Source organism: Cryptomeria japonica, chromosome 4 (genome assembly GCF_030272615.1).
Source record: "Cryptomeria japonica chromosome 4, Sugi_1.0, whole genome shotgun sequence".
Classification (NCBI taxonomy): Eukaryota; Viridiplantae; Streptophyta; class Pinopsida; order Cupressales; family Cupressaceae; genus Cryptomeria; species Cryptomeria japonica.
The window spans coordinates 181223121-181295209 of NC_081408.1; the positions used below are offsets into that span (position 1 = coordinate 181223121).

Consider the following 72089-nt stretch of genomic DNA (forward strand, 5'->3'; position numbering starts at 1 on the left):
TCTAGTGGGAATTTTGTTGGAAAAGGAAATGCCATCACTAGGAAATGTAGGGATAATGTCATCTTCTTGCACAAAAGGATCCTCATGAAGGGAGTGTTTTTTAGGAGCCACAAAGTCATCAAGGGCATCATCCAACAAAGCATGATCATATCTATTAAAAGGTTTATCTTTTGATTCAAAAGGAGACATCTCTTCATAGAGGGGATCATTGAAAACAACCATGTTACTGGATTTAGTGGAAGAGTTGATAGGAATGTACCCTTGAGAGGAATCATTCGACTTATCTTTCTCATCACAACGAAATGGCATAGTAACAATGTTTATGAGTTTTTGGTAAAATGAAGGTTTGGTATCTTTAGGGTTCAAAAACTCATATAAAGCTTCATCTAATTCATCTTGGCTATGCAAATAAAAATCTGACATTTTGAAATAAAGATTGCATAAAACTTAAACACACAATGCAAAGAAACAAAGAAACACACTCTTTCTTTTCCCCCCCTTTTTTTTTTTTTTTCTCTCTTTCTTTCTTTTAATGAAAATGCAACTTAAATGAAACACACTAAATATAGATCTAGATGTAACAAATGCAATGCAAGAGAAAGCAATAATAGATTTCACGTCGGGTTCACCAAAATGTGTGGGGGAAAAAGTGACACTAAGCTAATATGCCCTAATCTCACTTTCAATCACACACTTGTGGAATACGAAAGAGCCTAGAGGTATCACACAATTGGCTACTTCTTTTTGTGGAAGAGAGAGCCACGGGCTACCTATTAGGATTTCTATTCCTTTGTTGCAAATGATAGATAGAATGATGCAAGTTCAATCCCTAACCCTAAAGTGCAAGTATGAACTAATAGCAAGATTTGCAGAATTGAGATTAAACAATGGAAAGCTGTAAACACAAGGACAAGGCAAGAATGAAAATGCGTACCTGATGTTAAAATCTGAGTGAAAATGTTTGGGACGGGGGCGCGGGCGCCACTGTCCTGATTCTGCCCCTGAAACTGTTGTTTTTGGCAACCTGAAAGCTGTCGAAAAGTGCTGAAAACTTGCTGTCTGACAGAGGGACCAGGGCGCCCAACGCCCCTGTCCTGGCAGGACCAGGGCGCCCCACGCCCCTGTCCTATTCTTTTACTCTGAAATTTGGTGTGTTGCTCGGTTTCCATCTGCTTCTCCCGGATCTGTAACTTGCAGCGTCGTCCGAATTCCGAAACCTGCACTTATATCTGAAAAGGTGTGGTGGGCGGCTATATAGGGTTTTGCCTTAGTCAAACCCCCACTTTGGTGATTTCCACCTCCATGAATAGCCAAGTTGTATTGTAAAAGTAATGTGTGTGCAAGATCCTAAGATGCAAGTAAGCAAACTAGAGCAACCTAGAAAGTAAACCCTAATTGCTTGTAAATGATAATGTAAATGCTCCAAATCAAGATGCAAAGTGATCTAAATCATGAATACAAATGATATAATGAGGCCTATGCAAAGACATGAAAACAACATGAAATCATACCCAACCCCAAGGGAGGGGTACAAGCCAATCTTCAGTCGGTGATCCCTTATTGCTCTTCAATGTCTTCAAAGCCCTAAATGGATGAATGAAATTGATGAATGCTTGATTAATGGATGTTGAGTGTTATTGAAGTCTTCAAAGATCTACTCTTTCGCTGCATATAAGGTCCCTAAAAACCAAATTCCGATCCTTTCAAATGAAGAAAGAGAGCTCTTATATATGAAACCCTAGGTCTTAATTTCAACTTTTGGCCGACCTAGAGATTGAATCTCCTACCAATTTCTTGGGGTTAAGCTTTATTTTATGATTGGATCGCGCTCCTAAAATTTCAGGAAAAATGTCCGGGACCATGTGCACTTCAGGCACCATGGTCCTCTCCGGGCACCATGGTCCCGACAACTTTTCACCGAATTTTCAGGGCCGTCGGATATGATGATTTTAGAGAGAATCCCGAAGTTATAGGTGATTTCAAGATGTTTTGACCCCCAAAATCAGGTCTTAAAGTTCAAAATAGGACCTAATTAGGGTTTTAGATTAAATGATGTATTGGAGGAATAAAATGAAAGGGGCACACTTTAATGAAAAGGGCCCAACTTTATGATGTGGAAGATGATAAGATAGAACCTTAGACCTAATTAATTTGATTAATTAAGTGCTAAAGGGGAAATGCAATGCAAAATACAAAATGTGCCAAGGCGGGTGCTAAACTAGGTGTGGAATTGTACCACCATGGCAAGTGCGTACAATTTACGACGCTACAAGGATAAAGCCAGTTTTGTCAGGATAGGTGTAATTGGTGCGTTGTTGTGTTTTGCTATCATGGATTTTATTGATTTGTCCAATATGATTGTTGATGTAACTTGTTTTGATTTGCGATATGTCAAGTTATGCATAGATATTGTTTTGTTGTTTTGATCAAAGCATGATTTGTGTTTGCACTTTTGTTTCAAGTTCAATGTGTGAAGCCTGATTTGTGTTACAACCTGATATGGGTTGGAAACTTGAGTTGTTTTACAAGCTGATATGGGTGGGAAACTTGAGTTGTTTTACAAGTTTATGTGATTTGGAGACTTGAGTTGTGTTACAAGTTTTGATATGGTTTTTGATAACTTGAGTTGTATTACAAGCTGATATGAAATGATAGGATGTTGAACTTGATGTAGCGGAGCAAATTGTTTCATGTTTTTGTTTGATGTGATTTTGATTTTGATATCTTTGTTTTGATGTGGAAACTGATATTGGACTTGTTTTGCTGTTTGACAGGAGCGATTGGGTGTGGTTCAGTCGCGTGAGCGATTTCCTAGGCCTTGGACTTTGATACCTCGGCTGACATAGGCCAACCTGGATATTATCGAGAGATTTAGTCTGACGTCCCTGTTGGATATGCCTCGGTTCACTGTGAACTGGGGGTTACTTACAACGCTGGCAGAGAGATGGCACAGCGATACGAACACCTTCCACTTTGCCACGGGTGAGATGACAATCACGCCAGAGGACTGTTACAGGATTCTGTGCATACCAGTAGTAGGTTCACTACTACCTTATGAGTAGTCGGAGGAGGGTGGCACAGAGGCACTGCGTCGCATATTCCATGATGAGACAGTATGTGGATATGAGATCCCTTGGCAAGAGTTCTTGGACTTGGATTATGCACTGCTTCCATCAATACTGGCAGGGTTTATAGGTGGCTTTCTATGTCTCGATCGCAGGTCGAAGGGACTATCTGTGGGATGGGGGCTGGTTTTAGAGGACATGGTTACACAGGGTTGCAGGTTCACGTGGGGATCGGCTATGCTAGCCCATTTGTATAGGGACTTGCACGAGGTGGTATACCTAGGTTACGACAGTTTGTCAGCTGGTGTGACGCTCTTACAGGTATGGTGTTGGGAGCACATTCCGGCCGCCAGGCCATTAGCAAACAGAGATAGGCCCGTCGGACGTGCCTATGCCTATGGGTATAGGGGTCTAGTTGTCCAACGGAAGCTGGGCAAACTAGAGCATTGGAGGAGAGTGTTGGATGACATTGATACAGTCACTTGGCGACCGTATATAGGGTGTGAGGTATGGGCGGAGGACGGGTTGGAGATGCCTTATGTGTTTATGATGAGATACCTGATCGGGAGGACCCCATTTGTGATTGAGAGGTTCATGGTCACCCGAGTTTTGCAACAGTTTGGTCGACAACAAGGTATACCTCAGGGGGCTTGTTTATATGCACGCCAGAGGCAGGACATACCAGATTGGGATTCGACAATTGATAGTGCGGTGGCCATGGAGGAGTTTGTCAGTTTGGTGGGCCAGATATGGGATTATGCCTCGGAGATTTTGGATGCGAGCATGATAGATGAGTTTGCCAGATTGTTTGCCGCGTGGGCAGTGGCGAGGATATCAGATCCAGAGGAGATGCGGCCATCATTTGATGATGATGATGATGAGGGAGGTGGAGATGAGGAGGATGATGAAGATGGTGGGGGAGGACGACGAGGAAGAGGAGATAGAGGGAGGAGGGGAGATAGAGGGAGGAGAGGAGATAGAGGTTTGGAGAGAGCAGTTAGACGAGTGGTGATGGACAGGGGGAGAGGCGGATTGGCCATTGGAGCTGGTGGAGAGGGGAGAGTGGGGGAGGTTCTAGCTGCAGTGGGGGGGACAAACGAGGTGACACGGCCAGTGCAGAGGAGGAGGACAGATGTGCTACCGCCTCCTGCACCGAGGACATGTAGAGTTAGAGGAGAGGCTCTGGCACAGGTACCGCTATGGGTCCAGATCCCTACTCATGTTGAGGATGCACAGATTAGGACCCTACAAGTGACTATACAACAGCTACAGGCATAGGTATTGACATATCAGTAGCAGATTGCGTAGTTGACCACGGAGCGAGACATGGAGATCGAGCGGAGGAGCTTGCAGCGAGCGTGCAGAGCACCCTTAGAGAGCTATCTTTGAGAGCTCAGGAGGCGGAGTACTACCGTCGGCACTATGAGGCTGCGGTACCCAGGGATTGCCGAGTATAGAGCTTTACATAGTCGAGATCCAGTCGATCTTGAGATACTGGGTCGCGGTCAGAGAGCCGAGGTGTGACAAGGCCATCGAGACATGATCCCCCTGGAGATCTAGGGGTGGGGACTTCTGGAGCGAGACCATCTCCATCAGGGGATAGCCATACTTGAGAGACATTGTCTTCGTTGTTTTTTTTATCATTGTATTCTTTGTACTGGACACAGAGATGACAGATTTTGTACATTTTGATCATTTTTGAGATATATATACGGCATCATTGTCTTTGATCATGTGGTGTGTTACATGGATGTATGTGTTATGCATTCTTTTCTTTAGTTTATGGTGATGTAATGCTTAAATATATGATATAATGTATGATGCAGGATGTATGCATTGATATGAGATGTATCTTAAAAATGAGATGTATGATAATGATATGCTGTGAGATGTATCTTGAAAATGAGATGTATGATAATGATATGCAACTAATTGTAAAATGATATGCAACTAATTATAAAATGATATGCAAGTAATTGTTTTTGGAGCATCCTCATTCTGTATTTGCCATCCTGATATAACCATATGTTATTTGCTTTCGAGATAAGTGTCATCATTGAGCATTGATTTGATTTTGGGATATGTTGAAAATTTATACAAGCATAATGGTATAATTGAACCATAATGACCTGAGAAAAATTTACATGATATTTGATTTTGCAAGATAGCACAAGCGTCAAGGTATAATTGAACTAGGAGGACCAGAGTGCGGATTGCATATAAACAGACAAGATTAAATCATTTGTATGCATGAAGTGGAATCATGCCTTCAGTGATATTCGATGTATCACGTCTCAAGGCAAGTATTCACACAGTACAAGTGATTGCCTCCCAGACAGAAGACTAAAAAAATATTGGAGTTTCTCCATGATCTCTAGCTTTGAAGCATTTAGTGAGAAAAAGGGAGAGAATCCAATAATTTAAAAAGTTCAATAATGCAAAAATAGTCAAGATTTTATGCGATAATGCAACATGTAGTACTTTAGAAAATCATCCATCCTTGGTATTTATGTGATTCTTTGTTTTGTTTTGCGATAAAGCGTAGTTTTGGTTATTGGATGCAATGCTTCTGAGTTTTGCTTCTAGTTTTGACATCTTGAATGTTTGCAAGTTTTGACAATTTATTGCCCCTAACTGAGTGTGCCTCTTGATGTGAATATGTACAATGATTTCCAAGCCATGGTGGAATGTGGTAAGAGGATATATATGGATAGACCAGGATAGTGACTACGCTAAGTATGTCCTGAATGGATATGTGCGAAGTGTCGGGCGATGGCCGATAGTATTTTAAGGATATGGATAAAATGGTATGGAGATAGATAGAGGAGCCATTCTTTCACAATAGCGCCTGTTACCAGGTTTTCACTAGTTGCTTTTATTGTACATTGTTATTTGCTTTTTCTGGATTTTTTTGATTTTTTTGCTTGTTTTGGCTTTTTCCATGCATTTAGACTACTCAAGCGTAGTACTTCTTCAGATGGATGCTATTAGTTGGTTTGTCGAGCACATCTCCTTCTGAAGTTGTTAGCTAATAGGCACCTGATCCGTAGACTAATATGATGACATAGGGACCCAACCAGTTAGGTTCAAACTTCCCTTTCTTTTCTCGATCTCGTTGATTTCTTGGATTTTCTTTGAGGACTAGGCCACCAACTTTGAAGTTGCGAGGGATGACCTTGTGATTGTAGCTCCTGCACATACGTTGTTGGTATGCTTTGAGATGAGTGTAAGCATGCTGATGTCTTTTATCTAATAGTTCAAGTTCTTGCAGTCGGTTAACTCGATACTCTTCATCCGGGATTAAACCTTTCAAATATACTCTGAGAGATGGGATTTCTACCTCCAGGGGTAAAATGGCTTCTGATCCATATACCAATGAGTATGGTGTTGCTCCTGTAGGTGTACAGATGCTGGTTCTGCATGCCCAAAGTGCTGGATTAAGTTGGACGTGCCAATCTTTGCCTGCATCATTCACTGTTTTCTTTAGGATTTTTAGTATTGTCTTGTTGGATGCTTCTGCTTGACCATTTCCCTGTGGGTAGTATGGTGTAGAGAACCGATGTTGGATTTTGAATTTTTCACATAGTTCTTGTACATCTTGGTTTTTGAAAGGCCGTCCATTATCTGTGATGATTGAACTTGGAATACCATATCGACAGATCAGATAATTTAGGATAAAGGAGGCAATTTGTTTCCCAGTTACTGTGGTCATGGGAACTGCTTCTATCCATTTGGTAAAGTATTATGTTGTTGTTATAATGAACTTTTGTCCATTTGAAGATGAAGGATGAATTTTGTCGACCAAGTCTAGTCCCCATTGACAAAAGGGCCAAGATGTTGTAAATGGCTGCAGTTCCTGTGCTGGTGCATGTATCAGATTGCCATGGATCTGACATTTAGGACATTTCTTGGCGAAGTGGTAAGAATCTTTCTCCATTGTAGGCCAGTAGTATCCCATCCTTAGAAGCTTTTTAGCAAGAGTAGTTCCACTTGAATGTGTTCCACAAATACCTTCGTGAAGCTCATGTAAAGCTGAATCAGAATCATTACGATCAAGGCAACGAAGAAGAGTACCATCTAGACCTTGACGGTACAAAGTATCAGCGGTAAGGGTATAACGGGCAGCTTGCCGGATAAAGTTATGTTTCTGGTTACAGGATTGGTCAATGGGTAAGATATTGTTCTTAAGGTAGTCGTACATCGGTCCATATAACAGAGAATCTGAACTAGTCAAGGCATAGATAACATGGGATTCAGAGTGGTCATATGCTGGGGAGAACAGTTGCTCTACCAGGAACTCGTAACGACTCTGTTGCTCTGGAATTTGTAGTAATGAAGCGATAGTAGCCATGGCATCGACTGCTTTGTTGTTCAACCTTGGTATCTGTTCGAAGGTGATGTGTACAAAATACTATTTGAAGTCATCCACCATTCGTTTGTAGGGTAGCAACTTGTCATCCTTTGTTTGATAGACATTGTTGATTTGATTGATGACTAGCTGTGAGTCTCCGTAGACCATTAACTCTATGATTTTCCATTCGACGGCCATTTTGATGCCTATAACCAATGCCTCATATTCAGCCACATTATTTGTGCATGGGAACATAAGCTTATATGATCTTGGTATAGTGTGTCCTTCAGGAGTGATGAAAAGAATCCCAGCACTTGAACCATGTTGTGTGTAGGATCCATCAAAGTATAGGGTCCATTGTTTGGTAGAAAGAGCAAGAACGTCCTTGTCTAGAAATTCAATCTCCATAGTTTGTTTGCCTGGTAGCGGTGCTTCAGCCAGCTAATCTACAATTGCTTGTCCTTTGATGGCTCATCTTTCTGTGTATTGGATATCAAATTCACTAAGAATCATGACCCATTTAGCCAATCTGCCTGTAAGAGCTGCTTTGCTGAGTAGATATTTGAGAGGATCAATTTTTGCTACTAGCTTAATGGTGCGTGCTAGCATATAATGTCGGAATTTCTGAGATGCGAAGACCATTGTTAGGCAGGCCTTTTCAATGAATGTATAGTTGAGTTCATAGCCATTCAATGTCCTACTGATATAGTATATGGCTCGTTCCTTTCCTTGTTGATCTTCTTGTGCCAATAGTGCCCCTAGCGATATATCTGTTGTTGAGATATATAGGATAAGTGGCTTTCCTGCAACTGGTGGTACCAGAATTGGTGGATTCATTAGGTATTGTTTAATTTAATAAAAAGATTCTGCACACTTGGTCTCCCATCTGAATGGTACATTTTTATGTAACAAATGGTTAAATGGTAGACTTTTATCAGCCAATTGAGTGATGAATTGCCTGATTGATTAAAGTTGTCCTTGTAGAGATCTGAGTTGACTGATATTCTTTGGTGGTGGCATTTCCATAATGGCTTGTACCTTTGCTGGATCTACTTCAATACCTTTAGCTGAGACTATGTAGCTTAGTAACTTGCCTGATGTTACCCCGAAGACACACTTCTTAGGGTTGAGCCTAACTTGGAATTTCTCCAATCGATCAAAGATCTTTGTTAGGATGCTGAGATGGTCCACTCTAGTGAAGGATTTAGCTAGTAAATCATCCACGTAATCTTCCATAAATGTGTGCATCATGTCATGAAAGATTGTTGTCATTGCTCTTTGATAAGTGGCCCCTGCATTCTTTAAGCCAAAAGGCATAACATTCCAACTATACATTCCCCAAGGACAGGTGAATATGGTTTTATCTTGATCTTCTGGGGCTATTTTGATTTGATTATAGCCTGAGAAACCATCCATTAGTGAGAGCATTGCATGGCCTACTGTGAGATCTACAATTATGTTGATACTGGGCAGAGGAAAGTCATCTTTTGGAAAGCTTTTTTGACATCTCTAAAGTCAGTGCATATTCTAATACTACCATCTGGTTTTGATACTGGAACGATGTTGGAAATCCATTCTGCATAGTCAATGGGTTAGATGAATCTGACATCTAATAGTTTCTTTAGTTCAGTTTTGACCATGAGTGCCACTTGTGGATTCATCTTTCGTAGCTTTTGTTTGACTGGCTTAACTCCTAGAGAGATGGACAAGTGATGCATGATTAAGTGTGGATCCACTCCGGGCATATCAGCATATGACCAAGCAAAGTTAATTTTCTTTTCTTTAAAGAAAACGATGAAAGCTGATCTTTCCTTCTCTGTCAGAGATTCTGCAAGGTGTATGTTTTTGACTGCTTCTGTGGTACCAATGTTGATTGATTGAGTGGGCTCAATCAATATGGGTGATCGCTCATGAAAGTGCTCAGGAAGAGTGTCAAGTCTCCCATCATTAGGTGCCTTAAAAAGGTTTTCACCCTCAGATGCATCCTTTATTTTTACTTTTTTGTGATCTAGAGCTGTCATTGATTGGTTTTCAGCATCAGATCTTTTACTTGGTTCATTTTTGCGACTAAGAGACTTAGCACTCCCTGATCGACAGATATCGTTACTTTGTTCACTGGTAGAGCATGTTTCCAGATTAACGGTACATAGGTAGTGGATAATAGATTCATCATCTAGAAAAATTGGTATATCATGGATTTCAGGTTCATCCCAGTTTATGAGGTCAGGAAAGACAAGTGGTAAGGAATCATTAGGTGGATCAAGTTCTGCTACTGTAAGTGTTAAGACAGAGGTTTCATTGTGATTGTTCTTGGTTTTAAAGAAGTCCAGGATTTCATCGAGGTCTTCGATGGTATTATCTTCTGTATAGACTTGTTTGTAATGTTTTTGTTCGCTTTCCTTGGCTTCATAAATGTTCTGTGGTCCAAATTCAAGAGGTCTATCTTCTGCGTTATGCTCCTCCTGAGAAAGGGGTATGGTGTCAGTATCATTAGGGATATCTGTAGTAGTATTTGAGCAGGTACCCCATTCATATTCATTGGAATCAGTCTCTGAGGCATCATCCCAGATTCTATCAGTGCTGTAAACTAGTATCTTGTATGGTGAAAAAAAATCTTTGATGATGGATACCATTTTGATAGTTTTTGTTGATTCGGTGTCAGATCCTGCTTCTACTTTTTGTATTTGTTCATAGACTATGCCTCCTTGGGGAGAAATAATGGTATCCTAAGATGATTTTATTTGTTCTTGACATAGTGGATTTTGAATATGAGCTACTGCTGCAGATATGGCCTTCTTGTGGCTTAGAAGTTTTTCCTAATGTAACTTCTGTTCTTGACGTTCCCGTGCCTTGCGGATTGTCTCTGCTGACTCAAAGAGTGCTTCCTGCCAGGATTCTTCTTTGTACTTCTTATTTACTTTCCATTGAGGTTTTGCAGTTATGCTTGGCGGTTTTCTTAATAGGAAAGTGAGCTTACAACCCAATCTTGTTTTGTCTCTACTAGGCTACGAAGGAAGATCTATGGGTTCAGTGACTCTTTCTTTGTGTTTTCCAATAGGTCCTTTACCATCATATCCCATTTGCTGCATGATTAAGTATCCTTTTCCATATAGGTGTGTAGGTAGAACAATGTCCAGAGCAGCTACTCTGGTATCTTCTTCCTCATCTTTGTATAACTAGCTAAGAATATCCTTGTCTTCTGATTCATGTGCTAGAGTGCCCAATTGGATGAAGGTACCATCAAATTTGGTGATGGGCTGAGTTACCAGATGTGTTGATGTAGTAGGCAATCCATGAGATCTGGGTGATGTCGGTAATTTGGCCAAACATAAAGGCTCCAAAGAGTATTCTCCCATACCTTGGTCTTTGATTTGTATTTCCTGTTTGAAATCTCTAGATAATGAGTTGGGCTTTGCTATTTGTAGATCTGATGTTGAGGATCTCTGCTTTTCTCTATTATGAGGAACTAAACTGTCCTGGGTTGCCCCCATTGCGTTGCAATGTTGAAATGGATTGTGATCAACAGATATGGAGATTTCTTGTATGTCATAAGGAAATTTGACACACTGGTGATATGTAGAAGGCATTGTCTGCATTTCATGTATCCAGGGTCGCCCTAATAAAATATTGTAGGTGAGATCTATGTCTAAGACCTGACACATAGTATCCTTTTGCACTGGTCCTACTTGAATAGGTAACATCACAGTTCCTTTAGAGGACCTTTCCTCATCATCATATGCCTTTATGATAATCTTCTTGCAGGGATCAATAGACTCTTCTGAGAAGCCTAATGCACGGATAAGCTTTAAAGTACATATATTAAGTCCAGCTCCTCCATCGATTAAAACTCTTTTTACTCGGTGTTTGCAAACGGTGACTTCGATATGGAGAGGAGTGTTATGCGGATGACTCAAGGAAGCATTGTCATGCTTTGAGAAGGTGAGGTTATGAGGTCCTGTCATATGGGTGACCATGGCTTGAAATCTATCCATATCCAGATTTTGAGATCATTGGTTTCCAATAGCACTTGTTCCAATATGTTCTTGTGCTTGGGTGATAGTTTCAACAATTCTAGTATAGATATCTAAGTTGGAGTTTTGCGTAGTTGGCTAACCAAGTCATATTGGATTTTTGGTGTAGTAGTTGTAGGCACCGTATGTCCTTTTAAGTCATATTTCTGAGTTCGGGTTGTCACATTGACAGATTCAGGTTCATGTTGATCTCGGATGGTGATGACATTTACTTGATGATTTTCAACTGATATGTGATTTATGGTGTTGTTGTAGATATGGTTGATACGAGCTCCACGTGTATCATTCGAGGTTGAAGCTCCATCCTTGTTGTAATTTGGAAGAGGATTTTTAAAGGCTCCATGATCACCATTTGTTTTGAGACCATCTACTGTTAAGTCACCTTGATCAATCATGTCTTGCACAATGTGTTTCAATCTCATGCAATCGTTCATTCGATGACCCTTGTAACGATGGAAATCACAATAGTGTGAATCATTCCACCAAGGTGGTTTGATTTGGGGTTCATAGTTGCTGATCGCAGGCAAGGAGAGAATTTTGTTTGCCAAAAGTTCTCTGAATGCTGATTCTAGTGATTGCCCTAGTGGTGTGAAGATACGCTTTTGGAAATTGTTCGTGCTGTCGCATGAATTGTTGGTAGGTCCTGGATTCATGTTTTTGCTTTGAGTATCGTTGGTGTTGTTTGTGTTGAGTTGTCCTTGATTGGTGTTTGGTGCATATGTGTTAGCATTTGGATTAGCATTTTTAGCATTTTTCGTAGTCTGAGGATTTCCGGATAATGCAAGCACTGGTTGCTTAGATTTGGGATCATGTGATTCATTGTTGCATTCGTTTTTGTTTCGAGTCCAAAATCGAGATTTGTCCAAGTTGCTGTTGTTCTAGTTATTGTAGTTTGATGAGTTTGTTCCTTCCTTGAAGAATTTGAGTGTTCCCTTTTTGACACACGCTTCCTCTACTTGAATTCCATTTTCAATCAATTTAGTGAAAGACGGTATGCATTGGAGTTTTAGCCTGTAACTCATTTCACCATTCTTGTCGATGAAAATTTCCATTTTCTCCTTTTCAGGAATATCTCGAGGATATCGTGATACCATACGTCGCTAGCGTTGAAGGAATATCATGAATGTTTCGTTGTTCTTTTGTTTGGTGTTGTAGACGTCCAACATGGTTATGGCGTGTTGAATGTTATAGGAGTATTGTGTTATGAATTTGTTAACCAATTCATCAAATGATCTGACAGGTGGTGTAATTTTGGATAACCATTCCATTGTTTGCCCTCCCAAGCTTCGTGGGAATAACCTCATCAGATAGGTGTCATCATGAGAAAACTCAAGACTCATGGTACAAAATTCTCTGACATGATCACGGGGATCACTTTTGCCATCGTATTTGTCAAATTTAGGTACATCTGAGTTTGGAGGAAAAGGGATCATGTGCAATCTTCTGTCAAAAGGATAAGGACAGATCTCATTTAAAGAGTACCATACTGTTGTCCCTTGTTGCATGTCCTGCATTTGCCTTTGTAACATTTGCATTTGTTGAGTAAGGGCAGCCAAGGGTACATTGTTTTGTCGAGGGAAAAGTTCTTCCCTTGTATTGATCCTGGGTTGAAACGGTGTTTGGAACGGTATATTTTGCTCAGGAAGGTATTGTCTTGGTGTATGTTGCTTCGGTATGTCTTGATCCGGGATGTTTTGCATTGGTGTATGTTGTTTTGGTATGTTATGATCCGGGATGTTTTGTTCAGGGTCGCGGATTTCCCTTTCTCGCTGTCGTTCTTGATATTCGTAATGCTGAGGGTGGATCCTAAACATATCTGCGTCAAGGTTTTCAAGGAGTTTTACTCTTTTACTTGTGAGCATGCGCAAATATTTTTCTTTGTCATTTTCCATGAGCCTTTCTACAAGCTTTTGGAATGAAGCGTTTTCTTGACATTCCTGTAGAAGCGCTTCAAAAATTTCAGTCTCCTCTAGGTGTGGAACTTCAAAAGGATTTGACAACCTTCGATTCATACTAGACTCTGCGTGTGTCTCGCTTTGTTGGTTTCTTTGAGAGCGAGTAACAGGCATTTTAGTAGAAACTTTCAGTGACAAAGGGGACAAAATCCTCGTTGATATGTTGCTCGAGAGTGGGTGGTTCTGGTCGAGGTGTGTTATAAGTGATACACTCGTCGGGCAAGAATGCTAGATTGATCTTTCCTCCGCGGTTTATGATTTGATTAAAAGCGGACTTTTGACAATATGCTTTTGTTTTTAAAGGCTCTTTGTCAAATTCGTTGGATTTGTTTTGGATATAACATTTGACATGATGAAGGAATACTCGATGAGATTTGAAGAGTTGACGATTGATGTATAAAAACTTATTTCTCTTGATGAATTTGGACAAACTAGGTTGTTGTTTCTTCAACGTGATGTTACGATAAAGGTTCTTTCTTCTCAGAATATGGGGATTAGTCATGCATGAGTGATCAATGGTTTCCTTTGATTTGTTTGGATTCAGTTGATCTTGTTTGGAAAATTTCAAGTCTTACTCTATCAAAATGAAGGTTTAGATGCCCCTTCATGACAAAGCATATCAAATGATATGGATAAAAGCCTCCCGATATGGAGACTTGATTTGACAACCTGAAATTGTTAAAAAAGTGTTTTTGAGATGAAAGCCGTAAGATGGTAAAGGGTTATGTTGATACTGATGATAAGGTTTCCGGATTATGATAAGATAGATATGTTTTACCGTGCGATCAGTTTTGGATTTTACAACATTTGTTTTGACACAAATTTGGCTCAAGAAATAGCTTTTAAATTCTTGTTTTCGTTACTCCGTTTTGATGAAAATTGATGCTGATGACAAGAGGCTTCTGAAAATGTTTTCAAAAATTTTAAAATTCCTCACTGTTTTGCCCCCTGTCTATATGTTTTTGGTCATGCCTAAAATAGGGACGAAATCCGCTACCAAAATTACTCCATGCGCTAAAAGAATGACCACACGCGCTAGGTTGCCCCCAGACACACGCTAAAGATTTGACTTTTCAAAATTTATTTTCTGCCTATTTAAAAAGTTATGCGCTAACCTGGGTCTGTGACGCGCTAACTTTTAAACTTGATGCGCTAATGTTTGGTTTGCACGCGCTAAGCTAATGCTTCCACGCGCTGGACTGTTTCTCTGATGCTCTAAATGTTTTAACACTGTTTTGATTTTGGGATAAAATGCTACTGTTTGGAACAGGCGCGCTAACTTAATGGTTTGATGCGCTAACTTAAATACCCTACACGCCAAGGAGTTGTCCTCACGCGCTAATCTGTCCTGATTTTTCCTTCAGTTGGTTTTTCTGCAATTTTTGGTTTTGATCATGAGTTTTTCAGTTTAGATGGATGATTTTCTGAAGTAATAAATGTAAGAACGGTACAAAAAGTACAACCATTTTGCCTAATCTAACAAAAAGTGTATGTTCTGCGAGGATGTGTTCAAATCCCCAATGTTTCAACAGGTTTGGATACGAATAATACACTTCAGAAAGACTCTTTATTCAAAGGTCATAAATAACATCATAGCCCACTAGTCTTGATACTCCGTCAGCTCAAACAGCCGTGTCACCCTCTAGAGGGCATCCGTTTTTTTGCCTTTTGCTAGAAATTAACTCAAAGTGAATCGCTTCACAGTTGAGTAGTTATCTTGGGAGATATATGGTGAGTAATCTTGGGGGCAGATTCTTCCCCACCCTTGCACTATGATGTTATAAATGTCTGGTTACTGACTCAGTTCAAAGCTTCTATTTCTATGGTTCATAATCAAGCTTCCTGTTCGTCCGTCAATGATAAACTCCCTCAGGAGGCTTCCCAAACTTTAGAACAAAGGCTTTACGTATCTCGAGGATACTGGGGGAAGGCTAATCGTTGCGCGCAACCGTTGAAAAAGACTTTCGTCACTTTTCACTTTTGATTATAGTGGGTTGGAATACTTGGCGTCAAAGCCATTCCCCACTTAGGTCGTTCCCTTCACACCGGCCATAAACGACTTTAAGAGTTGATTTCAACTACTCGGGAAGGCAGACCTGCTAAAGGATGTAAATGCTTTGAAGGAAAGAAAGTTTTTTAAGAGAGGTCTGGTTTTTTGGATCACCCAGTTAAGGGGAGAGCATATACCTTCCTCTTTCGATTCAAGGCAATCACAAATTATTTTTAAACCTTCAATTCAGTGATTTGCTAACCTCTACTGGGAGATGTTGCTCCAAGAAAAGCATGGTGTTAATTTTACTTCCTCAAAGCAATGATTATTTAATCTAAGGAAATAACCGAGTCAACAAAGCAAAAGGTTCGATTTGGTCAACAAATAAAAATTGGTAAACAAAAGGGGAATAACTTCCCTCTTTAATTGCAACAAAGCTTTTGAGGTGAGGTTCTTTCCTTTGCACAAAATTGAATATGAATCCTTTTATACACCAAAGGATGGTGAGGTTCTTTTTATAGCTCTATTTTTGCAAAAAGAAATTTTTGTTTTGTTCTTTTTAGAGCCCAAAATGAAGGTTTTCTCCTATGAAAGCAAGAAAATTTTTGATAGTGGTTCTTTTTATAGCCCAAAAACAAGCCGAGTTCAATTCTAAGAAAAGAAAATCAAATTTTAAATTAACCTAGATAAGTTAGTAAAATTCTAACTATCTTAATCCGAAGATGGAGCTCCTATCTGCAATGAAATTGTTAGAGACCTGCAAAATAGCCAGTTAGATACCTTGGTGGACTTCTACAAGTCTAATTTCGAACTTTCGGTTACAATGTTTGTTTTTCTTATTCCTGTCTGTAATGCGCTATAGAACAAACTGTACGCGCTACATAATAACTGTAATGCGCTAAAAGAAGTCTTCAACACGCTACACTGTTTTCGGGATGGGCTACTTTGTGTGCCGAAAGCATTGCTCTATTTTTCTCTCGCGCCGAGACCTACAGGAAAAATTAGCAATCTTATGCATTGATAAATGAACTTTACACGCTAGGTGATGGACCCCACGCGCTGAACAGTGAACCAAATGCGCTAGGCTGTTGACCGGATGCGCTAAATAGTTAACTTAACGTGCTAATTCATTTTTCCCGCATACCTGCAAAAGTGGATACATTTCAAAACCGATTAGGTATATGGGGTAATGCCCCACGGTGGGCGCCAGAAATGTATGCGGGAAAAGCGGGTCGATAGAACTCAATATGTGAAAAATGGAGCTCTATGGTGCCTTGCTCACACACTCACAGGACTTCTTGGTGCAAGCTATGGAGTAATGAAGTATCACTCAGCTTCCCAAGGTTGGTCCCATGGTTCTCTATCTTACACGGTCCCTCAAACCAATGTTTTTTCTCTCAGATCACTGAGTAAAATGGTTTAGGGATGGCAAATGCAAGACCGAGGGATGTTTTTTGTTGATTTAATATGAGATGCATCCTAAGCTATGCATGATTCTAGAAATGCAATAAACTAACTATAAGATGACAAGGTTAGTAAATAAACTATCCTAGCATACTATATTAGTTAATGATTTAAGCTAATGATAATAGAAATACTCTAAAATGCATATTAGATTAATTCCTATTTAAAAGAGAGGCTAAATGATGAGCATAAATGGTATATGAAAGCTTGAATGTATTTGAGCATAAGTATGATACTACAAACTTGGATTATATGAAAATGGAGGAATGAGAGCTCTATTTATAGCAAACATAGGGCAATGGATGGTCAGGATTGAAAGAGTTATTCAAGGGTTGAGTTTGAAAGTTGGGAATCCATGTTTGCAATTTGCACCAATGAAATGGTGACAAATGTCAACATAAGACTGGTTGAGAAAAGGGGTTGAAGACATTAAATGCCTGAGAAGACCTCATGGTTATCTAGAGGGTAAGGGTCAAGCTTAAGTTAAGGTTACCCATTGGATTAAGTTTTAATCAAAGGATAAACTCTTGTGCAAATGATTAAGGGATAACCATGGTCAAAGCAATGAATGCTTGATGAGACCCTTAAGTTACATGGAGGTTGAGTTTAGAGAAAGTCTCTAATCATGCTAGAGGGTTGAGTTAACCATTAATGGTTTGGGAGACTTTGGAAAATTAAGTGGTTGAAGACTTGAAGCCTTTAATGGTTATCAAAGACTTTAAGGGTTTGAGAAGTGACTTCCCTTTGCTTAGGGATGTGACAAAGTTTAGAAGATGGATTAGGTTAATTTAGAAGTGATTAGAAGGGTCTAGAAGATATTAGGAATAGGTTTTAGAATGCAAGTGGGAGATGTAGGAAAATGCAAGTGGATGGAGGGATAATAGGATTTAATTGAAATAAAATGAATTTACTTCAATTTGGCTGCAATTTGGGGGAAATTAAATAAATTAGATTTATTCAATTTAGGATAACTATTTAATTAAATTTGAATTTAATTAAAAGTGGATAGAAGGGATTTAATTGAATAAATTGATTTATTCATTAAATGGTAAAAAGAAGTCTAGTGAATTTAATTTAAATAAATTGAGTAATTTATTTAATTTAAACAGAAGAATGTGGGTAATTTAATTAAATTGGATTTAATTAAATAGAGAAATGAACATAAAATATTCATTTAGGAATATGGTCATTTTTCTACGTCTACAGTATATATTGTATTTTTTTGAATTCAAAGTGTACTATTCTATTTTAACATGTTACAAAATTTATACCTCAGCCATCGAAGTTGGAGCTATAGTAACTAGGGGAGGAGTATGGGATACCATTGCTATATCCTGAAATGCATATTATTTGTCTCAATTTAAATCGATGTATAAATGAAAATTCATTTATGTAATTACAAATTTAAAGTGACTGATAAATAAAATGCTATGAATTCAAATCAACACACCTGTGTTTGTGGCTCATGGGCAAACACTATGTCCATCAACTCATCTGTCAGCGCAAAATCCTCAACTGTGTGGGCTTGACATCTACTTCCGCAAATCGTGCACATATGAGATGAGGATCCATCTGCACCGGCTGCATCATCTACCCCCGAGCATATCCCCGAGCAACACCCTCAAAAGCCATATTTCATGTATAATTTATTGTTCTAAATCTTGACCGTTTATCATTAAGTCACATATCTAATAGTGGATATTTTGCGTTCTTTGATTTCCCTAGAAGGAAGCCCTATCTTATGAGGGCATTGTATTATGTCTATATATTGTGATGTATTTCGAGAGTCTAATAGTTGTTGATTTGCCTCTATATCTTCATTGGCAATACTCCTATGACAAACTTGCTATGTAAGTATATTGTAATATGTTATTGACTCCTGAATAATACATTGGGCAGCTTTTGGAGTGTGAGGTTTTTCTCCCAAAGGGTTTTCCCCAAGTAAATTATTGTGTTATGGTATGCATGCTATTTATGTTTAATTATTTTGAGTTTTTATAACTATTGTAAAAATCTGTAAATTTTTGCATAACCCTCCTCTCAAGGTTAGTGTAGGAAGTTGTTTTGCTACCTTCATTTCCTTTCAATTTTATTGTTAACTTGAATTCCTTTCAGTTTTATTGTTAACTTGAATTCTTAACCTCACATAGTAGAGTTGTTGTGTAAATTTGTTCTAAATGGAAGGAATGGGAGTTCTCATGTGGAATACAAAGTCTTTGATTCCTAGAAAGTGATACATAGGTAGGGCCATTTTGAATGAATCCTCAAGGCATAGGTCTTGGTCTAGGGACGTGACGTGATCTAAATAGCTTACCATATTTAGTGCTAACATAAGTCTATGTTAAAGAATTTCTAACATTATCATGGATAGGTAAAGTTATAGAGTTAGCCTTTCTAAATTAGAATAGATTATCAAGATATTGAAAAATTGATGCTTTAATTTCTTATCTATAAAATGCCCATAGGAAAGTCAACAACTAGAACATATTAATTAGTTTGGTCATTTTATACGTGTTCAATGAATCATATAGATTATTAAAGTATGAAAAGTGTCATGCTTAAAAAAAAATCTATAATCTATAGAAACAAAAAATAGTAATAACCAAGTGTAACTAATACATATGCTAAATCATGCTAAAAAAAAGAGTAGTATTGTCTACATAGACTAAGCACAACACCCTAACACAACTCCCTAGGAAAAAGTCGTCATCCTCTTTAACCCTAACAAATTCTTAACTTAGTATTCATCATTCAATTTTTTCCTTCCCCTATCACTCTTCTATATTAACTTTTTTATCCAATTTAACTATAATAAATTGTAACAAAATTCACTTAAATAAACAATTTTCGCTTAATATCCCCAAAACACAAATTATCTTGAACCTTCCCCGATTGTATATTAATTTTCCACTCCTTTTTAACCATAATAAAATATAACAAAATTCTCTCAAATACACATTTTTTTTCTTCATGCCTAAGAAAACTCTGAACCTTCCTCAATTTTATACACCTTTCGTAGTTGAAACATAAATCATAATGAAAATGGCATAAATTATTGATAGGGACAGGCCACATCTTTGCCATACATTTGGATTTCAGTCAAAAAGGCATAAACTATTGATAGGGACAGGCCACATCTTTGCCATACATTTGGATTTCAGTCCATTTAATGAAGATCTTGGTGCCACAGAAGTTTGTGACAAAGCTCATGTAACACACATTAACAAAAGAGTATTTGACTATTTATTTTGCTTGTTTAATTTAAATGCAGGTGAGCCAGCTTAAATTTCTGGAGTACTTAGTAAATTGGGTGCCTCTGCCCTTCGTTGGAGGCTTTGCTGAAGTTTCAGCAAGAACAATGCTTGATCTAACTTGGAAAATTCAAAATTATACCACGTAATCGCATTGTCTAAAGATTCCATGAAGATTTGTGATCCACAATTTCACATTACCTGTTTCCAAGGTCTTCTACTGGGAAGATTCCCAGTAAGTGTTCCAAATTGCGTAACTGATAGAGCTACAGCCCGCACAAGTTATTAGTTGATATTGCATTTGGGTTTCCATGAATATTCCAAATTATACTTTGGGATCATAGGTATTTGTTTTATAAATGTTGATATAATGATGTTTGAGTAGCATGGCAAAAGATTTGCTCTGCTGAACTGATTTGTGATCCTTTTCTTGCTGTTTTCTGTATGCTGGTCATATTCGGTTTCTTCAGTACATAAAAGGAAAAATCTGGTTGTTTAATTTGGATCACCCCAGCCTTGGGAACAGTAAAGGCCCAATTATCACACATATACTGATAAGACACCCAAGAGTACAATCCCAATACTCCATCTCAGAAATTGCATATAACAGTAAGTAGGATGAGGATTTGCCCTAGAATTGCGTATAGTAAGACCTCATAGTCTCAAACTCGGAGATGACACCTAATAGCAGGAAGAAACGCCCTAGCCATTCTCAAGAGTAACCACCCAATGGTCTCCAACTCAGAGATTTCATTAAGGACAGGGGAAATTACCCCAACTTTGCAAACAGTAGAATTCCAATAGTCTATAGCTCAGAAATTATGGGTAGCACCCTTGCAAAGATTAAAAGCCCAGTAATCTCAAGCTCTGAGATTACAGACATCCAGTCTTGCAAATACTAGAATCGTAATATTCTCACTTCTAAATACTAGGAAAAAGGAATTGTGCTTTGTTTTCACAGAAGAAGAAGAGAGCATTGCAATAAGCCGTGATCTGTTTGTAATTAATCTGATAGATTATGTCACTGACTAGCGACAATCCCTCACCCAGGACTCTGTCGTCTACATCAAGGAGATACCATGTTTTCTTAAGTTTCAGAGGGGAGGACTTGAGAAGAACATTTGTAGATCACCTATATGCTTCCTTAAAAAATGCAGGGGTTAATACATTCCTGGATAGCCATGATATTAAAAGGGGGGATGAGATCAGTTCAACTATTAATAAGGCAATCGGCAATAGTGACATTCTCATTCCTATTTTCTCCAAGAATTTCGCAGAGTCCCATTGGTGCCTGGACGAGGTAACTCACATGTGCAAAGCAAATGGTATAATTATACCCTTATTCTATGATGTCAAGCCAACAGAAGTAAGGAATCCTTGGAGAGGTGCCTTTGCCAAGGCTTTTGAGGAGAAGAAACAAAGATACATACCGGAAAGAATAAGTGAGTGGGAAAGCGCTCTTCATAAAGTTTCCTCTTTCTCTGGCTGGTGTCCAGATGACGTATCCGGGTATGAAATCTAACTGCTTACTTTGTGAAAATTGTTAGTCATACTAACTATTGAAAGAAATGCATTAAGAAATTGTTTTCATGCTTCTCTGAAGAATTGTAGGAAAGTTTGGTAATATTTAATTTGAGCTGGTCAGGCTCAGTGCTCAAATGCTAGGATGCAGCTCTTAGAACTCATGATTTTGAATTCAACTGCCAAAAAAATTTCCTTTACTTGACCTCAGCTGCAGATAAATTCTTAGACAGATGATACTCATCAAATGTGTGAGCTCAGTTAACGATGTCAAGGGCCATAGATAAAACCTTTGGCTACAGGTGGAATCATTCCATTCTGTGAACCATGAAATCACAAAAGTTTCTAGCTCTGAATATCTGGAAAATGCATTTGCCTTACCCAATTGGACCTGTGCCCAAATACTCTTACCTTAGTAAGATCAGTGTTATTTGTATGTAAGAAAATTGCTTCTTGTAAAATTAGAAAGAAATGCATCGAGAACTAACTTTAAGATGCAATCATGCTACACTGTGAGCCATAGATTTATTACAGTAAGAATACTATTGCAGTTCAAAATACGAATGCTATTTATTTTAGTGCAGTATTATTATGGATAGCCCCTTCTGAGAGGGCTTATGAAAACTATATATTGGTGTAATTGAAATATAAGGGAGAAGAAGTAAGTTTTTCATTGGCCTTTTCTTCATTGGTACTGTTGTATGTTGTAAAATTTCCAATATAGTATACTAAAAGTGATGATGAAGAAATTTTTTCTCTTATATGATTTGAAGATCACAAGTCCTAGGGGTTCTCAGTTTAAACAGAATAAGGGTATAATTTGAAGATCACAAGTCCTAGGGGTTCTCAGTTTAAACAGAATTTTACTAATTAGAACCAGTCTAAGAGAGCTTTTAACTGTTATAGGAAACATATAAATAGTTATTGCACAAAAACCTGGCAATATCTTACTTTGCAAACTCATTTGCCTTTCAGGTTTGAAGCACAACTCGTCAAGCTTATAGTTCAGGATGTTTTCAAGAGATTAGATCAAAATGCAACCCCACTGGAGGAAGCTCTACCCCAGCCCTTAGAAGAAGATCCCTCAGATACAATACCCCAGGAGATCAGAAATGAACCACTTAGAATTTCAAAGACAATCTTAATGGGTATGGAAGAACATATGGGTAAAGTTATAAAAATGCTCAATACAGATTCTGATGAGAATGTCCTCACAGTTGCCATTTATGGAAATGGGGGTGTGGGAAAAAACTCACTCGCAAAGGCCATCCACAATCACATTTATCTCAAATTTGATGCTACCTGCATTGTATATGATGTGCGTCATAAAGCCCAAAATACAAATGGTGTGGCTAAAATGCAGCGCCAGATCTTGAAAGACCTTGTCAAGTTCAAGGATAAAGTTAATGATGAGGTTCATGGAAAGATGTTGATGAAGGGCCATTTGAGGTCCATCAAGGCCCTTGTTATTCTGGAATATGTTGATGACTGGAAGCAGTTGGAGGCTCTACGAGGGGATTGGTTTGGACCAGGTAGCAGAGTGATTGTAACAACGCTTGACCCTGACATACTAAAGAATGAAAATGGAAGTTTTGTTTATGAAATGCAGGGACTGGCTAAGGAACCTGCTCTTCAATTTTTTAGCTGGCATGCTTTCACGAGAGATCAACCTGAAGAAGATTATAAAGAATTGTCATTTAAATCTGTGGATATTTGCAATAGGTTGCCATTTTCACTTGAAGTTCTGGGTGCTCATTTGTATAATAGAGATTTAAGCCATTGGAAACAAGCCATTCAAACACTAGAATATTCAAGTTACCATGGCAAGAATTCCATTCTTAGACTTTGTTACGATGGCCTCGAATCTGAAGAGAAGGAGATGTTTCTAGACATGGCCTGTTTATTCATTGGAAGAAAGAGGGAAAGTGTGATTAGCTTTTGGGAAGCCAGTCATTTGTGTCCGAATGTAGGCCTCACAAAATTGAAGCTGAAATCACTCATTAAATTAGATGAGCATGATAGATTTGTAATGCATAGTGAGCTGAGGGATATGGGACGAGCTATTGTAGAAGAGGAATCAGCAGAACCAGGGAAGCGTAGCAGATTATGGAAGCCCGAAGAGGTTGAACTAGTTCTGACGGAAGGAAAGGTGAGGCTTTCAATTCTATTTACTTTATTCTTCCTCCCAATATTTTCTTGTCCATAAACTAAATCTGAGAAGTGATAGGATATCAATTTCCTTATGGATTGGACCAAATGTTATTGAAGACAGTATTTGAGATCAGAAATATGATGTTTTCACAGTTCATATTTTTGAAATTGGGTGCTTCTGTATTGAATTCTGTGAGTTTTTTATCATCAACATTTCAGATCACACTACACAATCTATCGATAAGATGAAGGGAGCAAAACGAATGATGATGGATTATGTAATGTGATCCAAAATGTTGATGATAAGAAAAAACTCACAGTTTAATTCAGAAGCACTCAATTTCAACATTTGAGATGTGCTAAGTTATCTTTGTATTTGGTCTTTCCACTGTATTTTATCGACATGTTGCATAGGAAAGTAGCAGTCTTACCCAGGGGCACATTTCCTGGGTAGAACCAGGCATCCTGGAAACGAAAACATCCTAGGGATGGGTGGATGGGTGGGGAATGTCCTCTCATCTATTAACTATTAAGTTACATTATGTATATGAATTTATGAATTTCAACTCTCATTTGAACTCTCAATTCAACTCAATTGCTATGCATAATGTATACGATGAATGATTTATCAATGTTGTCCTATGAATATTTTAAATTTCCCTATATATTTTAAATTTTCCCTACTTTTTATATTGCCGTTCCCTACCATCCCTAAAAGTAGCCAAAAAAAAAAATCCATCCCGGAAATCAGTCCCCCCGTCCCGAAAACTTGGGGTAACATAGGAAAAAAGTAGTTTTTATTTTCCATAGCATGATTCAAGGTCAATAATGATGCTTATAAATTTCTATCAATTTTAATCTGATCAGGGAACAGAAAGGGTGAGATGTCTTATGATTACCCACCTTCAGCAAGATGTAAAACTTCAAACTCATAATTTGCAAAGAATGTGTACTTTGCAATTGCTTTGGCTTGATGGAGCTCTTATAGAGGGAGACTATACAAAAATGCCTCCAGATTTGAAGTGGCTAAGATGGGAAAACTGCCCTCTAAAATGCTTGCCATGTGAATGGAATATGAAACATCTAGCAGTTCTCGATCTAAGCTTCAGCAAAGGTATTGAGGCAGTGTGGCCAGAATCATCCAATAAGGAGGTAATTCCAGAAACAAAATTTAATTAAAAGATATTGCAGATACAAACTGATCCTTTAATCTTTTTTCCACTGATTAGCAAAATTACAAAAGCTTTAACGATATAAAAAATAGATAGGAATATCTGCTTGATGCGTTCTTAATGATATGTTTTCTTTGTTTGCAGGGGCCAAAAAACCTCAAAGTACTTAAGCTAAATTACTGCACAAGTTTTCAAGTCCTTCCAGATTTAGCCAACCACAGATCTCTCATACAACTGGAGCTCTGTGGTTGTAAAGAGTTGAGGGAACTGCCAGAGTCCATTGAATTTCTGACAGAGCTTAGGTACCTTGATCTGTCAAACTGCTGCAACTTAATCCAACTTCCTGAAACCATAACTAAACTGAAATCCCTGGAGGCGCTTTTTCTATCTAATTGTCACAGCATCAGAATGTTACCTGACTCATTTGAACATCTAAGAGTTTTAAAAAAAGTCAAATTGGACGGAATACCCTTGAAGAATTTGCCCAGTTCCTTTAGATGGTTGTTCTCCTTGGAGAAGCTTTCTCTTCGCTTTTGCTATAAATTAAGAAGCCTTCCTCCAATAGGAGAGCTGAATCACTTGAGGTATCTGGATTTACATGGTTGTTCTAGTTTACAGACTCTACCTGACTCAGTGTATGAACTTAAAAGCTTATGCCGGTTGGATATGACTGGTTGCAAAAGAATCAGCTTAGGAGCAGAGCTAGGGGATCTTGTTTGCATGAAAAGGTTGGTTCTAAGTAATTGTGCAGCAATATGGAGCTTGCCTAAAACAATAGGCCAACTTAATTGTTTACAACATCTGAACCTGAACCACTGCACTTCTTTGTTTCGATTGCCAGAGGAGTTAGGAAATCTGGTCCATTTAGAAGAACTGTTGATAAATGAATGCTACAATCTATTTGAACTTCCAGAAAGCATTGGGAATCTTTCATGCCTAAAGACTCTAGAAATGGAAGAAACCTACAGCCTATCTTGTCTTCCACCCAGCTTTTCAAGACTTACTTCCTTAAAGCATCTAAAAGCAAGTGGTTGTCCTCTACCACAACGTGTTGGAGATTTTTCATCATTAGAAATTCTGCATCTTAAATCCTATAAAATGACCTTTTTGCCACCAACTTTTGTCTCACTTTTGCGACTAAGCAAACTCTACCTATATCACTGCACGGAGTTTTCAGAACTTCCATATCTTCCAAAGGAACTCATTGAACTGTATATTGAAGACTGTTTGGGACTAAAGGAAATCTCTAACATGCAACAGATGAAGAGGCTAAAGCTTCTGAGGATACACAACTGCAGGGAACTTGTTGAATTGCCTGACATTGGGTCCCTGCAGTCATTGCAAGAACTCTCAATATCAGAATGTAGGAATGTTAAGCGTATTCAAGGAATGGAAGGACTGAAATCCTTAAGAAGAGTGCATGTTACAGGTTGCAGATTGGCCGGTTCAGGAAGCTCAATATTGAAACCCTGCCAATTAATTAAGGTATCTCTCATTTTCCTCTTAATCTAATGATTATCAAATATAAACCACTTGCAGTGTAGTTACATAGATTGGTTACTACTTTCAGAATATTATAGTAAAAGAAAGATCAAGAGCACTAGATTCTATCGGTAGCGGGCCTAGAAATCTTTTCTTCAGTAATAAACCCCTAGAGATATGGCGTAAAAAGGATCCAGGAGTAGGACACATGGTTATATGGATAGCTTCATAGTTTTAGCTAGTAAACCCAACGGCTTTATGGGACAAGCACCCCACATACAACTTGGGATGTCTCATGTGTCCAACATGGGAAATTTAAGAATCTAACATGAGACATCCAAGAATCCAACTTGGATATCGAACATGGAAAGTAGGTACCTTGCCACACACTACCTTTTCGTCTTTTAATTAAGGACACATAGGCCATATATATAAGTACAAAGTGATGAGTTCCATTCTGATTGACATGCATCTAAGATAGATTATTTACATTTTCAAAATATGAGAGTGTCTTGTATACTAATCACCGTAATCTTCTGTTGGAATTACAGGAAACGCATTGTCCAGAGTTGCTCAGTTTTTCTGCAAATGGGGTACCAGAGTGCTTAGAAAAGAAGATGGAAACAAATGGTGATGATTTACTCTATGTTACATTGGACAGTAATGAACAATGTTCAGGGGTTATATTATGCTTTGTGGTGAGGTTCAAGTGTGGGATTAGCTCAGTCGCTGTAGAACTAGGCACTTTAAGAGATGGCAAGGAGATTTTCAATACCAGGCTTGTTAACCACTCAAAAACTGTAGAGGGGGATCAGATTTTTGTGCACATTTTGCATAAAAATCACCCCATGGTTATGATGTTGCAGATTAAAGATGTTGTCCGGGCAAAGGCAGACAGAGATGAGGAAAGAATGCTAATAAGAAGTGGTGGAATGCAATTCTTCTCTGAAGGAGAAGATGGGAAAAGAGAAGATCTAATACTGGAGAGCCTGGGAAAGGATTTGACAATGTTAATGGAAGATTACTCTGAAAATCTAGCATTTGAAGATGATGAATAAAATTGGAGCTGGAAAATATTTTCAGTGTACTGTTCTAGTGAATGAGGCTCAGTTTTAATAGAGTGGTTCCCTTTTTTGTAAGTAGCCTCGGAAAAAAGCATGGTATCCGTAGATGTTTTGAATCATAAACAAGAATCAAGTTAGCTAGATCCTATATTACATGTCATAAATATGTGATATTGCAGTGTCATATATGGGCAACTGCAATTAAGTCAATTCAAATAATTCACATTGGTCATTCAACAAGTGGCGTATAGAGTGTCTTTTGAAACATGAGAATTTTATATGGGTTTCAGATATATATATTTCATACAATGGACTCAAACTTGTTTGCAACAACTATGTGAACTGCATATAAACGTCAAAAAAATCATTAAAATCTTTTCTATCCCACACGTCTAGGATATCATAAAAAATATTCTTGTTCTATTCTATATACTGTAATGATTGTCAATTAGTCTGAGTTTTTGTAGGATGAGCCTGATGAAGAAGGCTTGTGTGAGATCTGTTTCATTTGTAAGAAATAATGATTTGTAATTTATGATTATTCTAGTTCCTCAGCATTGACGTAGCTAAAGTTAATTCAATGCTCACATTCTATTCGATATAAAATGTACAATGGAACTAGTTTATATCACTTGTTTGTAACTAATCAATAAATAGGCTTGATATGGTTTTTGTCATAGCCAGCACTCCTAATCACTTAACCATAGGCATGTAGACTGTTTTCTCTATAGCATAATAATATGCTCAAAATACACCATTAAAAAAAAATTGAATCACTCAGATGCAAATGTTCTTGCATGCCCAAGAGGACATTGGATACAGTAGCACCAATGTTCCTCTCACTATAAATTGAACTGCGTATGAAACTCAAATTCATTCTATTAGATTAGATGACAAAATCCACCAAAGAGATTTCATCTCAACTCTGCCTCCTATGCTTCCACCCTTGGTATTTTCCATAGCCTAACATTCAACAAAATCGTCAGGATATAAAGAGCATTTTCCAGCAATATAAAAGTGGAGTGGATCTAAAAAACTCTTTTCTGTTAAGAAAAATAGTTATTTTAAAACATGGTTAACAACTTGTGCACTGGCTGTAGTCCAAAATTACATTGAAGATATATCTGTGATTAATTGATTTTCATCATTTTAACCTACATTCTATAAGAGATTGCAAGGTACTCAGGAAGAGGTGCCATCTTGAATAGTTGGGTGCATGTGCCAGTGAGAGGAAGCTTCCTAGGATTCACCACCGGAGCACAATACTTGAATTAGAGGAAAGAAGAATTTTCTTCCCACTGGAAAATTTGATTTATGCAGAAACATGCATATCTTATAGATAAGTTATGAGAATGCCTTTCATAAAAGATAACATATTTTCACACCAATGCACCTCTTGAAGGAGTTTTAGCAATGCATTTTATAAAACAGATGTAAAAATAAATAAATTAATCGGAAGTAGTTTACAAATATAGAATTGAGCACAAGGATACACGAAGATCAAATCTCATGATAGAAAATGGGAACCAAAGATAGCAACAAAAGAATAGAACCACTCTATCAGCCCAAACAAAATGAGGACACAAAATCAACAGTCCATACCATCGCTCAATTTTATAACCAAAAAGGGCGCATATTACAAATTTTCAGCAAAATCATAATAGCAACTGCCTTAGCCATCACATGTTCCATAACGAGGTTAAAATGAAGACTCCATAACACCGAAATGTCATATAAAAACTCCAAACAATACAAAACATATATCCTCTATACAGTATACCAAACTGGAACATATACCAAGAATTAGTAATATTATCTAAAGAAAGGATTAAACATTACTTGTTAGTTTTTCTTTCTCATTATTTTATTGTTGTTCATTTCCTTGTTTTGTCTTTCGAGATCAACATTTTTTCTTCAAGTATCCTTTGTTTCCAAAATGCCAACACTTACGTACAATTTACTCTAGATTTGAATCTACCCTTCATAGATTTTTCACAATTTGTTGAGCTCTTTCCTCTCTGCCCCTATCTTCCCTTATTCTCTATAGTCAAAGCATTACCAAATGTCTCACTTGTTCTTTTTCATTGCATTTCTTCACTAAGGATAACACTAATAGCATTATCAAACTTTAAAGTGTTTGAACTAGAGATAGAATTACTAACAACCGTGACCAAGCTATTCTTGCTTTCTAGCAATGAACACAAAATCAAAAGAGCCCTAACCTCATCATCAAATGTCACTTTTATAAAACTTAATCAGCTAATGACCATATTAAACTCATTCAAATGATCAACAATAGACCCATCTTCTAACATATTCATATTAATTAAATATTTCATTAGAAATACCTTGTTAACATTAGGTTCACCATTGTTTATTTTGATATATTGAAAGCCACCAATGTTGGGAGGCATAGACTTATGTTCCTAATACCTTTCTATCAATAATCCCCTAATCTAGATCTATCACATTTGTTGGATTCTTTAGTTTTTCACCCCATGGTAAGAAAAGCTCCTTTTACTATAGATAGACTTTCATTTACATCTTCTATCACTGGTAGTTTAGGCCATTGAACTTTTCTACCCTAAACTTGTCTTCTTTTTCCATTGCTCCCACTCGTATTTGAAATCTCCTACTAAATGACTAAAATACAAGACTTTGATACCAATTGCTAGGGTTTAAGTAGACTAGAGGAATAAAAAATATTAAATATAGTTTAAAATAAATTAAACACAAAAAATCAGAAAAACACACAAATTTAACGTTGTTCACCCAATGTGTGCTGCATCCATAAAGAAACAGTTGTCCATTTTTTTATTATCTTGTGAAGAAACAAATTACAATCTTATGTCTTTTCACATTCCACAACCACTTTTCAGTCATGCTTGGTAGTTTACAAAGATGGGTTTACATGCCAAAATAAAAATTGAATCATTTATTAAATTATGGACAATTTTCACTTTAGGGGTGTTACCCCCAAGCCCCTAGTTGAGGGGGCTACCCCAAGACCCCTACCATGGGCTCTGCCCTTGAGCCCCCACTAGGAGGATAGTCCCCTTAACCCAAATGAGGGGCTCTACCCCCTTGCACTCCCCCGTTAATTGATTTGGGGACACCAAAATTTAAGCTCTATGACATGATCAATCAGCACGTACCAATAATCTCCCACTTAAAAAATAATAAGACTTCATACCAAACATATCCCACTAGATTGATGCACCTGGACTAGGCTTGTTTCTCATTTTTATTATCATGCTTGAAGACCAAGAGAAATTGAGAAGGAAATAAGTGTCTCCCAACTTACTAATTTCATTAACATATTACAATATTTTCACTAGTGTGTACATTTTAAAGCTTCAAGTATACATCTTCTAACATTTATAGTATGAAATGATACCTAGGCTATATATGCCTAGCCTTAGAATGAAAGGTTTGAAGACCACAAGTGATCACTGAGAAGGAGGGAGGGGGGAGGGTGAATCCGTGATATTCTAAAATTTTAAATCAAAGTGTGCAAATATAAATAGATCAAAAACACACACACACAAAGACAAATCTTGTAACACAAGAATTTACGATGAAACCCATTGTGGGAAAAACCTCAGTGAGAAGAGTTGTTGGAGTCTACTACTCCAATCCAGCCTCACAATGAAATGTCTTATTACAATATAGTTTTGGGCACCAACCCAAAGAGCACTAACCCCTGAAATTTTGAGCATCTACTCAAGGAGCACCTACCCCCTACTTTGAGCACCCACTTAGAGAAATTACAATGACTGAAAATTAGATTTAAAACAATGTGACACCTTGTCATAGATGAGTTTTGTAACACTTAAAATCTAATTGACATGCACACCCTGTTGCTCTGTTATATTATCCCTTCGATATCTCTTTACTGCCTTCTAGTCTCTGTAAACCATTAGGGTCTTCTTCTTGTTGTCTTCTATCTCTTTATATGATGTCTTCTCTCCTTCTCTTCATTAGCACCTCACTCTTTTTAGGGGGAAGTATGTCACGATCCTTATTATTTTCCTTAAATTATTAATTTATAAATTAAATTAATTATAATTTAGTTAATCGTAAAATATGATTTATTATTCCATAAATTTTAATATTTTAATAAATATATGTATTGATTTTATCCTAAAAATAATAAAATAAGTAATTATATTAATATTTAAAAATATTAACAATATTATTAAATAAATTATTTGTAATATATTTTAAATGAAAAGAATGAATTTTTAATTACATGTTCATTTTAAATAAACTAAAATTTAAAATAAATAAATCAAAATCTTTTATTTAAAAAAGAAAAAAAAATGATTTGTTTTTCTTAAAATGCATGTTGAGTCTAAATAAAACACAAATTTAAATTACCTTGTTTCATACTAATGCATGACTTTTATTTATTTACTTTTGAAACCAAGTCAAGGAAATAGTGATAAAGTGGGAATGCCCGACTTAGGAGGAGCCCACGTGCACAAGTAAAAGTTTAAGTTAAAACTATAAAAAATAAAAATTAAGCAAAAGTCAAGTTTAAAGTATAGTGGACCGATTTTTAAAGGGCATGCATTTCTTGATAAAGCACATGGTAAATTTAAAGTGTTTAAATTATACTTTAAAAATAAGAAGAAACTTAAAGAAAGTGAATGTTTAAGTGCTTTTAAAAGCACATGCTTATTTCAAAACTAAAAGAAGCTCCTCCTTTCTCCCATGTATGTAGTATTTCAAAGCCATGGGATTTTTAATATTGAAAAATTAGAAAGAGGTGAAGTAATACAATGTTTAAAAGATTCAATCATTGAATATGGAAGATTAATGTCATTATTCATTTTTATTTTATGATAATGATGATTTCATTTGGATTGTGTTTTAATGTGAATTTGGTAACATGAAGAAGATCTTGTGTAAATTGTCTTAGATATAATTGCTCGTTGAAGATAAAATCAATTCTTGTTAAATAGACTTGTTGAAAAGCATAATAGACTAATGCATTTGTTTGGCCATATGTGTTCTTACTTTCTCTTAATCTTCTGGTAGCCTTTATTTGCTTATATATGCATTGATGAATTATCGTGTTTTCTCCATGTTGAGATAAATTTATGTTATGTTTACCTCTTGAAATAGATGTGATTGAGATAGAGTTGAGACTCAATCTGAGTCTAGATGGTTAAGCAAGCATTGTTGTATCTATCATTATATGTATACATCTGCATCTTGTGTGTCATGATATCAATACACTAGTGATAGAGTGTGAATGTATCATATTGCACAAATTCCATTTTTCCTGCCAGTATTGCATTGCTAGTCTTCCTCGTGCTAGGCTGGGTATCTTTCATGTCATGAAAGATTTTGGGGAAGTGTAACTACTTTGTGGTAGGGTGGAAATGTGCTCCGACAATGTTCTCGCGCGTGATGTGCACGAGGGAGACAAATGATGGAAGTTCTTGTTAGGTGGGTCATCATGATTTGTTGCTTATGCATATATTTTATTTCACCTTGTGGAGTATTGTAAAGGTGTGTTTTTCTCTATGTTCAGTCTTCTTATTGTTTTCTTACTCTAACTTGATGTCAAAATATGTAGTTTCATGTTTCTAAACCTGTGTATCTAGACACATGGCAATGATTTATTCTTGATTATGTGTATTTTGTGAATTATGTTATTTTGAAATTATGGTGGCCTTTACACATAAGGTGTCAAACGAAGCCCCCAACGGTATCTGCAGTACATTGTTAGGACCACACCCTACAAACCCACATTGTTAGATAAAATCACAAAATCATCAAATGCTTACTAAGGAAGTGATGAAATTTGAGGGTAGCTATATGTCCCCCTTGTTTCAGCTTGCTAATTAATGAGTTGAAACAAGGTATCATGTTTACCACATCAAATTCTGAAAGAAAATTGATGATAAATGCTCACAACAAGGTTTGATACAAGATCAAAGCTAATGGAGAATAATTTGGTAAGAAAGATAACTAAACCACAATTCCAACATAACCAAGAGTGTGAGAATTTGAGCTCTCTAACACAAGATGAAAGATTAAGCAGAAAAAAAATGTAGAAACAAAGTTTAGAAAAAGAATTACCTTTTAAATATTAGGGATTTTTTTTATGAATAAAAGAAGGAAGAGATCCTTATCCAAAGACATCCACCTTTGAGAATAGAGGGGATCTTTGATAGGGACAACATCTTGAAGGAGAGAAAGAAAATAAGAATATACACCTTCTCGAATATTTAGGAAAAGAGGATTCTTAGCAAAGGATTGCATACTTTCACTAAGGAGAGATTCTTCATGAATGATGTACCATTTCAAACAAAGAATTAAGTCCTAAATAAGGAATACACATATTCTATGAAAGAGATGACATCAAATAAAAAATACAACTCCACAAAGGAAAGGTGAATCCTTAGAAAAAGAGATAGAAGATAGAAATATCATTCTTTCTCCCCAAGTATAGAGACAAGGAAATAAAAGAGAGATCATGTGTAAAACAAACACTCTTCTAAAAGAAGGAAAGAGATCCTCATCAAGGATAAGCACATTCACAACATAGAAGGGTTCATTATAAAAGATACCACTCAATGAAGAAAAGAATTTGATGAATGATTATAGACTTCCACATGAAGGAAGATGTCCAATTAAGGGCACGTACTTAAGATCCTCATTAGGGATATTTGTTCCAATATGAGAGAGGGAATTCCCAATAGGAATATGCACCTCTACAATCAATAAGAGATCCTTATATTAGACACTACTTCACAAAGGGGAAAGTTTAATCCTAAGAAGGAGAGATATTTGAAATGATTATTGCCCCCATACATAGAGATAAGAGATGGGACACATATAGGCTATTATGTTGCTTCTAAAGTATGATTTCACATGAAATTGTACTATCATGAATGACAATGAGCCCCCAATTAGTGAGTTACCAATGCCACATAATGATGAGCAACATATTAGATATTGGCAATTTGGAGGAATTGAATATGTGTTGCATTGATGTTTGTCATTGATGTCAACACTAGATGTTTTGCTATCTACCAGCTTCCGGTAGAGTGGATGGATTATCATGTTGATTTGGAAATTTATCTCCAATTTTGGTTCGACTATTAGAATTGGTTTGGATTGGTTATTCATGTGTTCCTGATGTGTATCAAATTCAATTGGTATAGGATTTGATGACATGGATGCTATCATATGTTCTAGTAAGCCTTTTGGTTATCGGTAAGGGTTCTACCGACAACGCTTTGATGAAGATCTTTTGGGGAATCTGATAAGTGGTGTTGGTACGGCTTCTAGAAGGTTATCAAGATGCTAATGGTTATCATGTTCGTGTTCCAGTTGATTGTGGTGTTTCATTTGGCTTATGGCGACATATTTTGGGTCTAGTGTTATTCTGTTAGGTTTTGGACCAGTTTATGTAACGTGTTGGTTGATTCTCCCAATGCATCACCGGTTGGATTTATTGTTTGGTTTATGTTGTTTCGGTCTTAGGTCGACTTGGTTTATCACTGGTTTGCAGGGTTATGTAACAGATCTATTGTATTATCTTTTAGGTGACTGACCTAATTGTTTAGGTCCCGGGTTGGTATAAATATGATGTAAGATCTCTTTGTAGACCATGGGATTAAGGTTATAGGATAATTTGTGTGCAAATAAAGTTGTAATCATATGTTGAGGTTTTGGTCGATCATAGGTGATCGAATTAGGTTTTTGAAAGAGGTTCAAGACCTCCGGTATTGAGCTTAACCAGAACTGTACTCAGGAATAGGAGATGCTATTCTTGTAGTTCATTCATCTTTCCGAATTGTAGTCTGGATTTATTTTGTAGTCAGTGAGGCTCCTTTTGTGATGAGCAGTGCGCTCTAGGCTGTTGGCCTTCCTGCATGTGCAAACCCCTCTTATTGTAATCACATACTTGTTGTAGAAGTATTATCTGACTGTGGGTAGGCTTCCCACCATGGTTTTTCCCTTTACCAGGTTTTCCACATACAAATCATGGTATTATGTGTTATGGATGGTTGGTAATTGTTCTGTGATTTATGTTTATCCTTAATTGTTATATCTTCTATTCTGGTATTTGGCTTATGCATTCCAGTAAAAGGTTTTATGTGCTTAAAGTTTTATAAATTGTTGACAACTGATTCAACCCCCTCTCAATTGTCCACCAGTTATTGTAACAATTGGTATCAGAGCCTAGTCCTCTTTGCAGAAGCTTAATTGTTTGAGGAAGATCCTATGGCAACTAATAGTTCAACTACATCTATTTTTCAAAGAGAAACCTCTAAGATTGATTCGACAAATTATAGGGTATGGAAGATTTAGATGGAAACTCATTTGATATGTATTGGGAAAGAAATTAGGGAGGTCATGGAGAAAGGCTATACTCATAATTTGACATCTGGCAATCCTCCTCCGACAACCTTGGATAAGGACATTGAGAATGATTGTAGAGCTTGAGAAGCACTCTTAAGTGCACTTTCTGATCAACAAATTATGGGATTAGCTGACCAATCATCTACGAAGGCTATATGGGATAAGTTGGAGGCTCTAAATGAAGGTGACCCTACTGTTAAAATTGCTAAGCTTGATGGTTATCGGGTAAGGTATGAGAATCTGAAGATGGAAGAAGATGAAAGGATTAATGCTTTTGTGGAAAGAGTTAATGAAATTGTTATGGGAATTCAGTGTTGTGGTGGATCTCTGAGCGAAGATGAGATTGTTTCTGAAGTATTGAGAGCTTTGGCACCGACTTACAAGATGAAGGCTACTACAATTAATGACCCAATGGCTAACACTTCTGTTAATAGGGATACTTTGGTTGGAAAATTATCTTCTTTTAAGCTTGAAGAATTTGGTCCTCAAGGAGTTGCAAAGACTGAATCTTCTTTTCGCACATCTACATCATCAACTGGCAAGAGTGATTGGAAAGTTTTATATGTGAAGGAACTGGAGGAAATGAAGAAAGAAGATAACGAGTTTGAGAAACTTGAAGCCCTATTTGCTAGAAGAGTACTTAAAGGTCCAACAAGAAGTAAGTATGAAGGAAAATCACCTTTTAAATGTTTTCCATGTAATAAGATAAGTCATTTTGCATCTATATGTCCTAAAAGGAATTCAAGATTTGAAGAGTAAGTTAGAAGATCTTTTAGGCCTAACCATGATTATTAGAACAAGCATAAGTATAGGAGAAACAAAGACAAATCATGTTACTATGCAGATGAGGAAGGTGTTGTTAGATAGTTCAGATAACCGAAAAACAACTGGGGGGGGGTGAATCAGTTGTCATGGATTACAAGAACATTTAGCAATTATAATTTTAATACCAAAACCCAAAACATTAATACCGGAATTCTTAAACCAAATACTGAAATAGCAGTTAAACCAATTAAGCATAAACCATAATCAAAGAATAAATACCATCCACATGACACCAAGACTTATACATGGAAAACCTGGTAAAGGGAAAAACCATGGTGGGAAGCCTACCCATAGTCAGATTATACTTCTACACTAAGTATGTGAATTACAATTGAGGGGCCCGCACTTGTAGGAAGGCCAACAACCTAGAGTGCACTGCTCATCACAAAAGGAGTCTCACTGACTACAAATAAATCCAGACTACAATCCACAAAAGTGTTTGAATTGCAAAGATAACATATCCTATGCTTGAGTACAGTTCCGGTTAAGCTTAATACCGGAGGACTAAATCCTCTTATATAAACCTAATTTGATCTCCAATGATCGACCAAATCCTCTACTTGAATTATATTACATTATTCGCACATTATATGTCCTTATCCATAACCTATGATATAATCTACAATGAGATCTTACATCTATATATACAAACCGTCAACCATAAACAATCAGGTCAACCACCAAACAATAACCCAATTACATAATCACAAAACATGTCAGCCTTAGGCCAAACAAATAATATCCAACACATAAAACATCTCGGAGACATATTGAGAAGTCCAATCCACATGTTACATTAAATTGGTCCATAACCTAGATCAACCAGGACCCCATATAGGCCCACATGCTAAAGCATTGATCTCCAACCGCCAAGTCTTGAATATGATCACCAGAAGCATCTTGAATCACCACCAGAAGTTGTATCAACACCACTTATGCATATCATCAAAGATCTTCATCAAAGCTCTACTGGTGAAACCCTTGCCAGCACCGCAAGCCAAACTTTCAAGCAAACAGGATAGCATCCGATCATGAGACCAAAACTAATTGACTGAATATGAACATGAGTATCATGAACAAGCCAATTTCATAACCAAACTATACTAGAGCATACTGGATCATGCCAAATCCAGACCAACCAGAAACCACTCAACCTACTGGGACTAGAAGGGTGTCGATAAAGCATTGAAATAGATAGTGTTGACATCAATGAAAAAACATCAATGCAACACATAATCAATTCCTCCAAATGGCCAAGAATATCCCCCTTTGGCATTGATGGCAACTCTATGCGGGAAATGAGGGTGACAAAAATGCAAAAGTCAGTTTCAAAGGACCCACACACCAATGAGACTCTTGGTGCAAGTTATAGGAACTATATTGAGATAGTTCAACTTCCCAAGGGGTGTCCCATTGTTCTCTATCTCATAGGATTCCTAGGATCTCACTCTTGCTATCAAATCATTGAGCAAAGTGGCTTAGGAATGACAACTCCAAGAAAGAGTGATGTTTGATATATAAGCATGAATGCATTCCTAATACATGTTTGATATTGAAACTATGATTATTTAAGCTAGTATGAAGATGATGCTATGATAAAGGATTAGTAAACTTATCCTAACATGATATACTAGTCTAACATGGATATGCTATGATATTAAAATGCTTCTAAATGCTATTATGATTTAACAAAGAGAGGCTAAATTCTTAGTAAAAAGACTACAAGTTTGATTCACAAAGACTTAGATATATCATTAGCAAAATGACTATAAGTTTGATGCATAAAAACTTCTATATCCAAATGAGAGAATGAGAGCTCTATTTATAGGGAAAATAGGGCAATGGATGGTCAAGATTGGATAATATTAACAAAGGCCAAGATTGAAAGTTAATCAATCCATGTTCACAATTCTCACCAATGAAATGGTGACAATTGTTAACAAGAGGTTGCTTGAGAGGATATGTAAGAAGCATTAAATGCTTGAGAAGACATGAAGGTTACCTTAGGAGGTAAGGTTAAGGTTAGGTTGGGGTCATCCATTGGATAACACTTTTATCCAAGGGGTAAACTCTTTTGCAAGGGTTAAAGAGATAACCAAGGGTAAGGCCATGAATGTTTGATGAGACCCTTGGGTTGTTGGCATTTTTGATGATGTTGTGATTGTCATTGATGGACACACACTTGCTTTGTGTGCACTTTCTTGATGTATGAGTTATGCTCAACTGGTAATTGTTCCAACTGGTATTATGTATTATAGTCTTTAGACTATCAATGTTTTGCAGAAGGCACGTTTACTGGTCACAAATTGACTAAAGACCCCAAGTGGTATGAAGACCTCAAGCGGTTCGAGGATCTCAAGCGGTACGAAGGAAGTAAGTGGTAGTTAACATTTTCCTATTCTTCATTTTGACAACCTATAATTAGTAAAATGTATGAATCGGTATTACTCTGTGATGAGTTACAAACTGGTATTTCTGTGATGAGTTATCTTCCATCGACACTTTAATGGTGATTTTGTGCCGTGTTACCAAATGTGTCTAGATGCACTGAACCTAGGAACTTGTAATGTAATCCTATTGGACCGACATGAAATTAGACTCCTTTATAAGGACATCATGTCTAGGGTTTTAGCTGTTGATAAGGTTTTTTTTTATGTGCGATCACAGAAGAAAAGATTAGGTCTGTGTGAAGAGTAGGAGTGTGGAGATATTGAAAGACTAAAGTAATGCTAAAATGCATTAACAATGAGCTATCATGGATCTAACCAAGTATACTGTGCTAGTATTTAGATCACTCACTTGTTGATTACTCACATCTTCGACAAGTCTAAAACCCTTAACTGGGTAGGCCTGGCAAAGCCTTTGTAAATCCTCTAACAAGGTGGTTCACAACTATGAATCTGAAATCCTCTCACAAGGTAGTCTTTAACAGGACTTATCTCCTAACAGAGATCTAGATTCCTAATAGGATCTGTTTTGGTGAAGAACATTGTATGACCTTAACTGGCCTAGTTTCTATTCTGTAGATAGTTACTTGTGAGTTTTCCGCTCATCGTGGTTTTTCCTATTTGGGTTTCCACATCAAATATTTTGTGTTATGGTGATTGTGCTCTTGTGGGTGAATGCTTTATTTGTTGTTTGGTTTGCATTTGTCTTAACTGGTTTGTTAGTAAAACTGTTATATCGGTTAACTGCTAAACTGTTTAAGAGTTTGAGTTCAGTATTTTTTGAATACTAATTCACCCCCCCTCTTAGTATTCATCAATTGGTATCAGAGCCAACATTTCTATAAGTCTAACCACTTGGAAGGAGATATGGGGGAATACATTGTGAGGGAACTTACTCATCGGCTCACTCAAATTGAGAAAGCATATGATGAACTCAAAGTCAAATATAAAGCCTCTCTGGCAAAAAGAAGAGAGCATGCTGAGAAACTGATGGAGCTTACTGAAAATAGTTCTTCTGATGAAGCAGACATGGAGGCCCTAGTTGAAGAAGTTGAAAAACTGAATGAATCTAATGCCAACCTGAGAAGGGAACTGGAAGGAATGACTATTAGAATGTGTCAAGAGCTTGAGAACTGAAGGAAAGTTGAAGATCTGGTAAAAGACAAAGATCATGAGATCTCCAAGCTGAAGCAAGAAATCAGTGCCCTTACCGCTCATCTCCAAGAGAGTAAAGTGGAAAAAGAAGAAATGCAAGGTGAACTAAACATGGCTATTTTTGAGAATGAAACCTTGAAGGAATCCAATGCAAGTATTTCCAAAGAACTCATTGAGTCAAAGGAGATACTTTCCAAATTCAATCAAAGTGCTGCTAAGCTAGAGCAAAAGCTTGAATCGACAAAACTAGTTAACAATACCACTGGACTTGGCTTCTTCGGTTATGAGGAAGGTGAGACCTCTGGAGCAAAAGATGTAGCATCAAAGAAGCAACCAATATCAAAGGATAAAGGTAAACAAAAGTTCAAACCTGTTTGCTTTAATTGTCTCAAAGAAGGACATACTGCTAATGTGTGTAGAAGCAAGGCCTACAACAATTTTCCTTATTTTCTAAACAATAAGCCTAGATCCAATAGATTCAATGGAAACTGTTATGCATGCAACAAGTTTGGGCATAGACCATTTGAATGCAGGTCAGCAGTGTACAACATTGGGAGATATCCTCAAAGGACTCAAGAAGTTTTTCTGGAACCCTCTGTGAGTCGGAATCCCAACCAGTACAATACCTACAACCATCAGTCAGGTGGTTATCAAGCGACAACCAGTTGGAGAACAACCTGTATGATCTATCATGGTAGCGGTCACACTGCTGCAACATGTAGAAGAAAGAATGGTAGTATGAATAATGGACCATGGAAAAAACCTAGAATGGTATGCTACCACTGCAACAAACTGGGACACACTGCTAGAACTTGCAGAATGAAAAAGAATCTATCGGATGATATACCGGTCACTACAGAAGGGAAGATTGATGTTGAAACTGTTCAAGAAGGAATGAATAAAAACTGGAAAAAGAAATCTGAAGAAGTGTCACAGGATGAACCGATTTCTGCACCTAGTGTGGAAGTCTCTGAACCAACAAACTGAGCTTCAGAAAAGCTTAGGGGGAACAAATCGGTGAAATGTTTCGAACCCCCAGTTTATATTGGTAAAGGCTTTAACCGGTATATGTTACCTATCAATCGGTAGAAGACTGGAAGTGGTAAAAGGCAAAATTAGGGTTTATGCCCTAATGGTAATGCATTTATTATGGTAGGTGAGAACTTGTTTAAAAGGGATTTTTCAATGTCATTTTCACTTATCAGTTTTCGAGCGTAGAATTTTTCAAGTGTAGAGCGACAAAAGGTGATTCACTTGCGATTCAAAGAGATTTCAAAACTTGCAGAAGAATCTGGAGATATTTTCAATCAATCAAGTGAAGAACACCAAGCGATAATCTAGCAACCGAAGTGGTGTGTTGCGAAGCTGCATTAGCAAACCCTAAATTTTGAAATTTTGAAGGTATTTCTCAAAATTCTTGTTTATCAGTTAATCATGGCTTCTGCATCGCACTCCAGTTCTAGTGTACCTATGGACTTAGTTGAATTCAAAGAAAAATGGAATACAATGCTTTGTCCCAAATACCTATCGGATTTATTGTTGAATGAGATATTTTAGGGTACATCGACTGCAAATTAGAAGACCTAGGATCCCTAGCGATTCATTCCCAGCTAGGTCTATTGTGTGGGGATGACAAGAAGATTAAACCGGAATACAACATCCTGGAGAGGAAGAAACTTTAGTGGTTTACTTTCTTGAAGAGTTCACGGAAGAGCACATTCGCATCATCCTAAGCAGAGTGCATGGCGACAAGATGTATTTCGAGAGGATGCATGACATTACACCTGAAGCAATTCATGCCATCACCAGTTTCTACAACAGTGGTGAGGTACCAACCCTACGGAAGGTCATCAAGAATGAAATGACTAAGCTCACCAGTTCTCTGAGCGACCAACGAGGAATAACTGTCAACACCATCAAAGATGATTTGGTCAAGTATGCTTGCATGGTGTTTGGATACCGAACATTTTATGCTAGTAGAATAAACTCTGTCTCTGCTGCTGCGGTGAATGCTGCCTACAAAATGATCAAAGAGGACACCTCATTTGATCTATGCACCTATTTGCAGAAGCAACTTCTATTAGACTCGAATTCCATCAAACAGGACAGTGCCTTAAGATTCAAATTTGGACAACTTTTGATCGGGCTATTTTTCTACTTCCAAGGCTATTTCTCGGGAGTTGGTGATGTTCAATGGTCTGCTAATCAACCAGTCACCAAACAAATTAGGGAAAGTCTCCAAGTAGTGGGAACCGGATATCCTGGGGTCTTGAATAAATATTTTGATGAATTCAAGCGAAAGATGAGCCACAGAGGATGAGGATATCTGGAGATATTGTTAAGAAATATGAAGAGGACATTTGCTTTACCATTAAAGTAGATGAGTTATAATGGAAGTGGTAGAGCCTAGGAAGGAAGAAGTAGAACAGGAGATGATAAAATATCTGTGTATGAATGACCAGTCACCATCTGAAATTAGATCGATGACACCTGATTCTTTATACAATTCTCTGGACAACGAACGACACATTTCCATAGAGAAAGAACAGGAAATAAGGGAAAAAGTATTTGCTTAGTACTTTCCTAAAGCCTCCAATTTCGAATTATTTGAGATAATGGACACGCATAAAGGTCTCTTCTTCATGAGAAGAAGAAGATTTAGGCTGCTAGAAGGAAAAACCTCTAAAGTAGAGAAGGACACTCATCTCCATGCCAAAGCTACTGTCCGGTTGCATCAAGTGTCTAAGGCCAATAAGAAGGCCGAATAAGATCCTAACCTATCCTCAGCCAAACCAGATGAGGTATTTGATGGTGAAGGTGAAAGAGTTACAGAACAGGTGGACACTATTGATGTTGATGCATTAGATGTTGAAGATGTCACTTAGGAAATAGAGAAGGAGAAACAGGACAAGGAAAAAGTGAACAAGGAGAAATAGGACAAGGAAAAAGCAGACAAGGAGAAACAGGATAAAGAAAAAGCAGAGAAGCAAAAGCTATACAAGGAAAAGGTTGACAAAGAGAAAGCAGAGAAAGAGGAAGATAAAAAGAAAGAGGAAGAGAAGAGGAAACAAGATGAAGAGAAGAGAAAACAAGATGAAGAGAAGAGAAAAGAAGAGGAGAAGAGGAAAGAAGAGGAGAAGAGGAAAGATGAGGAGAAGAGGGAATAAGAAGAGGAGAAGTGGAAATAAGAAGAAAGAAAGAAGGAGGAAGAGAAGAATAAACATGAAGAGGAGAAAAGGGAGAAAGAAGAGGAAAAGAAAAGAGCAGAAGAGAAGAAGGAAGCAGAAAAAGCCAAATAGGCGGAGACTCCAAAGGCAACCGATGGTCAAGCCAAAATGGCTGACATCACCAGTCCTATTGACCTCCAATTTGCAGATGAATCGGAGCTGCTACAAAGCATAAAGCTTGCACAAGAAAGACTGGAAACGTTGAGGAGGAAAAAGGAACAGGATGTCATTCAAACTGTGATTGACATCCTTACCAGTTTGATTCCAGGTATTAACCTCCCTGGTACCAATTCCTCTCTGACCAAACTGAAACTTCTATGTACAGTTGTAGAGGACTAGGTATAATGCCTGGAAGAAGTTGAAGCTAATGCACAAAAGAAGCATCAAAAGGCACTAAACACTGCCTTAGTGAAGAAACTGAATGAGCTCCGATCTCAACTTCAGAAACAACAGAAGGATATAAGAGATGCTATGGATGAGGGAAAACTACTATTGAGAAAAATAAGCCAACCCCATCTATTTTGTGATGATGTGCTTGCACAAAAGGATAAACTGCAATCTGATTTGCAGGCATACATAAGCAACTTTAAGACGCCGTATGATTCTTTCACTACATATGGGCAAATTGTTCACCGGTATCAACTTCAATCTGCTAGGATAGAATTGTAGATTAGCAACCAGACAAGAGATTTGTAGGAGCTTCAATTGGTCTTATTACCCAAACTGCAAATTCTTCAGAAGTGCTTTCTCAATATAGAAGCTTTAACGGTAACTCAAGAGATGAGCACAATTGATGCCATGGAAGAACAAGTATCTCAAATGCAGATGGAAAGTGAGGTTGTTGCCTCATTACTTGAGTCATGGTCATCAGCCATGAAGACTTTTATGAAGGATTTTAAATCTATTTTTGATAAGTTTTACTCATTATTGTCATAAACATTTACTCACTTTTAATGATAATGAGAAACAGGGGTTATTCTGCATTACTTTGTCATTGTTGGCAAAGGGGGAGTATTATTTAAAATTTTGATGAATGTTATGTATACTTTCATGTTACCTCTTTAAGGAAGTAGTATACATTGTCTTTTCTACAAAAAGGGATAGTGTATATGCTTGGGGGGAGTAATTTTGATTATGGCATATTTTTGTTGTAAAACACTTAGATGTCAAAATTTTCCTAAGTGTTGCCATCAATGCCAAAGGGGGAGATTGTTGGCATTTTTTATGATGTTGTGATTGTCATTGATGGAAACACACTTGCTTTGTGTACACTTTCTTGATGTATGAGTTATGCTCAACCGGTAATTGTTCCAATCGGTATTATGTATTGTAGTCTTTAGACTATCGGTGTTTTGCAGAAGGTGTTTGCTGGTCACAAACTGACTGAAGACCCCAAGCGGTATGAAGGCCTCAAGTGGTTTGAGGATCTCAAGTGGTACTAAGGAACAAAGCGGTAGTTAACATTTTCCCAGTCTTCATTTTGACAACCGGTAATCGGTAAAATGTATGAACCGGTATTACTCTGTGATGAGTTACCAACCAGTATTTTTGTGATGAGTTATCTTCCACCGACACTTTGGTAGTGATTTTGTGCCGTGTTACCAAATGTATCTAGATGCATTGAACCTAGGAACTTGTAATGTAATCCTATTGGACCGACATGAAATCATACTCCTTTATAAGGACATCATGTCTAGGGTTTTAGCTGTTGATAAGGTTTTTTTTTTATGTGTGATCACAGAAGAGAAGATTAGGTCTATGTGAAGAGTAGGAGTGTGGAGATATTGAAAGATTGAAGTAATACTGAAATGCATTAACAATGAGCTATCATGGATCTAACCAAGCATACTGTGCTAGTATCTAGATCACTCACTTGTTGATTACTCACATTTTTGACAAGTCTGAAACCCTTAACCGGGTAGGCCTGGCAAAGCCTTTGTAAATCCTCTAATAAGGTGGATCACAACTGTGAATCTAAAATCCTCTCACAAGGTAGTCTTTAACAGGACTTATCTCCTAACAGAGATCTAGATTCCTAACAGGATCTGTTCTAGTGAAGAACATTGTATGACCTTAATCGGTATGACCTTAACCAATCTGGTTTCTATTCTGCAGATAGTTACTTGTGAGTTTTCCGCTCACCATGGTTTTTCCCATTTGGGTTTCCATGTCAAACATCTTGTGTTATGGTGATTGTGCTCTTGTGGGTGAATGCTTTATTTGTTGTTTGGTTTGCATTTGTCTTAACCGGTTTGTTAGTAAAATTGTTATACCAGTTAACTGCTAAACTGTTTAAGAGTTTGAGTTCAGTATTTTTTGAATACTAATTCACCCCCCCCCCTCTTAGTATTCATCATGGGTTAGAGGAGGGTTGAGTTAGAGAAAAAGTCTCTAACCATGCAAGAAGGATGAGTTAACCATTAATGGTTATGAAGACTTTCGGGACAAATTTGTAAGAGTCCTTCCAAATTTGGGGGAACTCAACAAGTTAGCTTGTTGAAGAAATAAAGGCTTTATTGCTTTTAGAAGACTTTGGAGGCTTTGAGAAGTGACTTCTCTTTGCTTAGGAATGTGACAATAATTAGGAGATGGATTAGGCTAATTGGAAGGGATTAGAAGAATTTCGAAGGGGGTTTAGGAGGCAAGTGGGAGATGTAGGAAAATGGAAGTGGGTGATTTAAATAAATAAATTAGATTTATTTACTTGCAAGGATCAATTTAATTAAATATAAATTTAATTAAAAAGGGAGAAAGGGGAATTAATTAAATAAAGCGGTTTATTTAATTAAAGGCTAGAAAAGGTTTAGGTGAACTTAATTAAATAAATTGAACAATTCATTTAATTAAATAGATGAATGTGAAAAAATTAATTAAATAGAATTTAATTAAATGGAGGAATGAGGTTAAAATGAATATTAAATATTCATTTAGAAAAGTGATCAGATTTATACGTCTACATTTTGCCCCTCTTTGAAGTGACGTGTGTGCATTTGATTCAAAGAAAATTTGCCGAATATGTTGTCAAAATTTGATCGATATGATGTTTATGTCAAAATGACGATATGATGCCCCAGATTTGATGAACGATATTGATGATGCCCCCTTAGGAGATGAATCAAGGATTTAATAAAAAATTGTCGATTTGATGAGCGTTTTTGAATTGATTGTAATATGAGAATATATATATATATATATATATATATATATATATATATATATATATATTTTAATGCACATTATTGATTCATCTCCCGAAAATGATGTTGATAAGGTTAAAAAAAATGAAAAAGTGAGGAAAGTACATGCCCCACCTACTAACCTTGTTAATTTTACCCTAGTAAAGGTAAAAAGTGAGTTGGAAAAAATCATTTGCACATTTGTCTCCTTGTGATTGTGATAGCTGAGCTCTAACAAAGATGTCAATTCCATATGCTTCACATCGATTTGAGCGCATTCGGTGATATCAGATACCCGTTGCCTATGGCCCACCAGTAAGTGGTCGAAATCTCTCTGCGTTGTTGATTGATTTTGTTAATTTTGATCACATTTTTGAAATTTTGGTCGATGTTTGCCAGTTTAGCGCATAGGTTAAGTCACCTAGCGCATACGATAGACATGTTAGCGCATAGGGTTAACCTGGGTAGGTTAGCGTCTGAGTAGCATTTGGTAGCATGGGTGGGAAAGAGGTTAGCATGTAGAAAGTTCTAGCACATAGGGTCTACAGAATGGTGCATGAAGCAGGTTAGGTAGTGCGTCAAGTAGGTTAGCGCATAAGGTTAACAAGGTAGCTCAATGGAAGTACCACTTAACATGTGGTAGGGTTTTAGCATGTAGAGTATGATTTCTAGCTCATTGATGAAAAAGGATAGCACATGAGTGGCAACTTAGCGCTTAGGAGCCCTAGTTTACCACGTAGGATCCAAAGTTGATTAAAAAGAATTGCGAAGAATGCATCGTGATTCGAATAGATAGATGGCGCAGATGCTGATATGTGTCTACTGATTGTTTTGTTATGGGTCTTGATCCAATATTTTTCCTTCTTTGTGATGATTTATGGTTCTAATATTTTGGTGTAGGATGATTTGAGTCTGTTGCTGCCAATATGAATTACTTTTGATATGGAGTGCCAAGCTGTTTGATTTTTGATGTGGATCCTAATTTTGAGTTTGATATGGATCTGGATGTTGCTTTCTTATATGAGTTGGATTTTTGATATGGTTCTTGATGTGTTGATTTCCAATATGGTATTTGAGTCTTGATTTCTGATATAAGTCCTGATTTGATGCTTGCGATATGGATCTGATGTTTCTTTCAACATGGTTCCTAATTCTTGATTTTCAATATGATTCCTGATTTTTGATATGGTTCTTTGATTGATTTCTCGATATAGGTCTTGATTTGATGCTTGTGATATGGGTCTTTGATTCTCGATATTGATGAATACTAAGAGGTGGGGGGTGAATTAGTATACCAATAATTCCTGTACTTAAACACTTAAACAGTCTAGTAACAAACTGGTAACACAGTTTAACAAACAAACTGGTTAACACACATTCAAACCAGATAGCAAATAAGACATTCACCCACAGGAGCAATAACACCATAACACAAGATATTTGACGTGGAAACCCAAATGGGAAAAACCACGGTGAGATGAAACTCACAAGTAACTATCTGCAGAATAGGAACCAGACCGGTTAAGATCAGACTGGTTAAGGTCATACAATGTTCTTTGCCAGAACAGATCCTGTTAGGAATCTCAATCTCTGTTAGGAGATAAGTCCGGTTAAAGACTACCTTGCTAGAGGATTTTAGATCCACAGATGTGAACCACCTTGTTAGAGGATTTTACAAAAGGCTTTTTGGGCCTACCCGGTTAAGGGCTACAAGCTTGTCAAAAATGTGAGTAATTAACAAGTGAGTGATCTATCAAATAGCACAAATTGCTTGGTTAGATCCTTGATAGCTCATTCCTAATGCATTCCAGCATTACTTCAGTCTTCAACACATTTACTCTCTGCCTCTTTTCGCATACCTCAACTTTTCTTCTATGTTCACACTTACAAAAACTCATCAACCACCTTAAACCCTAGCAACAACTACTAAAACCCTAGACATGATGTCCTTATGAAGGAATCTGATTTGATGTCGGTCCAATAGGGTTACAATACAATTTCCTAGGTTCAATGCATCTAGACACTTTTGGTAACACGACACAATATGCACCGCCAAAATGTCAGCACCGCTAAACAATCAGTGGATGGTAACTCATCACAAAATGTCGGTTGGTAACTTAGCTCAGAGTATTACCGGTTCAAATAAAATACCAGTTAAAGCAAAATACCGGTTGCTGGTTTGACAAAATGAAGACTAGGAAATATGAGCTGTTCCACTTCGTTCCTTCATACCATTTGAGATCCTCGAACCACTTGGGTCTTCATACCGCTTGAGACAGGTGAACACTTTCTGCAAAACACTGATAGTCTAAAGACTATAATACATCATACCGGTTGGAACAAATACAAGTCGAGCTTTAACTCATACAAACAAAAAGTGATCTCAAGGCAAGTGTGTGACCATCAATGACAATCACAACATCAAACATCAAAATTGCCAATAATCTCCCCCTTTGGCATTGATGGCAACACTTAGGAAAATTTTGACATCTAAGTGTTTTACAACAAACAATATGCCATAAGAAAAATTACTCCCCCTAAGCATATACACTATCCCTTTTTGCAAACAAAACAATGTATAACTATTTTCTTACAGAGATAGACATGAAGATATATAGAGCATACATCAAAATTTTCAATACCAAAATACTTCTCCCCCTTTGCCAACAATGACAAAGTATAGCTGAAAAAACCCTGTTTTCATTTGGTATTAAAGAAATAAGAGTTTATGACAATAAAGAGTAAAACTTGTCAAAAACTGATTTAAAGTCCTACAAAAATTATTTCATAGAGAAGGACCAGGACTCAAGTAGGGAGGTAGCCACTTCTTTCTCTATCTGCATCTGGGAGACCCATTCTTCCACGGTGTCTATTGTTCTCATCTCTTGAGTCATTGTTAAGGCATCCAAATTGAGATAACATTTTTGGAGAATTTGCAGCCTGGGCAGTAGGACTAGTTGGAGTTCCTGCAAGTTCCTTGTCTGGTTGCTTATTTCTGCCTCAATTCTTGCAGACTGAAGTTGAAGCTTGTGAATAGTTTGCCCATATGTGGAGAAGGAATCATATGGCATCTTGAAGGTGCTGATAAATGATTGCATATCTAATTGCAGTTTGTCCTTCTGGGTTAGCACATCATCACAAAATAGATGAGGTTGACATATCTTGCTAAGAAGTAGATTGCCCTCATCCAAAGCACCCCTTATATCTTTTTGAGCTTTTTGCAGATCGGACCGGAGCTCATTTAGCTTCTTCACTAGGGCAATGTTCAGAGCCTTTTGATGCTCTTTCTTGGCAACTGCCTCTGCTACCTCTTCTAGGCTCTGCACCTGATCATCCACTACTGTGCATAGGAGCTTCAATTGTGTCAGGGATGAATCAGTATTGGGGAGGTTTTTTCCTTGTATCAAACTGGTAAGAGTGTCCACCGTAGCTTGGATCACATCTTCCTCCTTCTTCCTCCTTATTACTTCAAGGAAATATTGAGCAATCTTAATGCTCTGTAGTAGCTCCATTTCACTTGTAGACTGGAGGTCAATAGGACTGGTGAGATCAGTCAGGTTGGCTTGACTACCGGTTGCATTTGGAGTTTCCATCTGAGTGATTTTTGCCGCTTGTTCTTTTTCTTTTTCCTTCTTTTTCTTCTCTGCTTCTTTTCGCTTCTCTTCTTCCTTTAACTTCTCTAGTTTCTTCTTCTCCACTTCTTTTCTCTTCTCCTCTTCCTTATCCTCTTCTTCTTTCTTCTTCTCATCTTCTTGTTTCTTTTTCTCTTCTTCCTCTTTTCTCTTTTCCTCCTCTTTCCTTTTCTTCTCATCTTCATCCTTCTTCTTCTTTTCCTCTTCATCTTTCTTCTTCTTCTTCTCTTCATCCTTCCTTTTCTTCTCCTCTTCATCCTTCTTCTTCTTTTCCTCTTCATCCTTCTTTTTCTTCTCCTCTTCATCTTTCTTCTTCTTTTCCTCTTCATCCTTCTTTTTCTTCTCCTCTTCATCTTCCTATCTCTAACATTTTCACCATCTAAGGTGTCAACATCAATGGGTTCCATTTGCTCAGTTACCTATTCTCCTTCATTGTTGTATACTTCATTTGGTTTAGTTATTGCCGGTTCTTGCTCAGCCTCCTTGTTGGCTTGAAGCGCCTTATAAGATTTTATAGTAGTCATCATGTGATGATGAGTGTCTTTTTCAACATCATCAATTCTCCATTCTAATAACTAGAGTCTTCTCCTTCTAGTGAAGAAGAGTCCTTTGTTCTGGTTCATGACCTCAAAGAGCTCAGAATTGGATAGGTCAAGAAAGTATTGGGCAAATACTTTCTCCCTTATTTCCAGTTCCTTCTCTATGGCAATGTGCCATTTGTTGTCTAGAGATTTATACAAAGAATCCGGTGTCTCAGATTTAATTTCTGAAAGTGACCGGTCATTAACACATAAATACTTAATAATTTCCTGTTCAACTGCTTCCTTTTCATCATCATTGAAGTCATCAAAATAATCAATTAAATCATTCAGCAATTTTATTCTAATATTCTTTATGGTTCTTTGACAATGTGTCAAAGGTTTGTAAGAAGAAATGTCAATATTTACCAGTGCAGAAGTTGCCGGTTCATTCTTTGTCTTTTTCGTTGTCTGCCTAGTCTTTTTAGGCTTTTCTTTAGACACTATTTCTTCTAAGTCTAGTGAGTTGTTCCTTGTCTTCCTCTTCCTCTCGAAGACTTTGGCAGGTGCCGCTTCTGGTTTCTTCTTTGCTGGTGATCGCTTGGTCACTTTGGGACTAGCTATAGTAACCGATGCTGATGCTGAAGGCATTGCCTTTCCTTTCTTTGCTGAGGGTTCTTCAACAGGTGTAATCCTTTCTAAATAAGTGGCAGTTCTCTTTGCCTTAAGATCAAGGGGTGAGGCAAGTAGGGTAGAAGCATACCCGTCCAGCATATCATACATTACCTCATAGCCCATAGGCTCCACTTCTTCCTCTCTTGGCTCAATAGCCTCCATTATGCATTCATCCATGTTGATGGTAAAGAAGATGTCCTCTTCATATTACTTGACAATGTCACTGGATATTCTCATCCTTAGGCTCATCTTTCTTTTGAACTCATCAAAGTATTTGTTCAAAACTTCAAGGTAGCCGGTTCCAACCGCTTGTAGAATTTACTTGATTTGTTTTGACACCGGTTGATCAGCAGACCACTGAATGTCTCCTACTCCTGGAAAGTAGCCTTGAAAGTAAAAGAACAACCCAATCAGTAGTTGTCTGAACTTGAATCTTAGTGCATTGTCCTGTTTGATTGATTGAAGATTCAACAAAAGTTGTCTTTGCATACAAGTGCATAGATCAAATGATGCATCCTCCTTGATCATCCTGTAGGCAGCATTTACCACTATAGTAGAGACAAAATTAATTCTGCTGGCAAAGAACATCTGGTAGCCTATCACCATGCAGGCATACTTGACCAAATCATCCTTGATTGAGTTGACGGTCATACCATGTGAGTCGCTCACTAAACCAGTGAGCTTGGACATTTCAGTCTTGCTTACCTTCCTTAGGGTTGGCACTTCCCCTGTATTGCAGAACCTGGTGATGGCATGAATTGTTTGCGGTGTGATATCATGTGTTCTCTCAAGATACATCTTGTCACCATGAACTCTGCTCAGAATGATTCGAATGTGGTCATCTGTGAAATCCTCTAGGAAGTAAACCGCATTGTGAAGCTTCTTCTTCTCCAAGATGCTATACTCCGGTTTAATCTTTTTATCCTTCCCATAGAATAGACCTAGCTGAGAATGAATTGCGAGAGACCTGAGGTCTTCAATTTTGTAGTCTATGTAATCAGAAATCCCTTCTTCTACTATAACACCAGTCGATACTTGAGATAGGGCATTGTATTTTGACTTTCACTTAATGAAGTCCATAGAATCAACAGTTGCACTAGAACTATCATGAGATGCAGAAGCCATGATAAAATAGAAAAATCAAGAAATACCTTTTGAAAATCAAGAATTTAGGGCTTGCTGATTCCACTTCGTCTCACACTTCGTCGGTTGTTGAATCACCGCTTTGAGTTCTTCTTTTGACCGTTTGATATCTCCTTTTGAATCTTCTTTAGGGTTTCAAAACTTCTTTGAATCACAACACAAATTGCCTTTTCTTCGCTCTGCACTTGAAAAACTTCTTCGCTAAAGAAATGATAGTGAGAAATGATTTGAAAAATCCTTTTAAACATATTCCTCACCTACTGTAATAAATGCTCCACTATTAGGGTGTAAACCCTAATTTTCCTTTTACCATTTCCGGTCTTCTGCCGACTAATAGGTATCACACACTAGTTAAGGTCTTTTACCAGTGCCAACTGGGGGTTCAAAACATTTCACCATTTGCTCCCCCTAAGCTTTTTGTAGCTTAGTTTGTTGGTTCCAAAATTTCCACATTAGGTGTAGAAACCGGTTCATCTTGAATTACTTCTTTTGGCTTCTTCTTCTAGGTTTTCTTCATACCTGCTTGAACAGTTTCAACATCAATTTTTCCTTCCGGAGTAACCGGTATGTCATTTGATATGTTCTTTCTACTTCTGTAGAATTTGGCAATGTGACCCGGTTTGTTGCAATGATAGCAAACCATACCAGGTGCTCTCCAAGGTCCATTATTCATGTTTCCATTCTTCCTTTTGTATGTTGCAGCAGTGTGACCATGACCATGACAAATCCAATAGTTTTCTCTCCATCCAGTTGTCGCTTGATAGCCACCGCTACCTGACTGATGATTATAAGTATTAAACCGGTTGGGATTCCGGTTCACAGAAGGTTCCAGACCAACTCCTTGAGTCCTCTAAGGATATCTTCCAGTGTTGCTCATAACAGACCTGCATTAAGATGCTTTGTGCCCAAACTTGTTGCATGCATAATAATTACCATTGAACTTATTGGATCTAGGTACATTGTTCATGAAGTAAAGAAAGTTATTGTAGGCTTTGCTTCTACAAACATTAGCAGTATGTCCTTCTTTAAGATAGTTAAAGCAAACAAGTTTGAACTTTTGCTTACCTTTATCTTTGAATGCCGGTTGCTTCTTTGATGCTTCATCATTTGCACCAGAGGTCTCACCTTCCTCATGACCAGGGAAACCAAGTCCATTGGTATTCTTTACCGGTTTGGCCGATTCAAGCTTTTGCTCAAGCTTAATAATACTCTTGTTGAACTTAGCAAGTATTTCCTTTGACTCAGAGAGTTCTTTGGAAATAGCAGTATTTGTCTCCATCAAGTTTGCATTTTCAGAGATGGCTATGTTTAGTTCTCCTTGCATGTCTTGCTTTTCCACTTTTCTCGCATGGAGTTGAGCGGTTAGAGCACTGATCTCTTGCTTCAACTTGGAGATCTCATGATCTTTCTCCTTGATTAGATCTTTAGCCTTCCTCCAGTTCTCAAGCTCTTGACACATTCAGATAGTCAGTCCTTCCAACTCCTTTCTCAGGTTGGAGTTTGATTCATTCAGCTTTTCTACTTCTTGAATTAGGGGTTCCATATCTGCTTCATCAGAAGAACTATTTTCAAATAGCTCCATCAGTTTCTCAGCATGTTCTCTCCTTTTTTCCTGAGAGGCCTTATATTTTACCATAAGCTCATCATAGGCTTGCTCAGACTGAGTGAGCCGATGAGTAAGTTCCCTCATAGTGTATTCCCCCATATCTATTTCCAAGTGGTTAGACTTATAAAAAGATTGGCTCTGATACCAATTGATGAATACTAAGAGGGGGGGGGTGAATTAGTATACCAATAATTCCTGTACTTAAACATTTAAACAGTCTAGTAACAAACTGGTAACACAATTTAACAAACAAATAGGTTAACACACATGCAAACTAGATAACAAATAAGACATTTACCCACCGGAGCAATAACACCATAACACAAGATATTTGACGTGGAAACCCAAATGGGAAAAATCACGGTGAGATGAAACTCACAAGTAACTATTTGCAGAATAGGAACCAGATTGGTTAAGGTCATACAATGTTCTTTGCCAGAACAGATCTTGTTAGGAATCTCAATCTCTGTTAGGAGATAAGTCCACTTAAAGACTACCTTGCTAGAGGATTTTAGATCCACAGATGTGAACCACCTTGTTAGAGGATTTTACAAAAGGCTTTTTTGGCCTACCCGGTTAAGGGCTACAGGCTTGTCGAAGATGTGAGTAATCAACAAGTGAGTGATCTATCAAATAACATAGATTGCTTGGTTAGATCCTTGATAGCTCATTCCTAATGCATTCCAGCATTACTTCAGTCTTCAACACATTTACTCTCTACCTCTTCTCGCAGACCTCAATTTTTCTTCTATGTTCACACTTACAAAAACTCATCAACCACCTTAAACCCTAGCAACAACTACTAAAACCCTAGACATGATGTCCTTATGAAGGAATTTGATTTCATGTCGGTCCAATAGGGTTAAAATATAATTTCCTAGGTTCAATGCATTTGGACACTTTTGGTAACATGACACAATATGCACCACCAAAGTGTCGGCACCGCTAAACAATCGGTGGATGGTAACTCATCACAAAATGCTGGTTGGTAACTCAACTCAAAGTATTACCGGTTCAAACAAAATACCAGTTAAAGAAAAGTATTGGTTGGCAGTTTGACAAAATGAAGACTGGGAAATATGAGTTGTTCCATTTCGTTCCTTCGTACTGTTTGAGATCCTTGAACCGCTTGGGTCTTCATACCACTTGAGATAGGTGAACACTTTCTGCAAAACACCGATAGTCTAAAGACTATAATACATCATACCGGTTGGAACAAATACCAGTTGAGCTTTAACTCATACAAACAAAAAGTGATCTCAAGGCAAGTGTGTGACCATCAATGACAATCACAACATCAAACATCAAAATTGCCAACAGATATGGGTCAGATTTGATGCTTGTGAGATGGGTCTTTGATTTTCGATATGGATCTTGAGATGCTTCATTGTTTCAAGTTAATTTTTCTTTCTCTGGATATATTGGATAGATTTGGAAACTAATGATAGACACTTGTTGTTTTGCAAATAGAGCTTGGTGTGCTCCAGTCTCGAGAGTGATTTCCAAGACCATGATCATTGATTCCACACTTGTCACAAGATGACAGAGATGTGATTGAGAGATGTTGGTTATCCTCTTTACTAGACATGCCTTGGTATATCATTAACTAGGGTTTTTTGACAGCTTTGGCAGAGAGGTGGCATAGTGATATGAATACCTTCCACTTGGCTATAGGGAAGATGACAGTCAAACCAGAGGACTGTTACCGGATTCTACAGAATCCTATGGTTGGGGCCTTGTTTTTGTATGAGCAGACTGAGGAGGGTGGGATAGAGGCTCTTTATTGTATCTTTCATGATGATCAGATCAGTGGGTATGAGATCCCATGGCAAGAGTTTTTGGATTTTGGTTACGCTCCTCTGCCATCTGTACTAGCAAGTTTCATTAGTGGATTTATGTGTCGACCGTAGGTCGAAGGGACTAATCATGGGATGGGGATTGGTGCTGGAGGACATGGTGATGCAGAGACGCAGGTTTGCATGGGGGTCTTGTATGTTAGCCCATCTATACAAAGAGCTTCACTAGGTGGTATATCTAGGATATAGCAGTTTATTAGCTAGGGTGACATTGCTACAGGTGTGGGTCTTAGAGTACATTCCTGTATCGAGACCTCTTGTAGATAGGGATAGGCCAGTTGGTTGGGCATATGTGTATGGGTATATAGGTGTAGTTGTCTAGTGTAAGCTTGGAAAACTAGAGCATTGGCGGAGGGTAATAGATGATATTGATACGGTCATTTAGAGACTGTATATGGATTGTGAGGTGTGGGTAGAGGATGGGCTAGAGATTTCCTATGTGTATATGTTGAGGTATCTAATTGGGAGGATGCCCTTTATCATTGAGTGATTCTTGTGCAATCGTGTTCAACGATAGTATGGGAGGCAACAGGGGATACCATAGGGAGCTTGTTTATATGCTCGTCGGTGATAGGATGTGCTAGAGTGGGGACCCACTTTGGATAGTGTAGAAGCAGTTGAGGAGTATATGATGCTGATGGGGCAGATTTGGGATTACGGGGCCAAGGTTGTGGATGCAGGGATGACAGAGGAGTTCTCAGCACACTTTGTGGCATATGTAGTGGCACATATATCTTATCTGACAGAGATGTTGCTTGTGTTTGATGATGATTAGGATGAGGAGAAATAAAGGTGAGTGAGATTTAGACGAAGAGATGAGGAGGGAGAGGAGATAGGAGAGGGAGGTGGAGATGGTGGAGGAGGAGGAGGAGGTCAAGGAGCCAGAGATAGGGGGAGAGGAGGTAGTTTAGATAGAGGGAGAGGAAGAGAGAGAGGAGGTGGATTAGATAGAGGAAGAGGAGGTCGTGGAGTAGGTGGATTAGATAGAGGAGGTAGAATCATTCTTGGTACTGGTGGGGTTGGCAGGGTAGAGGCTTTTCTAGCTGTGGTGGGTGGGATGGAGGATGATAGGTGACCTACCCAGTGGAGGACATATGATGTTTTACCTCCACTAGTGCCTCAGAGAGAGACAGGTGTAGGTGGGGTCATGACATAGGTACTTGTTCAGATTAGGGTACCCACCCATCGATAGGATTCATGTATTAGAGCACTATAGGTCACAGTGTAGGAGCTACAGGCACAAGTGTTAGCGCAACAATTCTAGATTACGCAGATTATGGCAGAGCAGGATACAAAGAGAGAGTGTCGGAGTCAGGCAAAGGACCTTACTGATAGATTGGAGAGAGCGAGGGGTGGTGCCCTAATGTGAGACACACTGAGGGAGATATAGTACTCGACCAAGGAGGCTGAGTATTATAGGCGTCTATCCGAGGAGGTGGTCCCTAGAGATCACAGAGGTCCTAGCTATGCTATAGTGGCATCCAATCGATTCGGTCATAGTCATATGAGGACAAAGATTAGGGGTGTTACGGGGCTTACCCGATGTGATCCACCCAGTGGAGATCCAGGAGCTGGGACATCTACTGCTAGACTATCAGCCTTAGGAGATAGTCATACTTGAGAGACCAGTCTCTATTGTATTTGATCACTTTGTTGTATTTTGATAGACATGATATCCCTTGTATCCCTTGTACATTTTGACCATTTTGGATATATATATATAGCACTGATTTTCTCTAATCCATATATGATGTGTTATTGATGATGATTTATGATATGGATTGATATGATGATTCTATGATGATGATGTGATGCTTAGATAATAATGCTCTTGATTTTGATTATAATGTGACTGTATGATTTATGATGAGATGAACAAAAATATGATGATGTATTGCATTGATGACTTTGATTTATGAGATGATAATGTTGTGAGATGTATCTTGAAAATGAGATGTATCTAAATGCAAAGTGATAATAATTAGGAGATGGATTAGGCTAAATGCAAGTGGGAGATGTAGGAAAATGCAAGTGGATGGAGGAGGATTTTAATTAAAATAAAATTACTTTTATTTCAACAAAAATAGATGAAACTTGCATAAATACAAGTGGAGGATTTAATTAAATAAATTAGATTTATTTATTTGCAAGGATCAATTTAATTAAATGTAAATTTAATTAAAAAGGGAGAAAGGGGAATTAATTAAATAAAGTGATTTATTTAATTAAAGGCTAGAAAAGGTTTAGGTGAACTTAATTAAATAAACTGAGTAATTCATTTAATTAAATAGATGAATGTGAAGAAATTAATTAAATAGAATTTAATTAAATAGAGGAATGGGGTTAAAATGAATATTAAATATTCACTTAGAAAAGTGGTCAGATTTATACGTCTACATTTTGCCCCTCTTTGAAGTGACGTGTCTGCACATGTTAATTCAAAGAAATTTTTTTGGATATATTGTCAAAATTTGATCGATATGATGTTTGTGTGTCGAAATGTCGATATGATGCCCCATATTTGATGAACGATATTGATGAGAAATATAGTTCTAAATGAATATTTAATATTCATTTTAACCCCATTCCTCTATTTAATTAATTTCTTCACATTCATCTATTTAATTAAATGAATTATTAGATTTATTTAATTAAGTTCACCTAAACCTTTTCTAGCCTTTAATTAAATAAATCATTTTATTTAATTAATTCCCCTTTCTCCCCTTTTAATTAAATTGATCCTTGCAAGTAAATAAATCTAATTTATTTATTTAAATCCCCCACTTGCATTTTCCTACATCTCCCACTTGCCTCCTAAACCCCCTTCTAAATTCTTCTAATCCCTTCCAATTAGCCTAATCCATCTCCTAATTATTGTCACATTCCTAAGCAAAGAGAAGTCACTTCTCAAAGCCTCCAAAGTCTTCTAAAAGCAATAAAGCCTTTATGTCTTCAACAAGCTAATTTTTTGAGTTCCCCCAAATTTGGAAGGACTCTTACAAATTTATCCCCAAAGTCTTCAAAACCATTAATGGTTAACTCACCCTTCTTGCATGGTTAGAGATTCTTTCTCCAACTCAACCCTCCTCTAACCCAAGGGTCTCATCAAACATTCATGGCTTTACCCTTGGTTATCCCTTTAACCCTTGCAAAAGAGTTTACCCCTTGGATAAAAGCTTTATCCAATGGATGACCCCAACCTAACCTTAACCTTACCTCCTAAGGTAACTTTCATGTCTTCTCAAGCATTTAATGCTTCTTACATCTCCTCTCAAGCAACCTCTTGTTGACAATTGTCACCATTTCATTGGTGAGAATTGTGAACATGGATTGACTAACTTTCAATCCTGGCCCTTGTTAAGATTATCTAATCTTGACCATCCATTGCCTTATTTTCCCTATAAATAGAGCTCTCATTCTCTCATTTGAATATAGAAGTTTGTATGCAGCAAACTTATAGTCATTTTTCTAATTATATATCCAAGTCTTTGTGCATCAAACTTGTGGTCTTTATACTAAGCATTTATCCTCTCTTTGTTAAATCATAATAGCATTTAGAAGCATTTTTATATCATAGCATATCCATGTTAGACTAGTATATCATGTTAGGATAAGTTTACTAATCCTTTATCGAAGCATCATCTTCATACTAGCTTAAATCATCATAGTTTCAATATCAAACATGTATTAGGAATGCATTCATGCTTATAAATCAATCATCACTCGTTCTTGGAGTTGTCATTCCTAAGCCACTTTGCTCAGTAATATGAGAGCAAGAGTGAGACCCTAGGAATCCTGTGAGATAGAGAACAATGAGATACCCCTTGGGAAGTTGAACTATCTCAATATAGTTCCTATAAATTGCACCAAGAATCTCATTGGTGTGTGGGTCCTTCGAAACTGACTTTTGCATTTTTGTTGCCCTCATTTACCTCATTAGGAGATGTATAAGAATTTGACAATAATTAGGAGATGGATTAGGCTAAATTGGAAGGGTTTAGAAGAATTTTAGAAGGGGGTTTAGGAGGCAAGTGAGAGATGTACGAAAATGCAAGTGGATGGAGGAGGATTTTAATTAAAATAGAATTACTTTTATTTCAACAAAAATAGATGCAACTTTTATAAATACAAGTGGAGGATTTAAATAAATAAACTAGATTTATTTATTTGGAAGGATCAATTTAATTAAATGTAAATTTAATTAAAAAGGGAGAAAGGGGAATTAATTAAATAAAGTGATTTATTTAATTAAAGGCTAGAAAAGGTTTAGGTGAACTTAATTAAATAAATTGAGTAATTCATTTAATTAAATAGATGAATGTGAAGAAATTAATTAAATAGAATTTTGTGTGCACATGTTGATTCAAAGAAAATTTGCCGGATATGTCAAAATTTGATCAATATGATGTTTGTGTGTCGAAATGTCGATATGATGCCCCATATTTGATGAACGATATTGATGAGAAATCGATATGAAGCTGGTGTCGATATGAAATTGATGTCAAGATTCAATATGATAATGGTCCCTCGGGAGATAAATAGGAATGTGACTTTTGCATTTTTTTCACCCTCATTTATCTCATTAGGAGATGTATAGGAATGTGACAATAATTAGGAGATGGATTAGGCTAAATTGGAAGGGTTTAGAAGAATTTTATAAGGGGTTTTAGGAGGCAAGGGGGAGATGTATGAAAATGCAAGTGGATGGAGGAGGATTTGAATGAAAATAAAATTACTTTTATTTCAACAAAAATAGATGCAACTTACATAAATACAAGTGGAGGATTTAAATAAATAAATTAGATTTATTTATTTGCAAGGATCAATTTAATTAAAAAGGGAGAAAGGGGAATTAATTAAATAAAGTGATTTATTTAATTAAAGGCTAGAAAAGGTTTAGGTGAACTTAATTAAATAAATTGAGTAATTCATTTAATTAAATAGGTGAATGTGAAGAATTCAATTAAATAGAATTTAATTAAATAGAGGAATGGGGTTAAAATGAATATACGTCTACAACAACACTAGATATGAAAAATATCTAAATACTAAGAAATGCCAAATAAGTCTTTCCCAATGGAAGACAACCAACAATCTCCCACTCTAAAATATAGCAATGAAGTTCTGAAACAAAGACCAAACTCCCCCTATGAATGAAATCTTTGTAAAGCTCTGAATTACACATATATCTATCTCCCTAATGCATACAACTCCTTTCTTTTTCACTTTTCTTTTTCACATTAGTATCTCTCCCTCTTTGACATCAATGCCAGTAATCTAACAAAAATATCAAAGTAAAAAAAAACATAAAACACTAAAACACAAAGCTAACTACTCCCCTTGAGGAATAGCATCCCCACATTAGTGCCAGAATGAAAAGTATCTCTGATAATGCATACCAGACTGATGCCAAACCATATCAATTAAGTCTCTACCGGAGGGGCAAAAAATCCCAATTTGTCTCTGAAGTATTCAAATGATTCCTTAGGCAAAGGTTTAGTAAAAACATTCACAATCTACTCTTTAGTACTCACATAAACTAGTTCGACTTCATTTGCTTCCACCTTTTCCTTCAAAAAGTTATACTTAATAGATATGTGCTTTGTCTTAGAATGAAATACCAGATTCTTTGATATACCAATAGCAACAGAGTTATCACAGTGAATAACTACCAGTCCATTACAATCCACCTTTATATCTTTCAACATTTGCTTCATCCATAAAATCTATGTATAGTTAGTAGCAGCAGCAACATACTCAGCTTCAACAGTAGATAAAGAAGTACATGACTATTTCTTGTTGATCCATGAAACAAGTTTCTCCCTAAGAAAGAAAGCTCTACCGGAATTACTTTTCCAGTCATCAATATCTCTAGCCCAATCAACATCTGTAAATGCAAATAAAGTAAAGTTATCATCCTTAGGGTACCATAAACTATATTTTGATGTACCTTGTAAGTATCTAAAAATCCTTTTCACCGCACTCTTATGATTTTTTGTAGTATCACTCTGAAATCTTGATACAATACAAACAACATTCATTATGTCAGGCCTAGTCAGAGTCAAATAAAGAAAACCTCCAATCATAGATTTATATCTTGTAGGATTTACTAGTGCAGAAACATCTTTCCTTGACAATTTCTCACTTGTAACCATAGGAGTACTTATCAGTTTAGAATCTCCCATACTAAATTTCTTCAACAATTCCCTAGCATACTTAGTTTGACAGATGAAAATACCTTTGTTAGTTTGAGTAATCCGTAAACGTAAGAAAAATTTCATTTCCCCAATCATAGACATTTCAAATTCTTTCTCCATATTTTTAGAAAATTGCTTGCACAACCTATCTTCACCTCCAAAACTAATGTCATCAACAAATACTTCAATAATCAGTATATCATCATTAGTGATCTTATAATATAAATTACTGTCAGCATTACCCTTAGTAAAATCAAACTTCAAAAGATATTTATCCAACCTTGCATACCAAGCTCTAGGTGCTTGTTTCAAACCATATAAAGCTTTTCTTAACGTGCAAACCATGTTTGTATCATCTGATAGTGAAAAACCATCAGGTTTCTCAATATAAACTTCCTCATCAAGATCCCCATTAAAAAATGCACACTTAACATCCATATGATAAACCTTGTAGTTTTTATGGGCAGCATAAGCAAGAAATAATCTCACAGCTTCAATCCTAGCTACCGGTGCAAAAGTCTCTCCATAATCAATTCCTTCCTTCTGAGAATATCCTTTAAAAACCAATCTATCCTTATTCCTTATAACTTGACCATCCTCATTCAATTTATTCCTAAAAACCCATTTAGTTCCAATAACATTCTTATTTTTAGGCTGGGAAACTTAAGTCCATGTGTTATTTTTCTCAATCTGATCTAATTCTTCTTCCATAGCTTTCAACCAATATTCATCTTTACATGCTTCAATTACTGATATTAGTTCAACTTGTAAAATTAAACATGACTCATTAGTTGTCAATCTTCTACTTTTCATCACTCTATTGTTCTTATCCTCAATGATCTAATCTTCAGAATGATTCAGTCTCACATACCTAGGAGTCCTTTGACTCTTTGTTCCTCTTCCTGGTTCTTCAGTTACTGTAGAATTTTATGATACTATCGAAGTAACTAGTTCAACACTCTATTTCGGTAAAGGTGCTACCGGTTTAGATATAATTATTTCCACTACCGGTTCCTTCTCATAAACTCTGATTTGACCTCTATTATGCTCATCCACCTTGACATTAGTACTCTCCACAAGTCTCAACAATCTTTTGTTATAACATCTATATGCCTTGCTTTCATTAGAATAACCAAGAAATATGCCTTCATCACATCTAGGATCAAATTTGCCAAAAATATCATCTCTCATGATATAACATTTACTACCAAATATTCTGAAATACTTAACTGTAGGTGTATTGCCAAACCATAATTCATAAGGTTTCTTACCAGTTTCTCCTTTGATATGTATTCTGTTGAATGTATAAACTATTGTGCTCACTGCTTCTCTCCTGTAGATAGGAGGTAGACTAGCTTCCATCATCATTGTTCTAGCAACATCCAAGATAGTTTTGTTCTTCCTTTCCACAACTCCATTCTGCTGAGGTGTTTGGGGAGCAGAAAATTGTCTCCTTATACCATGCTTCTCACAAAAGTTATTAAAATCACTGGATGTGAATTCTCCACCATGATCTGACCTCAAACATTTAATCTTGAATCTTGTCTCAGTTTACACTTTAGCCTTAAAGATTTTAAAATCTTCAAATGCTTTAGATTTCTCCCTTAGAAAAGTAACCCACATCATTCTAGAATAATCATCAATGATTAGCATGAAATATCTATCATCTTGAAAACTTTTAACTCTAGTAGGGCCACACAAATAAGTATGAATAAGTTCAAGAACATTATTAGATTTATCTTGTATACTCCTAAAAGAGATTCTGACCTGTTTACCCATTTAACAGTCTTTACATACCAGATTATAGGGCTTCACAATCTTAGGTATATCTCTAACTGCCTTAGTTGAATTGATCCTCACAATGGAATCAAAATTCACATGCCACAACCTCTTATGTCATAGCCAACTCTCATCAATTTGTGCAATCAAACATGTCTTCTCACCGGAATTCAAATGAAATATATTGCCTTTTGTCTATGTACTAGTTGCAATTTCCAAACCAGATTTATTAATGATTTTGCATTTTCCAACCTTCAATTGTAATTGAAATTCCTTATCCACCAATTGTTCTACACTCAAAAGATTATGCCTCAAACCTTCAACATAATAAACATTGTGAGTATTGTTCTTACCATCTAATGATATAGTTTATTTTCCTTTGATCATACATGCTTTGTCATCTCCAAATCTAACTAGACCGCCATCATATTCTTGCAAAGATAGAAACTTCCCTTTATCTCCAGTCATATGATGTGAGCAACCACTGTCAATTACCCATTCATACTTATCCTTAATTTTAGTAGCAAGTGCCTTCTCTTCCAGTGCCGGAACATCTTCCTTGATAGCTAGGAACACCCATTCCTTTCCATTACCAAAACCACTAGTAGAATCTTTTGCTAGTTCATCATCAGAATCAATAATGCCTTCCTCATCCGCTATGTAGCATGACTTGTCTCTATTTTTCCTGTACTTATACTTGTTCTAATATCCAGGGTTAGATTTAAAATATCTTCTAACTCTTTCTTCAAATCTTGAATTCCTTTAAGGATATCTAGATGCAAAATGACCAATCTTATTACATGCAAAACATTTAAAATGTGCTTTTCCTTCATACTTACTTCTTACTGGTCCTTTAGGTACTCTTCTAGCAAATAGGGCTTCAAGTTTCTCAAATTCTTCATCTTCTCTCTTCATATCATCCAACTCTTTTTCATACAAAGCTTTCTAATCTTGCTTACCGGTTGATAATGAAGATGCATGAAAAGAAGGTTTAGATTTCATAGCCCCAGAAGGTCGAAATTGTTCAAGCTCAAAAGCAGATAATTTCCCAACCAAAGTATCTCTATTAATAGATGTATTATCCATTGTTCTCAACTTATTAATTGTAGTAGCCTTAATCTTGTAAGCCATTCGTAGGGCTCTCAGGACTTTTGAAACAATTTCATCTTCACTCAAAGTTCCACCACAATATTGAATTCCCATGGCAATCTCATTTACTCTTTCCATGAATGCAGTAATCCTTCCATCTTCTTCCATCTTCAGGTTCTCATTGTTGGTAATTTACACTCATTGGATTCATATGTTGTCATTGATGACAACAAGATTCTATAGAAGGCATATACCAGTAGACACTGACATTGGAGTAAACAAGGTCATAATCGACACCGACATCCAACACTTCTTTGAAGCCGACATTAGTCTGGGATCTGAAAAGTTTTATTCAATCAATTTGTAATTATTGTATAAGGTCGACATTAAATATCTTTTGTAATGTATTGTAAGCTGACATAAGGCATATTGTTTGTAAAGGGTATATAAGTTAGTTTATTAGGTCATTGTGATATAGTAGAGTGTGAAGGACAAGGAAGCAGAACAGTGTGATATGAAAGACATGTATGTAGATCATTTGTATGTGAAAGTAATATCATGCAATGATTAGTAGATGGTTTGTAAAGCATTCTTGGAGAAAAGGAGATAATGGTAAAAGGGTTTAAGAACTGGTACAGAATAGAGCTATAATCGGAACTCTTTTTGTCATAGCAGATGCATTTTGTGAGTTCACCATTATTGTTTTATCTCAACAAAAGTTTGTAGTCAGTGAGACTCTTTTGTGTTGAGCATTGTGCTTTAGGAAGTGTGCCATCTGGCATGTGCAGGCCCCCATACTATGTAATATCTTTCATATGGCCAGTGAATTGATATTATGGGTCACAAATACCACCATGGTTTTTCCTCTTTGATGTTTTCCACATGTAATTTCTATGTGTTATGGTGTTCATTCATGTGGCTGGTTTATTTACTTCATGTTATATATTTCTTCATTTACCGATTTATATGTCAGGTAAAATCTTATATTACTAGCTGAAGACTGATTCACCCCCCACCCCACCCCCCCTCTCAGTGTTCTTGGATTCATTGTATTCCAACAATTGGTATCAGAGCCTGGCACCTCGGAGGAAGTTTAACAGCTTGAGGAAGATCCTGAAGCCGGAATAATTGAACATGGCTATGGAGAAGCAACTTGAGATGGCACTTGAGGATTATGATGTTGAAAGGTTGAAGAACTTGAAGCTGCAAGATGAATTGAATTCTGCTAATGAATTCATTCTTGTTCTGCAAGAAAGGTTATCATCAACTCAAGCTAGGAGGAAGGAACTTTTGCAAAACCAGGATGATGAAGAGAAAAATGCACTTAAAGAACAATGTCAGAAGCTAAGTCAAGCAAACATGCTCATGAAGAATGAAATGCAAGACCTAACTATGAGGATGTCAAAAGAAATTGAGGACATAAAGAAGAAGGAAGAAAATCTTGTTGTATCTCTGAAGAACAAATTTGAAGAATGTGGAAGACTAACTCATGAGAATGATATACTGAAAACTAATTTGGTACAATCCCAGAATAACAAACAAGATCTTGAGAGAAATAATAACACTGAGAAATGATCCGACTACTGCAAGTGAGCATAAAGAAAAATTCAGGATTAATGCTGCACAGTTGGATGATTTATTGAAAAGATAAAGGCATAATGACAATTCTAGAGGTCTTGGATTTGTACAAGGTGAAAGCTTTGGTACTGCAAATGAAGATCAGAGAACCGGTATGCAAAAATGATCAGACCAGAGGAAACCGACAAGGCAATCTAATTCTTACAAATTCAATGGTATATTCTTTATTTGTAATAAATTGGGGCATATGGTTAAACTATGTATAAATAGAGAAAATCAAAACTACAATTCAGTTCCCGGTCAATGCACAAATTGCAAGAAATATGGTCATAAGTTAGAAGATTGCAGAATGAATGTTAAGTGTCATGTATCTGGAAAGTTTGGACATTTGGCTAATCAATGCACATCAAGGAATGCCACCGGATATGGAAAAGCAATTCAAAAGAACAATGTTACATGTTATGCATGCAATAAAATAGGTCATATTGCTAAGTACTATAGAAGCAAGGCTAAACCGGTTAGCAATGACAGAGCAAATGAGAAAGGAGAGAAAAAGGTAGATGAAATACAACATGATCACACCAAGAGATCAGTAAGAAAGTCTAAAGAACCAAGTAGAGATGCAACTACACTGGAAATTGCACCAGTAACTCCATTGGTAGAATAGAGCATTGTTGCACCGATAGGAAATTCAACTGGTAATTGAGGCATACACCTTAGGGGTTGCCAAATTCATTGCAAATCTTACATATTCCCTAGAAGAGATCTGAAAAGAGGTGTGGAGAGTTGTATTGATCATTGATGAAGGTTTACCTGACATAAAACTATGAAATCGACTTCTGGTAGGCTACACCACTAAGCATTTATGACAGTGAAGGATTAGGGTTTATTCACTAATATAAGGGGAAAATAAACTCATTTTCACTCACCCGACACTTGAGCAAACCAGAGCGAAGCAAAGGAAAATCACAGGCGATCAAGAGCAAGCAAAGGCATTCTGAAAATATTTCCAACAGTTATCAAGATCTTTCAAACCGACGATCATTATTTCTTTGAAATGGCATCCAGATCTTCATCTGCTCCTACTTTCATTACAAATCCCACTATTGTCGAGGTTAAGGATAGGCTCATACCTATTTTTAAGGAAGTTTCTCAAATAGAAAAGAAGGAAGACTCTACTGGCGCATTCTCGAGGGATCTCGATGGCATAGTTTATGTAGAAGATGTCAGGACCTATATTCATTGCACCTTGGAGGATTTAGGTACTAAGGAGATCAAGGGAATGTATCAATCTATGATACCAGGCAGCTCCGAAATAATCAAGCCAAAATATCAAATCATTGAAGACCTAGGGTTAACTGGAATCCTATATATATTGGAATTCAAGGATGAAATGATTAGATATGTTCTAAGCAGGGTCCACAATGAATTCATCTGGCTGGACCGACCTTACATTATCACCAAAGAAGTGATTCAGGGAGTCACCAGGTTACCCAAAGTTGGACAGGAACCAGGGAAGAGGATCTCCAATATTGAGGTTGAAAATATTGCCGATGCAACCCATGATTGAAGGTCGATGAGGATCAGCACCATCAAAGATACAAATGTGAAATTTGTTAGTGTGATCATCAGTTACAAGGTAACACAATCAAGTCGATTGAACTCTGTTGCCAGTTCCTATATCCATGATGCATACCAAATGTTAAGTAAAAATGGAAAGTATGATCTGTGTGAATGGTTAAGAAGTAAATTAATGTTAAATCTTGGCAAGATCAAGGGTGTCAAGAAAGGAACATTTCGGTTTGGCAATCTTATTGTCTTCTTGATGTTATATTTCATGAATGAGCTACTGGGTTTGGGAAAGAAACGTTGGGCTCATGACATATCGATAGGCATGTAGCTTAAAGATGCAATCATCGGTCTTGGCAACAATAGGGACGAGAAGCTATGGGGCTTCTTTAAACCTTTCCAAGAGAACATGAGACTGAGTGAGAGAATCTCCAAGCACATTATGGAGAAATAATTCACTGATATCTACTTCATGGTAAAAATAGATGAGACCCTCATGGAAGTAGTGGAACCAAGAATAATATGGGTCACTCAATTGGGATATGAAGTTGATGACAACATCTTGGAACTTTATGCTAAAATGCTACTTGATGCTCCATTAGATGACAAAATTGAACAGTTTGGCACTACGGAGGAGAAGGCTCTTGAATTCAAAATTGGCTTCAATAAGAAAATAAGAGAAAAGAAAATAGACAAAATGTGTGCCTTCATTCAAAATGTTATCTACAGGATAAATACAAAACTAGGTTCTGGATCTAAACAGGTAGATCAATCGACAACGACTAGTGCTCCTGAGGTAAAGAGGCCAACAACTTTTATTTCTCCTATTACTTCTCATTCTGATATAGAGGATAATAAACCTCTTGCATTCAAAAGGGTATAGAGGAAGAAAGATAACAAGCCTCCAGTAGAAGAAAAGAAGGTGGAGCCAAGGAGGAAACTAGTAAAAAAAGTGACAAAGCCTACTACACCCACACCTCTGGCAAGGAAACCTACTCAGAAGAGGAAGCAAGTTCCATCTGCCCCTGCAACCCCCAACAACAAGAAGAAAAAGGGTGATGAAGAAACTGAATTTGGTAATATGACTTGTGCAGAGTTAATTAGTGAGGTAACAAAAGATGGTATTTTGAAGAATGTGTCACATATATATGAACATCTAGATGAAAATGAGCAAAATGAAATTGAAGAAGCAATTTTGTTACATATATACATATATAAGAAGGATTTGGTAGAGATTTTGAAGGAAATTTCTTTATCATTGTACAATAAGTTAGATGCAAGAAGATTAGATGCAGTTAAGAGGGATAGGGAAATTAAGGAAGTTGAACTTTTGAATATGTGTGGCTCTATAAATAATGAGGAAATGAAAAAAATGTATAGTTATTGCCAACGGAATAATTTTTAGTAGCAAACCCCGACAAATAAGCTTAATGATGGGTAGAGTAAATGAGATAATAAATGAGACCAGAGATGGTTGGGCTAAATTCTTCCAAAAGAATCCTAATTTCCTTACTTCTCAAGAAGAATTTTCTAAGGCAATAGCTTCCATCATTTCAGACAGATCTAAAGGGAAAGGAATTTTGGGAAGTTCAGATCAAATTTTGAATGAACTGACAATAAATAAGAGTGTACAGACTCCACCGACATGTAAACCTAAAATTGATGAGAGTGTACAGACTATACCAAGAAAGACAACATTTGTACAGTCTGAGCAAGGTAATATAGATAATATACAAGATATTGATAATATTATGGATAATGATCCGCCAATAATAACAGATACTATACCAATTTGCAAATCCACCAGTGCAAAAGGGGATGAGAAAAGAGATACACCGGGAGAGAATAAGGGAAAGGAGACTGATAAGACAATCAGTACCATATCAGCAGTTGATTCCCCAAATTTCTTTTGGCAATTGACACTTCTCAAGTTGAGAAGAAATCAATCACAGATATGAGTCTCACAGAGCTAATGATGATGGCCACTCAAAAGCTAATGAAGGAGGGATCTGCAGACAAAGGAATAATAGATCAGTCAATAATAGTTTTGCATAGATTGATTCCTAATTGTATGATTGAAAATGAAGCAAGCCCTTTTGGAAAGCTTAAGGTATTGACAAAGACCATATCTAAAAACTTTCAATCACTACAGTAGATTTCCGACTAGCAAGCACTTGAAAGATTTAATTTGGCTAAGAGAGTTGCTTTTGATCAAATTATATAGACTGAAAAGAGGAAGATTGGGGAGAAACTTATACTTATTGAAAATTCTTTGAAACAATGTACTAACATCTACAGGGTCTATTGTAATATAGAAATTCTTATAGCAAGACAAGATTGCTATTATTGCTAATTATTTTGATGGACTAACTTCACTTACAACATCTATTGATGGACAAATTTTATCTTTGGAGAATCAAATTTTTGCTTTTGAAAAAGAAAGAGATAAGATTATTCAGAGAGAAAGAAGTCTCCACAGTTTGGTGAGTCCAAGATTGGATTCACTTGGTGTACACAACATGGAATGCATGGACATGCTTGTGAAACCCACACTGGCAGAAGTCACTGAGAAAGAAAAACTTGCACATTTAATAAGTGGACTTGTATCCATATCTGAAACATTTAAAACTAGTTGAGATACCTATATATAGTTACTTGAGAAAGGTTATCGAGAAATCTTGAAATTGGTCAAACTCTGGTAAAGTAATCTATAATTTTTCATTCTTTTGCACAGATTCTTAAAAATTCTTTCAATTCTTTCACTGGTCTTTGGCATTGATGCCAAGGGGGAGGATATGTATGTGAAAAAATATTTATATAATCTTAGGGGGAGGATATCAAATAGAGAGTATATTGCAAACAAAGTCAATGAGCTCAAGGGGAGCATATTTCAGTTGAACTGACAGGGAATCCATTTTTTTCACATGTTGCCATCAATGCCAAAGGGGGAGATTGTTGGAAATTGACACTCATTAGATTCATATGTTGTCATTTATGGCAACAAGATTTTGTAGAAAGCATATACCGACAAACACTGGCATTGGAGGCATATATCAACAGACATCAACATTGGAGTAAACAAGATCATAATCGACACCGTCACCGACACCGACGCCAACATCCAACACTTCTATGAAGCCGACATGAGTCTAGGATCTGAAAAGTTTTATTCAATCATTTTGTAATTATTGTATAAGGCCGACATTGAATATCTTTTGTAATGTATTGTAAGCTGACACAAGGCATATTGTTTGTAAAGGGTATATAAGTCAATTTATTAGGTCATTGTAATATAGTAGAGTGTGAAGGACAAGGGAGCACAATAGTGTGATGCGAAAGAAATATATGTAGATCATTTGTATGAGAAATTAATATCATGCAATGATCAGTAGATGGTTTATAAAGCATTCTTGGAGAAAAGGAGATACCGATAAAAGGGTTTAAGAACTGGTACAGAACAAAACTATAACTAGAACTCTTTTTGGCATAGAAAATATGTTTTGTGAGTTCACCATTATTATTTTATCTCAGCAAAAGTTTGTAGTCAGTGAGACTCTTTTGTGTTGAGTAGTGTTCTCTAGGCAGTGTGCCTTCTTGCATATGCAGGCCCCCATACTATGTAATATCTTTCATATGGCCAACGAATTGATATTGTGTGTCACAAATCCCACCGTGGTTTTTCCTCTTTGAGGTTTTCCACATATAAGTTATGTGTGTTATGGTGTTCATTCATGT

General features: G+C 37.0%; 1 protein-coding gene across 2 annotated transcripts; it reads left to right on the top strand.

Annotated features, from left to right (window-relative positions):
- The first annotated feature begins 19988 nt into the window (after positions 1-19988).
- On the top strand, positions 19989-27737 carry LOC131032041 (disease resistance protein TAO1-like). Of its 2 annotated transcripts, none has more exons than XM_057962946.1 (5): positions 19989-21616; positions 22604-23777; positions 24647-24931; positions 25096-26436; positions 26985-27737. In XM_057962946.1, the coding sequence occupies exons 1-5, from the start codon at positions 21126-21128 to the stop codon at positions 27489-27491; spliced, it is 3798 nt and encodes a 1265-aa protein (XP_057818929.1). In that variant the 5' UTR covers positions 19989-21125; the 3' UTR covers positions 27492-27737. The 2 variants fall into 2 exon arrangements, with proteins under 2 accessions (XP_057818929.1, XP_057818930.1); XM_057962947.1 differs by having other exon boundaries at positions 19991-20342.
- Positions 27738-72089: the final 44352 nt, after the last annotated feature.

Coding starts and splice junctions, on each gene's coding strand:
- LOC131032041 (XM_057962946.1), top strand. CDS start 21,126: ATGTCACTGACTAGCGACAATCCCTCACCCAGGACTCTGTCGTCTACA. Junction 24,932..25,095: donor CAGAATCATCCAATAAGGAG/GTAATTCCAGAA, acceptor CTTTGTTTGCAG/GGGCCAAAAAACCTCAAAGT. Junction 26,437..26,984: donor AACCCTGCCAATTAATTAAG/GTATCTCTCATT, acceptor TTGGAATTACAG/GAAACGCATTGTCCAGAGTT.